At 50.2% G+C, this 69,943-nt stretch overlaps 3 protein-coding genes across 7 annotated transcripts in view; all 3 read right to left on the minus strand.

Moving 5' to 3' along the window:
• Window positions 1–15,265: 15,265 nt before the first annotated feature.
• Window positions 15,266–28,278, minus strand: Rbm38 (RNA binding motif protein 38). Of its 2 annotated transcripts, none has more exons than XM_041641762.1 (4): window positions 27,905–28,274; window positions 27,254–27,377; window positions 26,710–26,764; window positions 15,266–16,466 (listed from the first exon to the last, which is right to left on the minus strand). In XM_041641762.1, exons 1-4 carry the CDS (start codon window positions 28,133–28,135, stop codon window positions 16,163–16,165), a joined length of 714 nt encoding a protein of 237 aa, XP_041497696.1. In that variant the 5' UTR covers window positions 28,136–28,274; the 3' UTR covers window positions 15,266–16,162. The 2 variants fall into 2 exon arrangements, with proteins under 2 accessions (XP_041497696.1, XP_041497697.1); XM_041641763.1 differs by having other exon boundaries at window positions 16,371–16,492; window positions 27,905–28,278.
• Window positions 28,279–34,301: 6,023 nt separating this feature from the next.
• Window positions 34,302–50,655, minus strand: Rae1 (ribonucleic acid export 1). Its single transcript, XM_041641749.1, has 12 exons — window positions 50,540–50,655; window positions 48,947–49,041; window positions 48,228–48,332; window positions 46,179–46,271; window positions 42,234–42,320; window positions 41,365–41,451; window positions 41,193–41,264; window positions 40,067–40,174; window positions 37,442–37,548; window positions 37,290–37,365; window positions 36,493–36,687; window positions 34,302–34,712 (listed from the first exon to the last, which is right to left on the minus strand). Exons 2-12 carry the CDS (start codon window positions 49,034–49,036, stop codon window positions 34,626–34,628), a joined length of 1,107 nt encoding a protein of 368 aa, XP_041497683.1. The 5' UTR covers window positions 49,037–49,041; window positions 50,540–50,655; the 3' UTR covers window positions 34,302–34,625.
• Window positions 50,656–57,012: 6,357 nt separating this feature from the next.
• Spo11 (SPO11 initiator of meiotic double stranded breaks) overlaps window positions 57,013–69,943 on the minus strand; it is a 14,855-nt gene continuing 1,924 nt past the window's right edge. Inside the window, exons 2-13 of one of the 4 annotated variants that reach the window (XM_041641897.1) lie at window positions 69,701–69,814; window positions 67,757–67,845; window positions 67,309–67,375; window positions 66,752–66,860; window positions 65,630–65,716; window positions 64,674–64,710; window positions 64,267–64,376; window positions 62,364–62,463; window positions 61,957–61,994; window positions 61,296–61,372; window positions 57,967–58,078; window positions 57,013–57,132 (exon numbers count right to left, since the gene is read on the minus strand). In XM_041641897.1, the coding sequence (XP_041497831.1) occupies window positions 57,013–57,132; window positions 57,967–58,078; window positions 61,296–61,372; window positions 61,957–61,994; window positions 62,364–62,463; window positions 64,267–64,376; window positions 64,674–64,710; window positions 65,630–65,716; window positions 66,752–66,860; window positions 67,309–67,375; window positions 67,757–67,845; window positions 69,701–69,814 (1,060 nt within the window). Of the gene's footprint in view, window positions 57,133–57,966; window positions 58,079–61,295; window positions 61,373–61,956; window positions 61,995–62,363; window positions 62,464–64,266; window positions 64,377–64,673; window positions 64,711–65,629; window positions 65,717–66,751; window positions 66,909–67,308; window positions 67,376–67,756; window positions 67,846–69,700; window positions 69,815–69,943 lie in introns of all 4 variants that reach the window. The other 3 variants (XM_041641900.1, XM_041641899.1, XM_041641898.1) reach the window with 3 other exon arrangements.

Here is a 69,943-nt window from a genome sequence, read left to right on the forward strand (position 1 = left end):
ACTTCTGATGTGAGCAGCATGGGGTGGGGTTTGGTTGGCATCCTTCCCAGCGGTACCCTCTTCGAAGCGACAGAAGAGCCATCGCTGTCTCTTCCTCCAGCGTGTGCAGCTAGTTTGCCTCCATCATTTCTCGTGTGACCTCTGGGGTCACATCTCCCGATGTCATGGGTCAGGGTCCCTTGTAAAGAGATTTCATTAGATTTTTATTGCAATAATTTGTTTTTGCTGCAGGGCATATAGTGATGAGAGAACCTCCAACAGGCCATTTGGTGGCCGGTGTCTCAACCCCCTGAAGGAAAGGTCTTCTGGGCAGGACTGCAGCAGTCAGGCGCCAAGGACCCACCCCAACCCCCCAGCCACCACACCATCCAGAGGACCCTCAGACCCTGCGACTGGGACGAAGGAAGTGTCCTCTGCTCTTGGATCAGCAAATCCAGTGGGACAAGAGTGTCAGGCGCTTTTCCTGAATCCAGGGACTGCCACTCATCTCCAGGAAGTCCCGCAGGCCAGAGACCAGAGCAGGCCACTCCTCCACATATGCCTGTGGACACACCTGCTCCCTGTGGGGTGCCCATGCTGATTGGACCAGTGTCCCTGTTTTGGCAGCCACCGGTACTCAGGTGAGGAGCCCATGGCTTTCATGGGTGAGCACCATCTACATGGGTCCTGCACGCCCTGGATCCCCACAGACCCATACATACTGGTCCTGCTCAGCAGCACCTGGGGTACAGCAGGGACAATGGTGACAACACCCTGTCAGCTACCAGCCAGCATAGCCCGCAGTCATTCTGACCCTTTTCCCACCCCTGCCACCTTTTCTGTTCAGAGGCGACTTTACCTTCACAGACCCCAGGACTCTGCAGGCTCTACCTGCCTGTATCCTGGAACTCAGGAGTTCCTGAAACCAGCCTTCTCCACCCCAGCTTTTCCTGTATTGGGGACTGTCCTGGCCCCTGCAAGGGGTTTGTGTCCCGGACCTCCAGCAGCTGAACATCTCCAGACTTCACTGGTGTCAAGGAGTGACTTCCCTGGACTACTGCAAACACCCCCAGTCTCTCTGCTCCTCCCTCCCGCTGTAACCCTTCCCTAACCCAGCAGAGCGGCCATCCATGGCTGCCTCCTCTTGTGGTGGTAGAGTGGCTCCTTCTCCACATGTGAACTCACTCTTGTCCTGGTGATCCACAGAGGCTTTTCCAGGATGTACCTGCTGCCTGTCTGCAGCTTGTTGCCGGATTTTCAGGCAGGCCCCGCCACACTACAGCTCTGTGCCCTCAGCCCCAAGCTCCTCCCACACACTCAGGGGTCCCTATCTTTTTAAAAACATGTATTTCTTTACTTGTTGGATAGGTCAAGCCACGGTGTGCCATGTGGAGCCAGGATAGCATTCGGGCACCCCTTCCCTCCTTTCACCAGTAGGTCCTGGGATCAAACTCAGGAAGTTAGGCTTGATGGCAAGTGCCTTTGCCAGCAGAGCCATCTCGCCCACTCCCCGTAACACCAGGTTTCCTATAGGCCGACTGGCTTCAAACTTGCTGTTGCCAACGATGACTGAGATTCTGACCCTCCTGCCTCCCCAATGCTGCGGTTATAGCAATGAAGCATGCCTGACCATCATAGGGAATTGAACCCTGGGGCCTCATGCATGCTGGGTAAGCACCCTATCGACTGAGCCACATTTCCAGCCCCTGGCTTTTTCTTAAATTGCCATTGGCGTTTTAAATTTCCACTTCCCCCACAATGCTCAGGCCTCACAAGGACAGGGGCTCTACCCGCCTTAATCTTTTACCGTGGGTCTACCACAACATGGGGCTAGAAGACCCTCAGGAGACACGGGGTCTCTGGGGGAAGGGATGAGCTGGCAGCACCCCCTCTGTTGGGAAGGACACCGCCCTACGCGTGGCTGTGGAGAGGAGGAGTGCCCGCTTGGTGCTTTGTGAAGCCTGCAGAAGAACTTGCAGGTGCTTCTGGCCTAGGCGTGAGAGGAAGCAGGTGGAGACCTTCAGCTCAGGAAGCAGCCGCAGGCCCAGCCACACCCGGACTCTGAGCCTGAGAGGCTGTCGCTCTAAATATAGCCACAGGTTGTGCAAGGAAGTGGTGGCTTTGATTACCCCAGGGCGGCTCAGCCCTGCAGCGCATTCTCAGCCCCGGGAAAGAAAATGGGGAAATGAACTCCTCTAGTTGGGGCCTCTACACAAAGAGGAGGCCCACAGCAAGCTGGAGGTTGAAGACTCTGAGGACCTGAATATGGAGTTCCAGCAGTCAGCCAGACACAGTGACTTTTTATCCCAGGACTCCAGAGGCAGAGGCAGGCAGATATCTGAGTTCAAGGCCAGCCTAGTCTATGAGTGAGTTCCAGGACAGCCACTGGGGAAACACGTAGAAAGAAACCATCTTTGGAGAAACAAAACAAAAAAGAACTCCAGAAGTCAACAGTATTGGCTGTGATGGTTGCCAACATAGAGGTTTTTGTGTCCAAAGTGTCCTCCAGCAAAACAAATAAACCCAGCAGTGCTGGTGACAATGTCCTTAGGTCAACCACCTCAGGCAGGGCATCTAGTTCAGGTCAATCGGAAGAGCCTGTGTTAGGTCCAGGGCCCCCACCCTGCTGACTGTCATGTCAAATCTGCTTGCTTTTCCATCATTTTGCCCCCTCCATCCAGAGACAGCCTTGGTAGTCTGACCCCCAATAAATCTTCTACCATGGAAGGGTCCAGTTCAGTATTTTCCTCCATTCCAAAGGCAAGATCCTTTTATTTATTTTTGAAGATTCATTATTATTGAGACAAGCAGTCCTGGATGGCCTGGAACTTACTATGTAGCCCAGGCTGGCTTTGAATTAGCAGAGATTTGTCAGTCTCTGCTTCCTGAGAGCTGGGATTAAAGGTGTGAGCCATCACAGCTAGCCTTTTCCTTTTCATTGTATGAGTATTAGTGTTTCTCTATGTGTGGGCATGTATGTACACTTGTATGCAGGTGCCCTTAGGGTCCAGAAGAGGGTGTCAGGTCCCCTAGAACTGGAGTTACAGGTAGGTGGGAGTTGCCCAATGTGAGTTCTGGGAACTGAACCTGGGTCCTCTGCAAGACTGACTATCTCTCCAGTCCCAAGTTTCGTTCTATCTATCTATCTATCTATCTATCTATCTATCTATCTATCTATCTAGATTTGTTTGTTTATTTATTTAAGATTTATTTATTATATATACAGTGTTCTATCTGCATGTATCTCATTATAGATGATTGTGAGTCATATGGTTGCTGGGAATTGAACTCAGGACCTCTGAAAGAGTAGCCAGTGTTATTAACCTCTGAGCCAACTCTCCAGCTCCCCAAGATTCCTTTTATAAGAGATATTTTCAAATAAGAATGCTAAAACAGAGTGAGTTGTGCTTAGGGCCTAAGCATACATGATCTTCAAGTATAACCTGACTCCTTTACAAGGAGCCAACTCACAACATCCCGGGACTCTCACAGACAACTCTACAAACTGCCTACAATACACACACTCCCCCCTTTCCCAGCAGTCCCTGTGGCCCGGGGCTTCACCTCAGCAGTGACAATCCCATCAATGGAGTCTCAGGCTCCACCTTGGTGCCACTTAAGTCACTCCGACACCCTTTGAGAGGGACCATCAAAAGCCCCCAAACCCTATCCATGGCTACTGTCAACACACTTCATCAAGGGGCTGGAGAGATGACTCAGTGGTTAAGAGCACTGGCTGCTCTTCCAGAGGACCGGGGTTCTGTTCTTGGCACCTACATGGTGACTGACAACCATGCGTAACCCCAGTTCCAGGGGATCCAACACCCTTGTCTACACTCACTCAGGCTCACACATATACATATAAATAAAAATAAATAAATATACCTAAAAAAGTTGAACGGACATCATCGCGTCTGCCTCTTGAGAAACACACACCCACACATTGGGGGATGTATTCTGCTTTTCCTAACCACCCCTTGGCTATCATTATCCCCTGTGCTGATATCTATGTTAAAATCCTTTAATAAACTCCAGCTTTGCGTTTTCCTGGCTCATCCTGGATGGAGGAAGGTAGCCAGCCCTGACTGTCCACAGCAGGGGAACAAGAGGAAGCAAGGGCCTGGCGTGGAACTCCTCAGGTGACTCAGAGGAGGAGGAGTCAGAAGGGGAGGCCTGAGCTCCCACGCTCCACTCAGGAGCTCAGAGAAGTTTCCAGCACTCTGCTGGGGGTCAGGCCATATGCTCAGCCTGAACTAAACAACGCCCTACACTGGTGTCAGGCAAGAAGCCCCCAGAGAGTCTGTGCAACCGTTTATCCGGATGTTCACAGCAGACACAGTGAGCCTTGACTGCACGAGGGGCGCGTGCCGGAATCAGCACCACATCACAGGCTTACACCCTCTACCACTCATGATCCAGGACATGCGTGTAGTCGCATGAAGTCACAGGTACACAAAGCACGCAGCTGTGTTCCGAAGGACCAGCCAACGTGGTGACTTTGAGAAGACTGTCTGCCTGCAACAGAAGACGGGAGTCCTGCTCAGTGAGTCACCTCGTGCATGGCACCCACCTCCTGATTCTTGGTCCCCTCTCTGTGAGTGGGAAGAGGTTGCCTTGAGAGTCTAAGCAAGGAAAGGAGGTGGCGTCCAGCCCAGCCACACAGAGCCCCTGGGCTGGCACTGAGTTTGCTGGCCTGGAGAGGGATGTACTCCCCCCAGCTGGTAGAAGGTTGCTGGGTCAAAAGGATCCCAGGCAGGCCGGGGGGGGGGTGAGGGGTGGGGGGCAGGCCTCCTTCCTGAGGACTTGTGGGGGCTGGGGGAGTGGCATGTTCAGTGTTTGGTTCCTGGCCTGTGTCCTCAGGTCACCCAGGGCGGTACCAAGCAGGCTGGCCTATACCCAAGAGCTTGTCCCAGTCTTGCCTGTGACGCAGACGGTGGGCAGTGGCCTCTTGGGGAGGGAAAGTCTCCAGCTAGGTCTTCAGTGCTTTTTATCTGCATGAAGCAAGGTTACGAAGGGACCTTCCTCTATCAGCTGGGAGGGGTGTTCAGAGGGCTGGAGTGAGCAGGGACCCCAAGTTTAGGCAATACATTCCCGACAGCTGGAGGGAAGCTCTATCCAGAGCAAGCGCGGAGTCCTTTGGGAACTGTCATCTCTCTGGGCTTTCTCCTGGGTCCCTGGGAAACCAGAGCCACATTGTGTCACACACATCACTTCCAGCTGGGCCCCACTGAGTCTCCAGGCTTCGTGGCTCCCCTTAACTAAGCGGCAGCCACAGAGGACTTCCCTCCTGTTCTCTCTCACTGCCTCTGCACCCCAGAACTTCCTTATTGCTGAGCCCTTGCCTGGAATGCTGTTCCCTTTGGAAGCCAGGCTCTGCTCTCCAGGGCCTGCTGGAGGCTGTTTAGGGTCAAGTCCTGGCCCCAGGTTTGTATATGTGACTTGATGTTCTTTTGACCAAAAGAGCCTACACACCAGGCTCCAGTGGAGCTGGGCCTCTCCCAGGTGGCAAGAACACACCCTTCTTCCTGGCCGCAGAACAGGCGAGGTCACCCCCTGCTGACCCACCCCCTCAGTTGAGCAGTTGACTAGTAGATCCCTAACTTGTTGAGCAGTTAGCTAGTGGATCCCCAAGGGACCTGGAGAGGTGTGTGTGGTCAGAACCAAGGAAGTAGAGAAGGAAAGGAGATTCTGGTTAACAGCAGGGAGAGAGCAGAAGGTGAGAAAGCAGGGGGCGGGGGCGGCATGCCAGGGATGAGGACAGAGTGTGCAAAAGTACTGAGCCAGAGGCAGGGCTGCTGGCGGGGGAGAGCTCAACGCCTCACTGTGGTATCTGTGGGCTGAAATTAAAGTGTGGTCCCAGGAGTGACATACTCCGCCTTTCCCACTAGGACCGTATGTTGTTCGCTACATTGCTGGCAAAATTTGAATGTAATAGATTGTCAATGTGTAGCATCCAGGAACTGACAACTGCCTCCCGGGGTGCATTGCTGCAGGAAGAACTGGCCATGAAGCAGGCTGAGTTCTTTAGGCACCTGAAGGCCTTGGTGTGGGCATAGGTGTCCTGTGCTGGGAACAGCTGGCATGAGTAAGCAAGAGAGGGGAGGAACACCCCAAGAGTCCCTCGAGGGGAGGAACACCCCAAGAGTCCCTCGAGGATGTTTGTGGCCTGTAAAATAAGGGTACAAGATTTTTAAGGCCCAGGGAGGGTCCTGTTCAACCTGATCAGGGAAATAATGAATCTAGTATGGCCCAGCAGGTTTCCCCCTGTTCGAGTGTGCCCATGGTCTGCCACAGACATCACATAGGAGGTGCTGCTCAGATCCCCTGCTCGTGTGTGCCCATGCTCTCTGCCACAGACATCACACAGTAGGTGCTGCAGAGATCCCCTGCTCCTGTGTGTCCACAGTCTGCCACAGACATCACACAGTAGGTGCTGCTGAGATCCCCTGCTCGTGTGTGCCCATGCTCTCTGCCACAGACATCACACAGTAGGTGCTGCTGAGATCCTCATGCTCTGTCAGACATCACACAGTAGGTGCTGCTGAGATCCATGTCAGATAGATGAACTACACAGAGCTGTCCCGTGGTCCTGTCCACAGTAAAAAACAAACTTCACCTCCATCCCAGGATGGTAACTAAGCCCACAGGACCTGGGAATGGCAGTCCTGACTGCGAAGGAGGAGCTGATATGGTCTGCACTAAGCACGTGGGGTCAAGAGGCCACAGAGGACCAGGAGCAGGCGTCTCTTCCAGAAACAGCTGACCTTGATCTGTACCAGAGAAAATGCTCTGTGCTCTAGCTCGTTCCATTGCTGTGACAAAACACTCCGACCAAAATCAGTCTGGGAGAAAGTAAGTTACTTATTCATTATTATTATTGTTGTTGTTGTTGTTGTTGACAGGACTTCTCCAGTATCCCTGGCTGTCCTGGAACTCTTTCTGTAGATCAGGCTGGCCTCAAACTCACAGAGATCCATTTGCCTCTGCCTCCCTAGTGCTGAGATTAAAGGTGTGGCCAAGAATTTGACCCTGGAGTGCTGGCTCAGTAGTTCAGAGCACTTGCTGCTCTTGCAAGGTCCCAGATTCATTTCCAAGGACCCATATGGCAGATCACAACCATCTGTAACTCCAAGTCCAGGGGATCTGATGCCCTCCTCTGACCTCTGCAAGCATTACACTCACACAATGCACATACATACAGGCAGTCAAAATTTTCATAGACATTAAATCTGAAACAATGAAAAGAATGAAGAGATGTGCATGCCCTCCTTTGAGCTACCAGAGTATAATTCCCTGGGAAATGAGAGTTGGGAAAGAGATCCTGGTTACGTACATTAACATGGGAGCTGTGCTGGCCTTCCCAGGTCCCTGCGACTCCTAGCACACGACAGCAAGGCAACATTCTACAGCAGAGCAGAAGTGGGAAGCTTGCATGCCTCGGGTCACTTTTTCTGGAAGGGTTACTCAGGAAGCAGGAGTGTAGCTACCTACCGTGGGTCAGGGGCTTGCTGTGCTCACAGCTGATCAGGCCTGGACCCTGACCCACAAGACGGAGGCTAGGATTCAGTCTGGAGCCCTCCGGAAGACACAGACTCATTGATTTGTCCTTGTGGGGACCCCAGGCTGTGGCCCAAGTGGGGCCACACCATACTGGAGCTCCTCTTCACTGAACTGTGACCACAGATGAGAGCCACTTTGAAGCCGAGCTGGTGTTGGTTTGAAATATAAGGGCCACTGCCTGGGCCAGAGAAGCTTAGCAGTCACGATCTGTGCTCCGCTGTGAGGACTGGAGTCCAGATGCCAGCACTTACACTGTGGGGCTCCAGCTCTTGGGGATCTGATGCCCTCTTCTGACCACTGTGCACTCCTAAACACTCACATGTACACACACACACAAAATTAAACCTAAGAAAGTCACTCGATAGTCATGTGCAGTGGCTTGGGCCTCCCAGCTGTCTGGGAGGCAGGAGGATTACTGTTTCAAAGCTGTTCTGGACTATACAGCAAGACTTGTGTCAAAAAACAAAAATGTGGGTGGTGGCTCTGTAGCAGAGTACTTGCCTAGTGGGCGGGAGGCCCAAGTATCATCTGCAGTGCTGAGAAGAGGAAGGGGCAGGGAGGCAGGTCAGTTAGCAGAGGGCTCGTCCAGCAGGCATGAAGCCTGTTTCAGATCCCTAGCACAGTATAAACCAGTAAGGCGCCCTACACCCGTAGTCCCAGCCTAGGGAGGGGGAAATAGGAAGAGCAGACATTCAAGGTCATTGATCTTCCTCTGCTGCAGTTTGAGGCTAGCCTGGGCTACATAAGACTGTCTCTAAACAAAAACAAAAACACTAAAAAGGAAGAAAAAGAAGAAAAGAGAAGGAAAAAGTTGGGCATGCTGGTTCACACTGGAACCCTAGTGTCTGAGGCAGAAAGATCACTAGAGGCCAACCTGGGCTACATGTGTGTTCCAGGACAGCCTGAGCTACATAGTGAGCTCTTGTCTCACAAAAATAAGGGCGGGGGGGGGGGCGGAGAAGGAAGGCAGTTTAAATTTGAAAAGCTGATGGCCACCGCAGCTCTGGCCTCAGGAATGGCCAGATCCAACCATTTCATTTTTTCTCGACTTCCCCAGCTGGCCACCTCTTGAGATTCTGGCTCGGTCTCCCTGTGGTCACGGTGCTTCAGGAGGGCACTGCACTGCCAGGAGAGTCTATGGAAAGAGACACAGGCCTCTGTTCCCATTAATCCTCCCAAGCTGTGTCCCCAGGGTTCCTTTAGGCTAGGAACCTGTATCTGAGCTCAGCCCTCTGGGGTTCTGATCAGCCTGGCCTGGTCACACAGTGACAGGGAGACCTGTTGGTGACAGGTAGATTAAGATTCTCCTGGGAAAGAGGACAGACACCCTGTTTTGCCTTCTGGGTACTGACAATGTGCTGAGTAGGCTAAGCCCCGTCTCCTATGTTCCAGGGCCCCAAAGGATGGCTCAGAAGCTCCAGGGAACCCGACTGTACCAGCCATAGTCCAGTCTCCCATCCAGGACTGAGTGGGCGCCACTGCCCAGGGAGGCTGCTGGCTCCTCTGCGCTCCACGGGGACAAAATAAATAAACCTGATAAACTGGTATTTATGCCACAGCCTGGGGCAGCCACAAGTCACTGGGCAAATATGGTCAAAACTCAAGTCCACAAAGAGCCAGGCTGTCACACAGGGAGCCCACTGCATCTCCCATGGGTCACCTCTGACCTCTCTCAGGACACTCCCAGGAGCAGAGAGTCGACTTGCTACCCACTGAGCAGCCATTCTCCCTCGCCCCCCACCCCAGCCTCTAAGTTCTTTGCAAGTGAAGCCGCACTGGAGACTGACTTGTCATGAGGGGCCGGAAACACCCTACATCCACTAAGCTCAAGGTTCAGGATGGAAAGAGAGAGCAACTGAAGGGACTCAGGACCACACCAAGAAGCTTGCTCAGCAGTGGGAAGGAGAGGGTAGGAGCCACTGGGGAGGGGCACTGAGCGCAGAGCTAAGCACATATACAAAGGTGCTGTGGGCAAGGGGTACTTTGGCGAGATGCCGTCCTCCACAGAGCACCAGGTGTGTTCCATACGGGGCACTGGGTACTAGAATGACAAAAGTCTCTTCCTCTCTACTGGGGTCACAGGGTCCAGCTGAGTCTGCTCCCCAATATGCCCTCAGGCTCCTAGGCTTCCCAGTGCAGGTGACTTGGTATAAAGAAGGGCTGGCTGAGACCTCTCCCAGCCCCTCCTCGAGCCCACCACTAAGAAGCTGGTGTCCACCCACCCTGAGCCAGGATCACTCTGCAGGTAGTCTGGGTGGGCTCAGGTGATGATAGTTTTGTGTGGGAGACTGTCTGAGATCCACCCCATCCCAACGCAGTGTTCCCACGCACACAGCAGGCTGTGCCTGCTTCCCAGACAAAGCTGGACATGGGTGTGACATGCCACCTGCCTGCCACACCCGGGCCCTAGGTCCTCACCCCAGCTTCTGTAGCTCAGGGCTAGAAAGTGCCACCCTATTGTTACTGCTGTTTTTGACCCTCAACCAACCCTTCAGCCTGGCCTGTCATTACCCTCCATAATTTTTTTTTTAATTTCGTGTGCACTAGTGTTTTGCCTGCTTGTAAGCCTGTGTGAGGGCATCAGAAACCCTGGAACTTGAGTGACAGACAGTCGTGAGCTGTCATGTGGTGATGTGGGATTCCCCTATGTATGCAGTGAATACCATTGGTGAATAAAGAAACTGCCTCAGCCTGTTCATAGGGCAAAACTTAGATAGGTTGGGAAAACTAAACTGAATGCTGGGAGAAAGAAGGGCAGAATCAGAGAGAAACCATTGAGCCACCTCCGGAGACAGATGTGCCGAAACTTTGCTGGTAGGCCACGATTAATGGAGATGGGTTAAATTAAGATGTAAGAGTTGGCAAATAAGAAGGTAGAGATAATGGGCCAAGCAATGATTTAAATAATATGGTTTCCATGTGATTATTTAGAGGCTGAGCAGCTAGGAACTTACAGGGGCCCCCTCACAATGTGGTGCTGGGAATTGAACCCAGGTCCTCTGGAAGAGCAGTTAAGCCATCTCTCCAGCCCCAGCTCCCCTAAGATGACCTCTTTATTCCAGGTGACTTTCCCGCCAGTCACAGGGGACACCCCCTGCTCCTCCAGCCCTACCTCAGGACGTTTGCAAGTGCACTGCCTGCACTCCTCTCTGGCTACTACCCAGAAGTGAGCAGCAAGCGCCTCTCCCCATCTCTGTCCCTCCCTCCTTCCCGTCACTTACCTCCTCTTGACAAAGTTCTGGGTCATCCTCTCAGGAAAGCACAGCGCTCTTTCAGGAGATGGCACATTCTTCCGGGGACTTTGAACACGCTGCCACACTGTGCGTGCTTAGGGATGATGTCTGTTGCTCTTCGCTCCTGAAGGCTAATGTGAAGTACTCTCCACAGAACTGGAAGCTGCCCCTGGGTGACTCTGGGTCTCATCACCTGATGTCAGTGGTCAAGAGGGCCCACCGCTTCACTGAGCCAGCCCTCGGCCTCACACAGATGTGATCAGCTGGCTAGTAAGAGATGGGAAAAGGCAGCCTTCCCTGAACAGCTATGCAAAATCTGGCTGCAGGAGGGGCTCAGCCAAGCTGGTGTGTGTATGTGTGTGTGGGGGGGGGGGGTGTCCTTGTAAGTTCTGCTAGAGAGGCAGAAGGCAGAGGCCTGCAGATCATGCTGGAAGTGCAAGGGAGGAAAAAATTAACCCTAAACAAGAAATCACTGTCTAGAAGTGAGCCATTTGGGTTGGCCACCAAGAGGGATCTGTGTGCACATGAGTACATGTGTGTGGTGCTGGAGATGCAATCCAGGGCTTTGCCACACCCATTCTAACACTGAAGTGCATCCGAAGCCCTCCAAGGTGGGGGTTCTAAGATACTTTATGACTTTTGTGTACTGTCTCCTCATTCTAGAAGGTTCTTTTCTGTCCTCCCCCCTCCAGCTATATGTTTCAGTTTCTATATAAGGAACTCCCCCAAACTTAGTGTTTGTGGCTTAGTGTTGCACACTCCTTTGACTCTGCACAGGGCCTGACCCTAAGTACAACTCCTGTGTCCTGTGTGGTAGGAGGCTGAGGCAGAAAGATCTTAAATTCCAGGACATAGCCTGGGATACAGAGAAAAGTTGTTTCAGAAACCTAAGAAAGTAAACAGTCAGTGTCTTCTCTCACTACGCACAGATGTGTGCAAAAATTGCAAACATCACCCCATTGCTTCTCTATCAGAGTATGATTAGCAGAGGCAGGTGGATCTCTGTGAGTATGAGCCAGCCTGGTCTACAAGAGCTAGTTCCAGGATAAGCACCAAAGCTACAGAGAAACCTTATCTTGAAAAAACAAAAACAAAAAGAAGAAAGTTGTACAGAGTGTGATCATCTGTGTTGCAATTGACATGTATTCATTTATTGATTTACTCACATTTCCTCCGAGACAGGGTTTCCACTCGGAAATAGACGGGCTCCAAACTCCAGACCTGTCTCAGTCTCTTGAGTGCTGAGATTATAGGCTTAAGCTACAATACCCAGATTCTAGCAGGACTATTTGTATCTATAATTTTGAATACCTCTATTCTTAAAACCCCTCTAAAAATGCCCCCATTGCCAGTCAGGGGCCAGCAGGCACCCAGGGTCTTGCTGGAGCTGGGGGTGGTGGTAGGGGCTCGCCATCTCTGCTCTCAGCCCCTCTTCCCAGAGCACCCAGGGATAGAATAACAGGCTGATAAGCAAAGCCTGACTCTTATCAGCAGCCCCAGGAGGTACTGGAAGGGCAGATGCCACCGCCACCACTGCCTGAGATGACACCCAGACAGGGAGCTCTGGGCAGCTGTATCTAGACATCCAACCTGTTGCCTGGGGTCCTCGTTCAGTGTTTACACGTCTGAGGAAAAACACCAGTGTGACTCAGCAGGCAGAGAGGGCCATGTGTGGGGGTGACGCCCAGCTGGCTGTGGGTGAGGTGGAAGAGATGGGGCAGTGACCTGGTTCTGCAGTCTTACGTGGCCAGATTCAAGGTGCTTGGGTTAAATCCAGCCCAGCCACTCCAGCACTCTGGCGGCATCTAAACACAACTGGATCTCTCGGCCTGAGCTGCCTATTTGGCACAGGGAGGGTCAACCCGCCACGGGGTGCCAGGGTCTCAGGGAGATGTCAGATGCGGAACCCATGAGTTCCCAGGCTCCAACGACAGCCTGAGTTCTGGAGCTGGTGGTGTGGCTGTCATAGCTGGAAATGGGGGTCCTTTCCCTGGTGAGCAGAGGCTTGAGCTCAAAGGGTTAGGTCACAGGAACTGGGGTGTTATTCTTCCTCTGTTGACTCTCAGTCTTTCCTGGGGCTCCTGAGCTGAGTGCCTACCTCACATCTGCCCCCACTGTCTGCCAATTCTCCCGTTTAGGAACTTGGCAATGAGCCAGTTTATAGGAGATTTAACTGTGGTTGGGTCAGTTCTCCAAGGGCCAGGATAGCTGCTGGAACTCTAGTCATCATGTCCAAGATCTGGAGTGGTAGAGCCCAAGATAGTCTGAGCAGCGGCCCTTCCACTGCACCCCGGCTGCAGTAGGTCCTTGGGAGAGGCATGGCAGGGGACTGGCCGAGATGCTCTACCTGGCACTTGTGGGCGCCAGCTGGCCAGTGGGAAGCCTGAATGAAATCACTTGCTCTGTCCCCAAGCCAGTTCCCCTCGAGAGGGCTGTCTTTCACACTGCCTGGGAGGGGTCTCGACGAGAAGCTGAGGCAGCTGGAAGAAGAGCCAAGGGCAGCTACTCTCCTTCAGGATCACGGGGATCTATCCCTGAGGACCAGTCTCTAGTGTAAAGGGAAGCGGTTGGTCACCAAGACCGTTTGGTTCCCAGCTCTCCATGCCTACCCACTGGCACAGACCTCTTCCTCCCCCAGACACTCAGGGTTATCTGTTCCTAGCCTGTTTCCCCCAGAGAAGTCCCTCTTCCTCCTGGAGTTCCAGAAGGCTCCTGTGGCTCCTGTGACCCAGACAGGGCCTACATGCATGCCAGCGACTCACACACCTCAAGGCTCAAAAGCCTCACAGCAGTGGGTGCCCAGGGATGGGGGTCCCACTGAACAGGATATCCTCAGGGTAAGGGAGAGGTGGAGACTATGCGGTCGGTCATGTGGCAACTGGACCTTAGTTAAGCTTTGGGCTCTGGGCAAATATGGTAGATGAGGCTCAACTGAATGGCCCATACAGGACAGCGCTGGGCTCAGCATGACTCTCATCTGGGCTGCTGCCTCTCTGCACTTAGGCCAGAAGGAAAAGCTGCAGCAGGGAGTGACAGCTGGCTGCCCCTGCACAGAGAAGGTCCAGCCCAGGGCCTGAGGTCCCCTCCTCTTTGTCCAGCCACCCAAACACCCCCCCCACACACACACACACAGCTTCTCCCTCAAGTGACTCCAGCTCAAAACTGTAGCTGCATCTCTGTTCCAGAGGCTGTGGAACATAACACCTAACACAGATGACACACACACGGACCCTCTTCATGCTACCCAGTATGCCTGGTTCTGGGGTGTACGTGTGCACATGTACATGTGTGCGTTGCTTTGCAGACATCTGCAAGTGTGCATTTGAGCCGAGTCAGGTGTGCTTGTGTAATTGTGAAACTGTATCCTGCGTGTGGAGTTTGTGTGTATCCCTGTGACTGGCCTGCTGAACCTTTATGTAGAGGGCGAGCACACTAACGTGTATGCGGTCTGTAAGCATTTGTTTACACGGGAGTGTGCCTGGCCAGGCCATCGGGCTGGATGGAACCTGTTCCTCTCTCTGGGTCACACTGTGCACCAGGTCTGTGCTGACAGCTGGGAACAGATTCCTGGGGCAGAAATCCTGTCCTTGGGAGGTGAAGCAGTGAAAATCCCTGTCTTGGGACAGTGTGGCTCTCCTAACCAGACCTTTCACCATGCTGCAAAGGGACAATGAACAGCTTGCCACCTGGACCTGGGGACATCCCATGGAAACTGTCCTGTAGCAAGAGCAGTGGTTACCACTGTAATTACTGATGGCAGCGTGGCTCTGCTGACTGCATTCGGCCCGCTGTGTCCTTGGCACAAAACAGCACCTATTGCTCTCCTAGGTTTGTCCTGTTTAGAGTCCTCAATCCTAAGACCCAGGAGGGCATTATCCAGACCAAGGGGCCTTCCTGAGGGCCTGCCCCTGTGGCTGCCACCAGCTGATAGAGACAGGAAGTATGCTGGCTTCACGTGGCCTTCCTGATAACCCTGGCAGTGCCCGCCACCCCTCCCTGGCCCCACACTCTTATCAGCAGCAACAGATGTCAGTTGTGGGTTAGGAGCCCCCATGTTGACCTTCTGACCCTTTAGTGTTTGCAAACTGACACTTGGAGGTAGAGGCCTGGGATGAAAGCAAACCCAGCCCTGACAGCGCAGCTGGGCCTGGGTCACAGACGCTCCAGGCACATCTCACAGACAAACTAAGTGGAAACCAGAACGGGGCTTTGGGGAACCTAAGGTACAGTGCAAGAAATCAACCCAGGTCCACTTCTAAAGGCTTGAGCATGGGGGCCAACAGTGAACCCCGCCCAGGCCTGGCTGCACCTACCTTGTGGGTTAGAGTCCTCTGGTTCAGACTGCTGGGCCATACTGGGGCCGGCCCTGCTTGTCTCTGAAGCTAACAGATCAATCAGCAGAGGCTGAAGCAGGGTAAGGGTTTGATAAACAGCGGTCAGAAACCCTGGACACAGGACCACCATGGCCATTGAGAGAAAAATCTTGGACAGACTTTCTCTTTAAAGAAAACAAGTTTTATTTTTATAATCAGAATATTCTAATAAAAATATTATTATAACATTACTTCCTCTGTCCTCTGGGCTGAGGAGCAGGCATGCTGCTGAGGGCCTTCACACTGGCTCCCTGAGGTAGGTGTGGAAGGACCCACTGCCCAGCCTGCGGGCAGCCCACTGCACCCCTTCCAGACATGGGCGGGACTTCTCCCTCTGTGCTGTCAGGTCATGTTCCCAGACTGGCATGCCGGTGACTACAGGAGGGTGGATGGGCAGGCACAGAGCCTGCCTAGAGGGTGCAGGGCCAGGAAGAAGGCCTCAATGGCACAGCAACAGACACCTGAGAATTCGCCCTGACGGGCACCTCTGCAGGTAAGGTGGGCAGCATCAGACAGACAGGGGCCCAGGGCCCTGCAGGGCTGTGGTCTGGCGATGGCCACCCCATGGGAAAGGGGGTAGCTCCAGGCATCCCATCAGTGACATTGTCACAGAGAAATACTGTCATTGTCTCCAAAGGGAGCTACTGACCAAAGCCAGTCTCTAAGTAAAAAACAGACTTGGAGTTCTTGGTGATGATGGTCTTGCCTTCATAGTAGAACAATCCCAACAGGACATGGCACAGTGCTTCGACTGAAGGGCAATGGGCGGGGTTCCCAGAGAGGAAGACAGACGTCTGTACACGTCCCAGAGTAAGGCACCTGGCATGGAGTGGCTGCAGAGATTCCCAAGAGTGTACCCTTACTTCTCATGGCCTTCCTCAAGGCACAGCAGGGCCTGGGCTGGAGAAGATGCTGTCTGGTGCCCTTGGCAAGTGGGCCCAGGGGCCTGAGGAGACCCAAGTGCTGGTGGCTCCCGAGGCTGGCAGGCGGTGGCTGTGGCCCTAGGCAGGACACGCCTCACTGCATCCTGTCAGGCTGTAGCTGAGGTGCCTGGTACTGCAGGAAAGTGGTGCCTGCAGGGGCAGCGGCAGACAAGGCTGGGGGCATGGCAGCTGGGTAGCCATAGCCCACGAAGCTGGTGGCTGTGGCAGGCGAGGCGGCATACGGGTACTGGTCATAGGCGGCTGGAGGGTACTGGGCATAGGCTGGGCTGCTTGGTGTATACTCAAGGTAGGGCGAAGACAGTGACGGGACAGGGGTGGCAGGTATCACCACGCTGGGCTGCACGATGGCTGGCGGGTAGATGTAGTGGGGAGTCAGCCTGTGGGCCAAGCAGAGTGTCAGGGGCTGTAGGAGAAAGGAACGCAATGGCGGCAGAGTGGGGGAGGCCAAGGGACCCGTGCCCTGCCCATCTATAACCCCATCTCCAAGACAGTTTCAGCAACATGCCACCTGTACTGACACCAGGGCCTTTGCACGAGCAGTGCCATTGCTTTACGCGCCAAACACCTGTTCTCAGTGTCTTCCTCCTCAACCTAGGCCCACCCCGCATCTCCCACCAATACCCACTAAACAGTGTTTAAACCGGGAATCTCAAGACTGTGAGGAGAGAGACGGTAACAACTCAAGGCAGGCCTGAGAAAAACCATGGGGGCAGTGCAGCTCACATGCCAGATACCTACCCCTCCCAGTGACACCCACGATCCTTAGCCACCCACCAGCTCCTGAACAGCAGGAGCTCCTCCCTCATGGAGTCCTTACTCAACTCTTGCCAGGGAAGGCTGGGCAGCAGGGTTGCAGGTACACCCACTGCAGGATGGAGGGCACAGGGTGCTGGTGCGCTTGGTTTGTGCCCTGCTAAGTAACAAGATGCTCCAGGGGCCTTATCTAATGTCCCATCAGCACAGCCATTTTAAAGTCAGGAGGGCTGAGTGCCCTGTGCCAGGTGACCACATAGGTCCTGCAGCTTGTAATTGGAGGGCACTGGAGACCCGAGCTCCCACCCCACACCCTCAGAAACTTGTGCACCAGCTGCGGCTCCCTCAGGAAGCACAGCACGACTACAGGGGAAACTGAGGCTGGGCAGCCTCTCTGGACCTCAGCCATGTCTACAGCAGTGCCCACACTGTGCACTAAACACCTGCAGAGGGGCTGCTGGTGGCATCTTGCAGTACACAGCATGGGGGGTGCCACCAAGGGTGTCAGCATGCAGCTCACTCGCTCTCATGGTGTGTCTAAGCTGTGCTCTGGGCCAGCTGCAGCCTCAGCTTCCCATAACATCTTTGAGGCAGGCCTAGCACACAGCCTAACTCCAGAGAGAGGCTCTGCTCCAAAAGAAAAGGCTTAGCTGCTCCCCAGTGCTGCTGCTCTGCCCACACCCAGCCCTAGGGTGTGCACATCTCTGGAGAGAGCACACCCAGCAAGACACACTCAATGAGTCCCAGCAGCTTGTGTGAGATCACAAATAACCAAAGTCACCCAAGAGACCAGGGAATGGCATCCAATCCCACCCCAAGCAGGCTCCTGCCCATAGTAACACCTCTGAAAGATAAAACTGACGGGTGAGCTGCAGACTCCGGGCCTAGCCCACCTAACACGCACAGGTCCAAGAGATGATGGCTTCCCAAGGATGCCCCAAGGAGGATGGTGCAGAGAGCGCCTAGCAGAGACAGAGGGAAGAGGTGGGGTCTATTTGTGGGGTCTGAAGTCTTTGAAAGGCTTGAGGAGCACACGTGCGCGATTAAAGAGAATTCTAGTTGCTGGGCAGTGGTGGTGCATGCCTTTAATCCCAATACAGAGCAGGGGCAGGAGGACCTCTGTGAGTCCAAGGCCAGTCTGGGCAGTGAGTTCCACGACAGTCAGGGCTACACAGAGAAACCTTATCCACCCCCCACCCAAAAAAAGGCTCTAGTCACCAAAGCAGCATCCCAATACCTGCCGCAAGTTGCAAACGGACATGTGGCCTGTGTGGTTGAGCACTGACCAGCCATGCAGTGGGTGGCAGAGAGGCAAGCAGCAGTATCATTGATGAATTCAAGTGATATGCATGCGCAAACAGGCCAGAGATGGGTGCCGGTCATCTTCCTGGGCCACTCTCCACCTTATAGATTGAGGATGGGACTCTTACTTGAACCCAGACCTCATAGATCTATAGCCTCACTCTGGGGACCCTGTCAGTCTTTCGCACGCTGGGGTTACAGGTAGACTGCCATGGGATCCAAACTGTGGCCATCACATGTGCAGCAAGCACTTACTACCTCTTCATCTCCACAGCCCCAGCAGCAGCCGCAGCAGCAGCGTCTGATAGCACAGGTACCAAAGGGACACGGGTGAGGCTGGGGCAGAGCTAGGAAAGCCACTGGAGTGCACACAGGGAGGCACAGCTAACACAGGTATGACCCTGCATGCTGTTTGGAGAGCTTCTGCACCCAGCTGCCCTCTCCATTTTCAAAGGGCAGGGGCAGCTGACCAGCCATTGCCAGGACACCAATCACCATCAGTGGTCAGCATCCTGTATACCACAGGGCAACAGATGTGCAGTTGTGAGGCCAAACAGCCTTTGGCAGGAGCCCCAGGTAGTGTCTGCCCTACCTCCTTGACTGGAATGGCGCTGCTGTGGATTCTAACCCTATCTCTGGGCTGCACGATACTTCCTCAGATTCCTGCCAGGACAGAGTCATGAACAGAACACATGGCTGAGTTCTGCAGGAAGAGGTGGAGGACAGAAACCCAGAGCTCAGGAGAGGCTGCAGGAAAGTGGAGCCCGGGCAGGCCGCAGGGAGGATGCCCAGGCAGGAGTACACACGACAGGACTGGGAGGCAGGGCTTCCCCTGACCACTCAGCTGGCCCACAGATCCCTAAACCCTGCTCAGACCAAAGCCTGAACAGCAGTGGATCCCACAGCACCCAACACTCCTCACCTGCCTCAGCCTGGGGTCCAGGGCCATTTCCTGCACTGTCCCCCAGCCTGGCCTGACCTTCCTGAAACCAGAGCTCTGGTAGAGGGTGCTGCTGGATGCCTGCTCCCCACCGGGCAAGACCGAGGCCTTGCTAGAACAGCAAAGCCTACGTGGTGTCCCTACCTGGGTGTCAGGCAGGAAGCCCCACCTGGCCCCTGGGACTCAAGCACTGAGGCTCCAAGAGAGTTATGCTTTTAACTTCCCGAAACATGGGTGGGACACCCTTACCCAATCCCTCTAGGGGTGGCGCTTGCTAACACTGAGGTTCCCTGCTCTGCCCACCTGGAGGACCTGCCCAATCCTGTACACCCTAAATGCTCCGGGTCTCTGCATCCTCACCTGTACTTTCCTTGAGGTCTCCGTCAGGCACTACTGTGGTGCCTAACACAAGACAGGTGAAAACGACTCAGACTATCCAGTCACCTGCTTATGCCACACGCCCCTGGAACCACAGTTCTAACCATCCTTTAATACCAGTGCTCAGGAGGCAGAAGCAAAAGTGGATCTCTGAGTTCAAGGCCAGCCTAGTCTACAAAACAAGTTCCAGGACAGCTAAGGCTACTCTGAGAAGACTCCACACTACGGCCAACACCACAGACATCCCGGTTAAAAGCAGCAGAAGCTGGGACGGGGCCTGCACACCAGAGAACACTCTGGCACACGGATCACTCTACTTTAAAAATCCCACCTGAGTTCTAGCCCTGCACCCAGTCCATGGGTGACCCTGGTCCCAGAGTGCACACTGCTGCAAGCAATGTGGAAGTGCCATGTTGTCCAGAGACATCCCCAGTGCTGCTCAGACTCAAATGCCAGCCACCATTCAACCACTCTCATGTCCAGCCTAGCAAGGGTACCGGCCTCCTAACCTTCTACCCCAGCAGTACGGGGCCCTGAAGGACTCAATGCCTCCATGTCCCAGCATGCCCACCCACCCAAAGCTTTCCAAAGTCACTGTCACTCTCCCCCACTTCCTACCTCTGGGCCAGCAGACTCCACTTGGCCTAGCCCACTAAGTCCCTCATATACCACTTAAAGACTTCAAGACTACATTACTCCAGGGACCAGAACCAGGGACTAGCACCATCCCACTGGACCGAGAAGCAAATCCAAACTGCTCCTGGGGCTTCCGACATGAGAGCCCACACCCACCTCTCCACCCTGGATGATCCTGCTGTCCCCAAACTGCAGCCACCCCGAGTTGCTGACACCTGGGGTACACGCCCAAAGGTTTCTTCCCCCCAGCATCATCTTGTAGGCCCCTCCTGCCCCTTTTATTTTCCACACCAAAGCACCCTATCCTTTTATTTGTATGAACCTTCATGGCCATGCAGGCTGAGTTTCCTTGCTCCATTGTCCCTAAAGGCCCAGAATAGCATCTGTGGACATCTGAGCACCCTGGGGCAAGCCAGAAGGCCCAGGCATGAGACAGCAGATAGAGCAGCAGCCTCAGACACCAGCAGGGACAGGAGACACAGATCTGTCTGTCAAGTTTACAGCAGACAGTCTGACCTGCCATCCTTGGTCGACTGCCTGCTTTAGTCCTGTGGCATCCTTATCAGTCCTCGGAATGACACGCTTACAGGCAGCTGGATCTTCACCCCTGTGGCCCAAGGGGAGGTCAAGTGAACAGACACCTTTCATGCTCCGCCTGTCCAGCCTTACGTGCTGAAATCTAAAGGTGGGGTAACCCACTCTCTCCAGAGTGCTCTGCCACCAGCTTTTTCGGGTTCACTCCCATCCAGGCCTTGGCTGAGAGCAGATGCCACTGTCTCCTCACACCGAGGATTCCATTTCCGCATTCTTTTCAGGGAATCTTCTGCCCTTTCTCAAGCCAGGGTGGCCGGGGACAATTAAACCCACCCTAAGCAGCAGCAGCAGCAGCAGCAGAAGAAGAGTTCCTAGGCCAGAGGCCACCAAAGGAGTCTAAATTCTGGAGCTTTGGGGACCCTCTTGCCAGGGAGACCTATGTGATGCTAGGGGAAGGATGGCTCAAGCTCTCAGCTTCCTAGTGGTGTCTGGTTTGGGGGTAACACTGAGCTATCAAGCTACAGAGGCTGAAGGGAAGAGCCCAGAGTGGGTTGCTATGGGTGCTGGCCAGGGCTGACAGCTGGGTCTGTAGGGTGGGGCCAGGAGAACCTGACCCACTGGGAGGGAGGGAAGAGGTGGCCTCTCCTTCCATCAAGTCCAGAGTCAGGCCAACAAATAAACAGCCAGATGCACTTGGCTGACTTGGCCTAGGGTCCAGATCTCACTGCCTGTTTCCCCACTGTAAACTAAGGGTACCACTGGCACATCTGGGATGCTGGCTACCCCCAGAAGAGAGATGGGAGCTCTGCATCGGCATCTGAGACATCCATCTCCCCGCCCTGAGCACACAGCTACTGTGGCTACTACTAAGGAGGGTTCAAAGTGAGCGGTGTCAATGCAGGCCCTGCCCCCGTGTGTGAAGCCCAGCTTTCAGAAAACTCACTGGCCCAGCCCAGGAGGGCCCATTTCCCGAACATGAAGCCACACTGAAAATAAAAACGAAAAAGGCAAATGAGCCCATTTCACTTTTTTCTTTCTCCCTGGGGGCCTTATGCCTGGGTGCTGGAGGCAAGCCTGGCAACTTACCAGCAGCCCCAGCGTTGGGGCGGGGCGGTGATGTGATTCGTGTGTGGCAGCCTGGCAGGCCTCCTGGGAATCCCCTGTGAGGGGGACACCAGGCTCTCTGGGGTGCACAGCAGCTGGATGAGTGTAGGCAGAGAGAAGACACACTACAGTGGGAGCCAGCTAAGAACCTGCCCAAATTCTACCTTAGGCCTGCTAGCTGCAGTCTTAAGTTGTACGGCATTCTTCCTCTAAGGTCAAGTCCATCTACTGTCCACCCTGGAATCGTAGCCCTCCTCCCCAGGTCTAGTGGTCCAGGTGATTCTGTCTCAGGCTAGATGGCAGCTGTCCCAAGGGAAGGCCTTCTGGCTCAATGCAGCGGTAGAGGGATGCCCTCAAAACAAACCTGAATCCCAGCACTTGGAAAGCAAGGGACTGCTTGTAGTCCAGGAGTAGAGAGCTTATCTAGCACGCATAAGGCTGGGTTCAAGTCCCAGCTCCAGAGAAGCAAGAGGCAGGGACCCAGGAGTTCACAGTCTGCTGGGCTCCATATGCTGAGCTAGAAGACCCTGCCTGGTTTAACAAGAAAAAAGAAGCGATGGTGCATGACTTTGACCCTAGCACTTAGGAAGCTCACTGGTGGTTCAAGACCAACCTGGGCTGCATGACAAGACCTTGTTTCAGAAAAAGGACCCACACACTGCTGGGCTCTGGCCTCTGTTCCCATATCACCACCACCCCACAGTCCCTTCCTCTACAGCTTTTATACCAACCCTGCATGGTTCTTTCTGTCTCCCTTGCTGCAAGTCTCCTGGGAGAGGACACTGTGGTCACACCAGTGGAGCTAGGGCCCCTGACCTGACACAAAGGGAGGATCAGAATCACTCTGCAGACTTCCAGCCTGTTCCCAGCTGACACCAAGTCTACAGGAGGGCTGGGGGAAGGGAGCAAGGCCACTCTCCCAAGGGATGCCTCAATTCCTGAGCCACGATCTGGGGGCCAGAGGCCACCTGGTGGACCTCCGTGCCATGGACACATCTCTGGGGCTAACTGAGCTATGGACCCTCAGCCTCAGGCTTCAGAAGCGCTACCTTGGGCACCTGGCAATAACTGAACTCTGAAAGGAACCCAAGAGCACCCGAGGCTAGCTTCTTGTCCCAGCAGACAAACAACAGGTGCAGCAGCACCAGCAGCACACCCTCTGGGAGGGTCAGACAGACAGCCCACGCCTGCCTCCAGACAGGCTGCCAAACAGGAAGTGATGACGGGGGAAGCAAGTAGGGCCACCCCCAAGATAACCCACAGGTGGTGGGGTGAGCATGCTCACATCTGCTGCTCTGGGCCTGGCTTAGTGCCTATAGTACTTCCAACTCCTCGCTGCCACACCCCTAGAGAGGCCTCCTGAACCAGAGCATGCGACACACCTGCCCCTCCTACAGCCTCACACCGGCCTCACCTTTCACTGCCCTCAGTGAAATTAGGGCAAATCCCTCTGTAGGGCCAGGCCAATCCCTTCCTCCAACCTCCCCTCACTGGCTGGCTACACTTGTCTGTGCAGGAAAGAGGCTGGCACAGTGTGGGACTCTATGGGGACCCAGACACTATGGTGCTCATTTACACCGTAACACACGTGGCTCAACTGGCCAGTCAGATAACACAGCACCTCTCATTCCTGAGAAGCACCCCCAGTAGCACCCTGTCTAACTGCAGTGGTCCTGGCCACACTGGGCACTGGGTTGGGGATGTCTGTCTCACCCCCCCATCTCTAGTCCACAGGTCTGGTGACATGAAATCAGGACAAACATCACCATATGGGTACCAGGTTCATACCACAGAAAACACAGTCTCTAAAATGAAGACTATGGGAAAGAAAACCCAAGCCAGAGAGAGGATGCCCAACTGTTGTTGGTCTCGGGGACATGAGTTCACTCATCCAAAAACTGTCATGTGAGCAAGGGAGGTGCTGGAAAGAGAGGGATAGGCCTGGGTGGTCCTAGGGAGAAGGCAGGCCTGCAGTCTATGTGGCCCTAAGCTTAGGCCTGTTTTTGGATCATCCAGGACAAACCCCAAGGCTCTCCATGGCCTTGGGATCAACACACTCCACACACCTTGCTCAGTCAGTCCTTAACGTGGCCCTGTCACCTTGAATGCTGCTGTCCGGAGATGCAGCCTGACACCCAGCAGGTTTGGGACTCTGGCTTGACCCCAGCCCCTAGGGCCTGGCCTGGCCCTATTTTGGGGAGAAAGGATCAGAGTGTCTGGGCATCTTTCCACAGCAATGTTCCCCTTAAGAACAGGGAGAATAGCCTGTTGGAGCAACAGCCCTTCAAATATAGCTCAGGAGAGGTTCCAAGGGCTGTCAGGCCAGAGACACACCTCGGCTCTCCATCAGCCTTAGGCTGAGTGTGGGCAGACACCCTTGACCCTGGGAAGCCCTGACAAACATAACCAGGGTGGGGTAATCTCAGCCCTCCCCTCCCATCTGCACTGCTAACTGTGTCCCAGGGCTGGAAAAGACGCCATTGCTGGAAAGTCCTGGGCCACTTATCCCCAGCAGAGATTACCAACACAAGCCAGAAGGCTGGCAAAAACTATTGCAATGGCTGAGGAAAGCTTCACCAGACACCAAGCCTTGTCCCACAGATTCGGTTACATGACGGACAGGCACAGGCTGTACAAGGCCTGGTCAACAAGCAGGCATGGGGGCAAGCAGATGGGGACCCAGGTAAACAGCAAAGCATCGTGTTCTCAAGAGTCTTCATAAGTTGACGGGTAGTTCTGACCAGACAGGTGAGGACCCCAACAGTGGTTTGGCTTATAGGCGGGTTGTGGGGGTCTTAAATGTCAAGGGTCCAGAAGCCCTAGGACAAAGTACAGTCACGCAGGCGCCTGCAGGCTCTGAGCTGCCAGGGTTCCAGCTCCCACCAGGCCCTCAGCCAGGGTAGCCCAAGGCTGACTGACAAAACCAACCGCTGAGTCAGGCCCAGCCAGGCCAGCCTGATTGTTTGCAAAAACAAAGGGAGCCGCTGACAGCCCAACTCTGCCTCCCAGCTGGGAGGGCAGGGCACTTATAGCAATGGCCCAGGCAGTGAGGCCTGGTTACACACGAGGGTCTGTCTCTGTCTCTGTCTCTCTCTGTCTCTCTCTGTCTCTCTCTCTCTCTCACACACACACACACACACACACACACACACACACACGGTTTGGTAAGGGCAAGAAGTGGGATGTTCCTCAAAGGAACGCAAGGACCAATGGCACTGCAGGTCGGCCAGTCCCTCTGCCCACCTGTCCATTTGGGTCTACACTCCTTGGCACCCTCCAAACACTTTGTAGTCAAAGTGGTAGACGACCAGTCTGCTAATCTAGTTACAAACTACTGTGGCCTGACACCAGATACCCCCGAGTATCAGGGCTCCCAGAACATGCACACCCCCAAAGACAGCAAGCGTGGCCCTGAGTTTACAGGTCCACACCTCACACCCTGGGTAAGTCATTAGCCATCTATGAGGACAGGAGGAGGGCCTTTTCCAGAGACTAGGGCATGCTGTCTATAAGTAGTAGTGCCCCCATTTTCCAGATGAGGAAAGGCAACCAAAGCGGGGACAGTTGGAGAGTAACAGAGGCTGTGAACCTAGCTGAGGGCCGCAGAGGCTGGGCAGGCACTAGTGACTGCGAGGCAGTTATGTGTCGGAGGCATGGGAACCCCTGTCCCAGTGTAAGCATCTCTCATCTCAGCCAGCATCAGCCTGAAACCCAGGACCCAGGAGCACAGCAAGCTACCAGAGAGAGGGGCACCCTCCTCACATAGCTGGCAGGGGAGAAGCTACCGCACAGATACCAAGGCTACGATGTTCCCAAACCTCTTCCAGACAGCCTAGAACACATAGGGAACAGATCCCAGGCCAAAAAAATGTGATCTGGCACTATCTGCCATGGTAGCACCCCAAGTACGTCCCCAGGAGACCAGTGACAACACACGGGAAAACGCAAGTTGGGGCCCAGAACACAGCTCCCCACAGATATGCCCCTGCGTGGCTCACACCAATCCCCAAGGAGAGTTGTGGAGAATCCCAGTGGCATCCCACAGAACAAGCACACACTTAGAGCATGCAGCACTGTTTCCAGCCATCTGACCCACTATGCTGGCCAAACTCAGCTCTCACCCCAACATACACCTACCCCACTCCACCGTTCAGCTCCAACCCCAAAAGACACCCCACTCTACCTCCCAGCTCCCGCCCCGACAAACCCCACTCTACCCCACCCACCAAGCTGAGACACAAAACCTGGCAGTAAAGATTTGGCAAGCTTGCCAGTGCAAAGTGGGGGTGTGTGTGTGTGTGAGAGAGGGAGAGAGTTCCCACCCACCTGGCTCATTCACAGCCAGTCTATACCAGACAAACAGCTGATTGTGGCCAAACCGAGTGGCAGGGTCTAACGCTTGTGTCCCTCAAGCGTGTGAGCCCTTCCCCAAGCAGCTGCCAAGCTTACTGCTCTTTTTAGTATGGGAGGAGGTGGGACACGGAACAAGTAACTCACACAAAAAGCCAACTAGTGACAGTCACCTACTATGCCATTCACAAACATGAACCCTCACAGGGTACAGTCCCACAGGAGCTACTTCCATGGCACTGGTCCACATCAGAGAGCACCCCAGGAAGAGCCCAGGTCACCAGATCCATTCAGCCTTGGCATACACTCTAGGAGAGCTGCCTGCGCTGGGGACGGACTGAGCCCCCACATTCACTGCACAGGTGAGGAAGTGAGGCACAGATGGCCACGTGACACCTGGCCAAGGAGGTGTCACATAGTGGGGGCAAGGCATGCACCAGGCTTGAAGGCGGGTGCTCCCCTTTGTGTTAGAGAAACGCAGTTGGTCTTATCTCTTCCTCCACACTTCCAAAACACAATCCAGTTTCTGAAAACAGCCGTTTCCCCAGCCTTGCAGATCTGAGAGAAGCCCACAGCTGTCCCACCTCAAGGCCCTCCCACCCACACCAGCTACATCCACTCACCCATAGGTGCGCTGGATCAAGGTAGGGTGTAGCTGCTGTACACCGACGGCAAAACCTAAAACAAGAGGAGAGTTAGGAACAGGATACTATATGGGTAAGGTCCCAGGGCCACACACGGGGAGGCAGAGTCCTGCGTGCCACACTCCCCTAGTCACCAAGGACAGTAAGCTTCCTTCTCCCAACCCAGCCACCACCTCCGTCCCTGCTAGTGAACTCTCAAAACATCCAAAGCAGAGAAGTCTACAGGTGGCAGCAGCTTCTCTGGGTGACTCCTAATCTCCAGCCCCATCAGCAGCTGACTTCTTCCCTTCCCACGGGCAGGGCAGACATTTGAGAGTCGGTATCCCTGGGACTATACACTGCTGAGAAAAGAAGAGCAAGCTTCCAAGCTAGGGGTGGCTGCCCTAGGCTGGCTCTGCAGGGCACATGACCGCTGGCGGCCACTCTGGGACAAAGGGGGAGCGAGGGCAGTGTATTCCATCAGACAGATAGCAAGGCTGAATATAGAAACAAGAAGGGCTGGAAAGAAAGTTCAAACGCTCACCAGTCTGCAGGCTCCTAGGTTTGGCACCCAGGTAGGCCAGGTTCACATTGGCCTTGCGGCCATCGATGATAGGGTTAGGGTCTTTGCAAGCCCTATCAGCTGCTGCCCGATCCGCCATGGTCACCTGCGGGAACACGGAGAGTCAGGGGCTTCGGTGGCTGGCTGAGGAAAGCGGGACAGAGGGGAAGAGGGTCCTGCCCTGGCATCAGGCCATCCCTGGGTCTTCCCTCCCAGGAGCAGGAGGATATTTCGTATTCAGTACCCTTGAGCCTGTCTTCTCTGCCTCCAGGACTGCAGCTCCTTCCCCTAAGTTCAAGTGCTGGGAAACGGAGCCTTCAAGGAGAGCGATAATCCCCTGGGAGGTGGAGCAAAGAGAACCCCTAGGGGAGCCCCCCCCCCCCAAGGCTGTTCTGCCCGGGAGTGAGTACCGTTAACTTTCTCAGAGGAGAAGTTTGGGGACACTAGAGTGGAAGGAAGTGGGAAACCGTCTTCAAGTCGCTAGTGTTAAAGCTGACGCTTATTTGGGGAGGCTGGAAAGTGTGGGGGAAGGGCCGACGGCCCCGGGAAGCCCCGGAGTCCCGGCTGCGCGCGGCGGGTCTGGGAGGCGGTGGGGGAGGGGCGGCGGCAGGTGCGCGCGCCGCGGGCACTCACGAAGCCGTAGCCGCGGGACTTGCCGGTCTGGCGGTCGGTGATGACCACGGCCTCCTCGATGTCTCCGAAGCCCTCGAAGTACTTTCTGAGCGATGCGTCGGTGGTGTGGTAAGGCAGGCCGCCCACGAAGATCTTGGTGAACGTGGTGTCCTTCTGCGAGCCGTGCATGGCGCTGGGAGCGGCGGAGGGCCGCGGGAACACGTTTGGGGCGCACGTGGGCTGCAGCAGCATGGGGGCCGCCGCTACCGAGCCGGCCGGCGCATGCGGGGGCGTCGCAGGCCGAATCCGAGTCTCCCACGCTGTCCCGGGCCAGTCGTCGGTCAGCCGCGAAGCTCCTACTCTGCGCCCCGCGGGCTGCCGGCCGCCTTTGTAGCCGGCCACGCCCAGCAGCCACGCCCCTTATTTCAGACACGCCCCCCCGATAGCGAGGGGCGCCGGGAAATGTAGTTCTAGACATGCCCCACGTGCCTGGACGCTCCTGTGTTCGCGGGTATCAATCACAACTGGTCTCGCCGGGCGCAAGGTCCAGTAGCTTCTATGGACTGCTCTATTCACTGGTTTACGCCGAAGAGACTAGGGGTGCAACGTACTTTTTAAAAGGTCCGAAGTAGTGGCTCAGCTGGTCATGTGCGAAACCTTACGTTTGATCTCAGCATCACATAAACCTGGTTGCTGGCACACACCTGTAAACCCAGCACTCAGGAAGGGGAGGAAGGAGGGCTAAAAGTTCAAGGCCACCCTTTGTAGTAAGTTTGAGATCAGCTGGGTTAAATGAGACTATCTCAAAAAAAAAAAAAGTAAATGCAAAGTAGTGTATTTTGCCGTGTATATAGGCAAAATTCGCATCATAAATACTTTTGGAGACCTGGGGTGTCCGGCACTTTATGCTGGGTCTTCAAGAGAAGCATACCCCTGGGACCCTCGGGCTTCTGTGGAAACAATGGGGACTCTGGGGCCACCCCTTAGCCAGAAAACAAGCAGAGAGCACAGCAAGTCATGTGTGGAAAGGGGGCCAAGGCTGGGACAAGATGCCAGCCTGCAGAACTCTTCTGGCCCAGCTCAAATGCAAACGTGGGGCCCCTTGTTGAAGAGACGTAAGTCTCGCTGTGGTGACACACTGGTTTTAATGCTCAGGAGGTGGAGATGAGAGGATTACAGGCTCATCCCCTGCTACACAGAAGGCCAGAAGCCAGCCTGTGAGACATACACTGGTATCTAAAAAAGAAATCAGTAATTTCAGCCCAGAAGCAGGCTGGATGCCTTAGTGGCTGGGCCACGAAGCAGCCCTCATCCAGCGTCCCCCATGTCCTCATCTCTGGCTATCACAGTGGAACCTGAGGACCTGCAACTTTTAGTGGGGTTACAACTGGCCCAGCCCATGGTCAAGGGGGACAGAGAGTCCGATAGCCTCCTGGTAAGCTCAGCCCACCCGGGGCTTGCACAGTTGGCTCCTTGCCTGTGAAGCCAGGTGCCTTCACACAAAGCAGACGCTCTCCCCGCCCCCCCCCCCCCCCCCCCCAGTGCCTGAGAGCCTGCTGGGGTTACCTCATCGCAGCCTTCTTCCCACCTTTGCCCTCCTTGCTTCACATCTCTTTTGCTGTTCGGTTTGTTTTCCCCAAACACTAACCAACCTGGCCTCCTCCCGGTCTAAGGGTCTCCTGACGCTGCTGAGTGAGCTCCCTGACAGCAGGGCTCTTGCGGGTTTTCCTTGGCAAGGGAAGCCTGCCTTGGGCAATGTCTGTTGAGCAAACCCATGGTGGGTTGTAAAGAGGGCTCCTGACCAAAAGACCCCTTAAGAAGCTTCTTTTGAAAACCAGTTAAAGTATGTTCTTGGCATCCCTTGAGGGCGGAGACTGTCTGGCCCCGAAGTCTTAGCCACATGGGTGCCTTCCTGGGGTCTCAGTTCCCCCTGGGTGGCACACTGCTGCTGGTGGCCAGGACGGTTGGCTTCAGGGCTTGCCGCCTACAAGTCCCAGCGCCGCCCCTGCCACCGACCAGCCCCGCCCCTCGGCTTCCCGAGGGCCCGCCCCAAGAAGCGCGCTGGGCGGACGCTGTAGGCACGTGCTGCTGCCTGGGCAGGAGGAGGGGGAGGGGATCACAGAACGTGCGAGAGCACGGCGCGGGCTGAACCCCGGGGACTGGCTGAGCCTCCTAGTCTGAAACTCTGGCTGTCGGAAGACGGTCCCTGCACCCAGCTCCTCCTGGCTCTTTGGATTTCTGCATCATCTGCCGTTGCACCTGTTCAGGGGCTCCACGTCTCACCGTCTGCTGCGCGTCGATTTGCCTTGCCCTGAATACATGTGCCCTAATGGCTGCGACTCTGGGCCGGGGATGCCATTCGCCTCTCTCCCACCCTCGAAGCAGGCAGCTGCAGCGAGTGAATGGTTTTGCATAGTAGGCTTAGGCACAGTTGCCCAGGCGGGCACTGAGTGGTGTACAAAGGCAGGAAGGACCTAGCGCGGGCAATGACATCACGTGGGGAGTAGGGAACAGTGGAGTGCAAAGGCCCAGACGTGACAGCTGCAGCTACTGTTAGTTAATGAATCCTCCCCTCCTGCCGCTGCCTCTCACACAGGGTCTCATTATGCAGCCCAGGCCAACCTCTAACTTTTATCCTCCTGCCTCAGCCTTCCAAGTCCTGGAATTACAAGCATTGGACGGCCATGCTTGACTCAGGGGTATGTTTTGAGGGCTGGCAATAGCCTCATGCATCACTAATCATGAAGTTCATTTGACCTTTGTGGTGCCTGCTAAGGCCCTTACTGGGGATTCCCCTAGATTAGGTGACTTAAAGAAGCAGCCATTCATGGGCACTTCACCGTTATCCATAAGCCTGATCTTCAGCTGGAGTGAACTGAGACTTCTGAGCCAAGCCAATTCCAAGACCCCATGTCACTATAACCACCCCCAAATCTTATTCAGAAGAGGCCCTGGTCCCCTGCTCTGTGGGCTGAGAAGGTGGGATCATCCCAGTGTTGACATGGTCCAGGACTACACAGCCATACTAGGCAGAGTCAGGATTAGGACTCAGGAGCAGGGGAACTTCCCCCTGACACCTCATCCTCTGGGCTGGAGTGAGGTGCTGTTGGCCATAACCCAGCTAGTCTGTAACCTAGCTAATTAACCATCAGTTGATTAAAGTTTATCTAAACCGGTGTCTGTAGATGGGCCAGCAAGCACCTGACAAGCTCAGAGTTGAGCAGGCTTCAGGCTTGGGCTGCCCCATTACCCAGCTGGCAAGGCCAGTTGTCAGCCCTGGTGGTGTAGACACAGACAGGCTGCCCGGCTGGCCCTGAGAAGGACACGGGGTGGGGCTGGGGCTGGTCAGTCCTCAGTAACCCTCCTGCCAGCAGGGATAATTATAACTCTCACACGGTCAGCAGCTCCGGAGGCGGAGCCCTTGGCACAAGCCTGAAACTGACATCAGATCTTAGGACCCTGTGATGCTGTCATCGCTGGCTCCTGCATGGTGGAGAATCCCCGGTTTCAGTGGGGGAAATACTGCCCCAGGAGCCAGCAAAGGCTAGCAAGGTGCCAGAGATCCAGCGAGGGGTCCAAGTGACCAGCGACCACACTTCAAGGACGCAAGAGGCAGCATTTTGGAGCTAGTCAGTTTTCTGAAGACCTTTCTGGACCCAGGGCTCAGTACGGAGACTCAGGGAGGTAAAGGTGCTTGTGCTAAAAGCCTAGAGACCTGGGTTCAATCCCCAGGACCCATATAAAGATGGAAGGAAAGAACTGACCCCCCGAAGTTGTTCTCTAACCTGCGCGCGCGCGCGCACACACACACACACACACACACGCACACACACACACACACGCATACACGCACACAGAGGCATGAAAGCACACTCTGCCACCACCACCACCAAACAACAAAACAATACAAACAAACAGAATGCACTCGCTGCAGCAGAGACAGCTGGATGTGAACCTCTGCTGCTCTTCAGGCTGGACAGGGCATCAGACACGACAGCAGGGAATACGGAAACCTGTTGTGAAACCCGTTTAACTCTGGATAACACCTTAGCCCACAATCGTTCCCCCTCCTGCTATGACAGGAGAATGTGGAAGAAAGCAGCTGCTCTTCCACCCGCCTTGTCCTCATCTGAGCTAGGGAGTCCCAGTGGAAGTCTGTGGGGCCTCTGTGCAGCTTTCCTCTTCCTGACGGATGAGATCAAGTACTAGGCAATACTAGATCTTGGCAACCATTTCTTCTTTCTTTCATACATTTTTGTTCAGGTGGGATTTCGTGTAGCCCAGGCTATCCTCAACTTTGCTATGTAGCCAAGGATGACCTTAACTCACCCATCCTCTTACTACTAGGATTGCAGGAATGCACCGCCATGCTTGATTTATGGGGTGTTGGGGAACAAGCCCTGGGCTCTCTGCACAAAGGGTAAACATTCTGTCAACTGAACTATTCGTCAGTCCAGCCTTAGCATCTTTCTGTCCTGAGCATGTGTGAGCTGTCAGGAAGACATCTTGTGAGCGTGAGGCAGAGTCAGAGAGATTCACAATACTACTGATAGAACTAAACACAGGACGTGTGGGGATGCCTGGAGAGGTCCTTTATAGTCACAGCCTGCTAGGGGATGGGAGTGTACCTGGGGCAGAGGTCAGGGGTGCCGCTGTTCCCGAGGTGGAGGCCAGGGCACCCAGGGAGGCCTGGCTCCTGCTCTTCTCCCCACAACTCTTCGGCTGCTATGGTACATGGGATCATCCAGGACTTTGATCTCAGCCCCGTTTCTTGTACACTCAAGCCTTGAATGACTGGTTGGTTTTTATTTATTTATTTATTTATTTATTTCAAGACAGGGTTTCTCTGTGTTGTCTTAGAACTTCCTGTTGACTAGGCTGGCCTCAAACTCAGAGATCCACCAGCCTCTGCCTCCTGAGTGCTGGGATTAAAGGTACAGACCACCACAGCCCAGCTTTTATTTTTTTCTTGCGTAGGGCGCAACCATGTTTTCTGCACTGGGCTTGGGCGGTAGGCATGAAGGTGCACAAGTGTGTGCCCTGAGTGATCAGGCTCCCTGCAGGCAGGTGGAAAAGGTAACATAGGTTCCTGAGGATTCGAGTTAGAACAGCTCTAGGTGCACACCACCTGCCCCAACTTCAGCTAAACGGAGCCGCCAGAGTCCTGGGGTAAAATAGCAAACTAGCACCCAATGGAGGATGCCTGGGAGGTTCAGAGCTTGGACCTTCAGAAAGAGGCGGAGCCTAACCCCATCTGCCCTCTCATCTCAGGCAGGAACAGGGCACCCCTTCTGTTGGCCTGTTTCTGGGCAGGGATGAGCTCCCAACTTGTTCTCAACTGCACAGGAGCACCAATCCACTAAAGCACATTCTGTCAAGTAGTGTCCCCTCCCTGGTCCTCCTAGGCCTTGGAGCCCAGGCCATCTGCAGAGACTGGACGACTTTTCTGAGTCATAGCTTAAAGAAAAACAAAATGCCTGTTTGCAAAGGAAACAATCATATTAAAAATACAGCCTGGTCTACAAGAGCTAGTTCCAGGACAGGCACCTATCTCAAAAAACAAAACTATATATATATATATATAATCACAGGCAGATCTCTGTGAGTTCAACGCCAGCCTGGTCTATAGAGTGAGTTCCAGGAGAGTCATGGCTACATAGAGAAACCCTGTTTCGAAAAACAAAACCAAATTAAATTGAGCCATTACATTAATCTCACATTAATATTTTGGGTTCATATTCCTATTTCACATTAATATGAATGTTAACTTCACTACACAATGTGTGATGTAGGCATGTATGTTTTCACACTGAAGCATTATAATGGGCCAACTGGAGGCTACACAATGCTGCAGTGTGGAGGGTCAGTCACCAAGTCCAGCTGTTATGTATATAGTCCAAGGCACAGGTGCGGCTCAGAGTAATTCACACACGATGATCCTGGGTCACTGGGCTCCGGCTGGGGAAGGCAAGGCCTTTCTCCCACCACGTCCATGGGCCTGTGTGCAAGAAGTTCCTGTGGCTGTTGTTGCCAGTCGTCACACACCCAGGAACTTAAAGCATTACCCTTTATCCTCCCGCCATCCTGGAGGCCAAGGGTCTCCCTGAAAAAGGCTGTGGCACCTCCAGACAAAGCCCTCATTCCTTGGCCAGCCAGTGCCATCCTGGTGCTTCCCACAGGCTCCAGACCAATGTTCTCTTCTGGTTTCATAGCTTCTCATGGCCTCTGTTGGCTTTCTGATCCGATCCACTGTCTCCCGTTTTTGTGGGATAAAAGAGAGCTACGGAAGCCCCCCCAGTGCTGGGAAAGGCGACTGCTCTCCCATAACACAGCACCTTCCCTCAGCACTGAAGCAGGGATGGCTATTTCCTAAGGATCAGGGAAAGAGGAGAGGGAAGAAGGGAATCAGTAGGTCATCTTCAAAATATTTTATTATAAAACACAGTACAGGGCTCTTCAACAGTTCACACCCGACAATGTCAAATACACGCCGCTGGACGACACAAAGTCCAACAAATGGGGCTGCAGTGAGAACCTCAGTTCCCTTAGAGTTATGGGGCACTGCAGCAGAGAGCGGAATGGAGAGAAGGCAAGCCGCCAGATGCTGGGCTGACCGCTAAACAAGAACATCAGTCCTCCATGGTGGAGAGCCACAGCCAGGATAGCTGGGCCCGAGCTCGGGCAGAGATGATGTGTTGTGGACAGCAAACTCCAAGAGCCCCAGCTTCAAGCCACTACTTCTCTACTTCTTGTTCCGTGGCTTTAGTTCTTCAGCCGCATTACGCAGGAAAATGTAATTTTTCTTTTGAGGATTATAAAACTCATGTCCCTAAAGAAGGAAAAAAATCCCAAATGACCTTAGTATTAAAGGCAACAAGGTATTAAACAAGCATTAGAGCAGAACCCACAGCGAGCCCTGCTCTAAGAAGGCAGAGTTGAGTGAGAACAGAGACATCAACAGTCTATGCTATACAAAACCTCTACCCTCTGAAGTCAGAAAGCCAGGGCCTGGCTGCCAGTGTCCTGCTAAGGGTGGCCTTTTCCTACAGTCTTCTGGGTACTGGGCCTTTACTCTATGACTTCACTGCCAAGACAGCTGCTCAGGACTCCAGGCTCAGCATTAGCCCTGACCAGGGTCCACAGAGGGCCAAACTCACCCAAGATACTCTGTGGGAGAGGATCTATTCCACAGAGGGGACAGCTCCCAGGAGAGCAGAGGTCCAGGGGCATCAGTGGGTAAAGGCAAAGCCCCTCTCTGCACCTCGCTTATGTAGACCAGGCTGGTCTGGAGCTCAGTAGCGCTCGCCTGCATCTGCCACCCCAGTGCTGGGATTAAGGTACTCGGCTGTGGCTTCCATCTTTTAAGCACTCAGAGGGAGCTTTCTCATCTTCCGGGTTACGGTCTAAGTCTCTGAGGCTCATGTTAGAATGCAGGCCTTCCTTACTTTTCCAAACAAGACTTTTCTTTGGTGGCGATGGGGACTAAACCAGGGTCTTGCCACAATGCCAAGCAAGCACCGGCTACTGAGCTATATACACAGCCTGCTTCACGTTTGTGATCCTTTGCCTCAGCCTCCCGAGTGATACATCTGTATCTGTAGTGTGAGCAGGGGGGTTGTTGTTGTTTATGTGTGTGGCCATGCACATTTGAACATATGTTCACCACATGCCCGCAGTGGGCAGGAAAGGGCAGCAGATGCCCTAGAAGTGGAGCTGCAATTATTAGCTGCCATGAAGGTGCTTTCCTGGCTAAGCCTGGGAACATGCTAAAGAGAAATGGGGAGCCAGGAGGCAGTAGCTGTGCAGACTGGGGCCTCAGGATTGCAACACCTATAGAACCCAAGGCTGCCCCTAACTGGAGGAAGAAGACTGGCAAGGTGGCAGGAACAGCCTCTGAAGGAGGCCTTAAACAGCTGTGGGAAGCAGAGCTAAAGGAGCGAGCAAACAGAGAGGAGGCTTCCAGAGCTGACCCGAGACTGAGTCCATCGCAGTGTTCCAGCTGCACATGCTTAGAGGGTGCTGAGCAGGTTCTCCAAGGCTGGGAGAGAACAGTGTAGAGAAATGGAGCAGGAACTTGTATAGGGCAGGAAGGAAGCAACAAAAGTTGAAACAGATGGGACCCCATCAGAAGCAAGGGTGAGAGGTAAAGCCACCATATAGCAAAGGGCAGAGAAATGGCAACCATGCAGAATGAACTGGAGGCATGTCCTCCAACAGACACTCTACAGGGAGGTCTGAGTTACGGCTCCAAGTCCACACACTCCACTGTCTGCAATGCCTCAAGATGCAGCCAGAACCCTGCCAGCTCCTTACTCTCCCTGGGTAAACCAACCAATGCCACCAGAGCAACACTTCGGTGACCGCCCCCACCTCCCCAGCATGCCCATGTTTTGGGTCCAAGAACAGAGAGGAGCTCATGATGGATCTCCCTAGCAAAACAATTCCCATTGTACAAAGACTGGACTGAAGATGACACTAAACCCCACACTGGGAGTCAGGCTGCTAGTGTCCCGCCCACACCACCCCCATACAAGGGCATACAAGTCCCGAGAGGAATCTACAATTCAAATTCAGGTCTTTGGCCCCAGAACTGGCTTGGAAGTTCTCACCTTGGACCAGTCATAGCTGGAAGCATAGGCAAATATATTTCCGTTGTGATTGAAGCAGCAAGCTGCTATGGGCTGATCTAACTGTTCCGAAGTCTTTAGTTTGGTCCTGGCATCTTTGTCCCAGAAGCTGAACCTGCCATCAGACCCCACAGTAGCAAGGGTGCCATGAACAGGATGGAAGGCAATTCCATTCACCTGCAAAGGTTGATAAGCACAGTGAGAAGCAGAAGCAGGTTGCTGCCAACAGAGCTGCCTGCCAAAGTCAGGAAACCAAACACATGGGCACATAGCACTCCTTAGCCAGGCTGCCCATGGCAACTGGCAGCTCAGAATTAAACCTGTCTCAGGAGCTCCCCAGATAGGAACTCACATTTGTACCCACTGGCCGCATGAAGCAGCAACATAGGAAAACGTGTGTGATTTCTTTTAGCAAACAAATTTCTTGAACAACCATGCAGAATGAACTGGAGGCATGTTCTCCAACAGACACTCTACAGGGAGGTCTGAGTTATGGCTCCAAGTCCACACACTCCACTGTCTAAATGCTAAAATTCTACTAGGTGTAGAAACTGTCTGTGAATACCCACAAAGCAGAAAATGCCAATGCCCCTGTGCACAAGCTCTTATCCCAAGCACATCTAGAAGAGAGCCAGTCAACAGGTTTGTAAAGGAACACTGAAGTCTGCAAACACAAACACAGGCTCTTCTATGACTTCTGGTCCCAGTGCACTTGGACAGCCAGCTCCAAGCCTGGTTCCAGAGGTTTCCCCTCATGATGAAGTACTGCTGGAACGTACTGCGTAGATGTCTTGAGGAGCTGAAGTGTTGGTGCCGTTGGATCGATGGCATTTGAAGGTGAAGTTATCTTTGGCCCTGAAAAGCAAAGGACATCTCAGCTTCCTTTCAGAACCAGTTGGAAAGAACATGCCAGGCAGTGAGTGTCACTTACGGATTCGGAGGGTTGATGTAGTGAATAGCAACTCTGCCCTCAATACTTCCCAGAGCAAAACCTGTCGGCTTGTTCTGTTTGTCTTTAAAAATAGCCACACATCGATGCTATGGTTAAAATAAAAGGGGAAGGACCATTAACACCATGTAAGTAAATATTAGTTAATATGAACATACATGTTATACATTTTTAGGTTTTAGAAGAACCAAAACCATATCTAATATGAAAGTATTTCTGTCTCCCCAGAAAGTGCTCCTCTCTAGCCTTCCTCCCAGCCCCAGGACCATCTGTGTACAACTGCAGCTGCCCTACTCAGCACAGCACTCCAAGCCCACAGGCCAGCACTGGGCTGCGCTCAGAGCACGTCTCACTTTGATCAGCAGGCACCCTCAGGTCAGACACCCAATGTCTGTCCTGTTTCCCTACCCCAGGAAGCAGTGCAACAGTGAGCCCTCTTACAAGGAACCCCGGACAGGTACATAGACCAAGCCAGTATTTTGGTTATCACAAGTATGGGGACTCAGCTAGACTCTGTTGTCCTGTATTGGCTTACTATAGTTACTAGAGCAGCCCCCAAGTCCATCCACTGTGCAGTGACAAGCTTACTTCTTTTAAGGGGCAAGTACCCACTCACTTGGCTATCACAAGACTACTATACTAGAATGAGCATCTCTTCAACATCTTTGTTTTTTTGAAATAGGGTTTCTCTGTATAGCCTTGATCATCCTGGAACTGGCTCTGTAGACCAGGCTGGCCGTGAACTCAGAGATCCACCTGCCTCTGCCTCCTGAGTGCTGAAATTAAAGGAGTGCGTCACCACCACTTGGACTGATATCCTTCTTAGAAGCTCACAGTATTTCTACTTGGCTGTGTCCTAGAGCCTCAGGCACTTCAGGCCACTGCCATGGGGCAAGAGCTTTCACCACAACCTCACCAACACTTGCTATCTATCTTAGTTAATTTGTAATTCTTGTGGGCGTACACGTACACACACACACAGTGTATGTATACAGGCACGTGAGTAAACGCATAGAAACCAGAGGAGGGTGTCAAGTGTCCCCTCACTTTCTGTATGTTAGGCAGTCTTTCTGGCCCCCATCTCCGGCTCCCTCAGCACTGAGGTTACAGCATACATTAGCCCAGGCCCATCTTGCTACATGAGTGCTGGGATCTGAATTCAGGTCTTCAGTATTGTGCTGCAACTGTTCTCGACCACGGCACCATTTCTTCCTTTCTTTTTTTTCCAGGGGTGAGGGGTGATGGGTGGGGTTTGAGACAGGATTTCTGTGTTTAACATTCTTGGCTGTCTGGATACTTGCTTTGTAGAGCAGGCTGGCCTTGAACTCAGAGATCCCCCCTCCCCCACCTCTGCCTCCTGACTGCTAGGATTAAAGGCGTGCACCACCACCACCTGTCTCCATGGCACAATTTAAGGCCCTGCCTTCTGACTCCCCCCACCCCCATATCAGTGCTGTCTCAGGGCTCTCCTGGGATAAGTAGAAATAATGACTGCCTTCTCATATACCTGCTGGCCAGGTCGTTTTCTTTGGAGAAGTTTTTAATTGGGTCATTAGTTTTGCCACAAGTTTTTTATACCCTTTAAAATGCACTTAGCAATACAGACTCCTCACTAGTCCCTGTTCCCTGTAGGCTTTTTGTTACTGGTAACTTCCTTCCTATGCAGAAGCTGGTCTGATGTCCCACTGGTTATTTATTTCTTGCCTAAGTTTTTTTGTGTCACATCCAAGCAAGCACTGTAAAGATCAGTGGGATAAAGTTTTACATAACTGCTAGGCAGACTTGGGATTGTACGAAGAGCGAGAAAAGAACTGGGGAAGCCTGGAGGTTGAGAAGGAAAAGGAACGAAAGGTGACTGAGGAGTGACCTGGAGTATGAGGGCGAAGTGTTTTGGAGGTAACGCTATCAGTGCCCATGGGAACTCTTGATGGCGATGCCACAGGGACTTACACCAAATGCTTTCAGTGAAGCCACAGGCACAGGGCTTAGTGGAAAATGGGAGAAGAAGGGAGGTATGGGGAGGAAGCCTCTGAACCGTGAAAGGAAAGGATCATAGACGGTTCTGAAGAGGCAAGGAGGCCTGCTTCCCAGAATGAAGCAGACTAAGGCACACTTCAGTGAACGCTAGAGAGACGTCTTAGTCCCTGCAAAGGCTGCAGGGCACGAGGGCTTGCCATGGAACCCTCCTCCAGAGAAGCTGGGCAGCACCTAGCAGGGAAGCTGCATGTGCAGGCAGACACTGCAGGAAGAAGGCGAGGATGTTCAGCCCTCTTCTCTTCTCTGAGTGCAAACTGATCCCATTTGCTGAGACACAGGCTGGGAGGAAATCTAGGGCAGGGAAGCAGGAAGGCCTTGCAGTCCTGCAGCCAGGGTAGGGCTGAGCTGGGAGCACTCGGGAGCACTAAGCCACTTGGGGGAAATCTGTGGAGGACACGGAAGTCTGACTCAGTCATGGATGGTAAGTGCTTATGTCCACGGAACGTTTCTTCCTCTGAACATATCGACAAGTGTGTCAAATCAGGCACTGTATAACCATGTCTCACACATGAGCCACATCTTGCATGCAGCAGGTGCTAACTGTATGATTCTTAATGATCTCTGGCCCACCTGGTGTTTCAGTGGAGACTCTATCCTCCTGAACTCAGAAGGCTGATTCTCTAACTGGTAGACAATCAGGCCTCTCTCTGCAGTGGCCACCACGGCCATCGGGTATATCTAAGGACAAAAAGAGATACACACTTGACATGAAGACAACATTTCAGTCACAAAATTCTAATGGTTCACCAAGTTTAATAATCCAGTGGCTTCCATGTGTTTGTGAAGACACAGAGAACACACCCGCAAGCACAACAGTCACACATGTTTGTTTTACTCTGGGTGGTGGGGATACTCTGGGTTTTGCTACACAGCACAGGCTGGTATCTTGGACCCCATCTTCTACTGGCGCATCCTGAGCACTATAGTCTCAGGCCTTTGTTACCTTGTCCTTTAGAGTTTTTAGACTATAATATGTGGACACAAACAGTATTCTGAGGTCCCAGTGAGAATGGGTGGTCATCTCCACCCCTTCATATGGTAATGGCCTGTACTTCAGCATTTTCCTTCCGTCTTTGAGTACCAGGTGTTTCTTTTTAAGACAGGGTCTCACTATGTGGACCTTGCTAGCCTGAACCTCCAGCTGTAGATCAGACTGGCCTAGAACCCATAGTTATTATCTTGCCTCTGCCTTGAGAACTGGGATTACAATCACGGGCAAACATGCCCAGTTATGTATGTTTCTACATACAGTCTGCGAACATCAGTCCACACTGAGCACTTCTGAGATGGATCTCCTCACTGTGGAATGACCTGGGTAGCTATTAACAAAATTCTGAGACTTAAAGGAAAGACATAGAGAAAGCACTTCAGTTTCTATTCTACTCAGAAATCAGAACTACACACAGGTTCCTCACATTCTACTACCATCATGCCCTGCTGTCTCCCCACACGACGGAGGACAGGAGGCTAGAGCTCAAACAAATCACTAGCAGTACAGGGCTTTCATCTCCAGCCCAAAAGACAATAAAACGAAAACGTCCAAACCTCAGCACTCAGTACTGCAGGACAAAGGCAGCCTCAAACGTCTACTAGCAATCTGCTGAAGTTGGAGGGTTTAATCACCGACAAACGGCAGGAGGCCACAGAGAGGTGCACTTGCTCAGCTGTGGGAAAGAAAGTGAGATGCTTCACTTACCACGTCTGCACAGTAACAGCGTTCAGGGAGTTGCAAGACCATCATAGGATTTGATGACCGGGTATCCCAAAACTGAAAGCAAAGAAGGGAACGGTAAGAGACTGATGAGGATGGCGTCTGTAGAGACTGACACCACCTTCATGGTGCACAACCCGTCAGCCACACAGCATACCTTCAGGGTCTTATCCCAGCTTCCTGTCATCACACAGCTGTAGTTCGGGGCTTTGATCCAATGTATTGTCTTAACAGGAGCATCGTGCTTTTGAAAGACAAAACCAGGGAGACCCTTGAACAACCAGTGTTAACAGCTCTAGTTGTGGAACTTCAAAGGAACTAACTTAATCAAAATATTGGGTTATAGTCAACAGTAACAACAAAGTCAAAGGGCATGTCATTGCTTTCCCATATTCTGTCCTAACGCAAGCTTACCCTTCACACATAATTAATGGTGACAGTAAGGCCCGTCCTAGGAAGCTATTCAGAAATATCTAGTGGGAAATGCTCCTATGCTGCTGATTTCTTTACTAAGATTCATCGATTAGGAGGCTATGCCTTCAGTTCAGGTGCGACGAAAACCATGCCAGAAGTCCTCCCTGTCCTTCAACTAGAGTGTCCTCTGGGGTCCCTTCTCTACTGAGTGTCCTCTGGCGGTCCCTTATCTACTTCTCTTCTTAGTTTTCACACTGAGACCCAGCCTGCTGCCCCTCAGCTGACAGATGCTCCACAGGTACATGGGTGTCCTCCTAACCGCGACGACACTGGCTGGCACATGGCAGGCACTCAACCGACACTGATGAATGACAGGCGAACAATGACGGGGCAAGTCACACTCGGGCGCTGGAATGCTACACTTGCCTTTTTACAGATTTATCATCACTGACTCATGTGTCCATGGGAAACTCGTGGCAAAGTGCTCTGTGAAATGCCAGTACAAATGAGGGTGCTTACAAACACGCTATGTGTGTGCTACTAAGTTCTCCAGTGCCACTACACCAAACTGTTCAGTGCTGTCTCCCGAGTCCACCCACAAAGGCTTCTCACCTGTGCTATCTGAATGGCCTGGTTGCTGTTCAGGTCCCACATCTTGGCTGTTTTATCACACGATGCTGTGAATACTTTGCTCCCATCCTAAAATAAAACAGAGGCAGTCTGCTCGCTGAGCAAAAGTTAAGTATCCACAACACCCAAGAGCTGGGTCACATGTTTGCTCTGCACTGTATTATCCAATGACTTAAGGGCTAGCACACAGCAAGCTAGTCTTTTAAGAAACACACACAACTGGAAACTGACTACTAAGAGATCACGCAGAAGCAATCAAGTAGTGCCTGATGGTGGTGGTGCACACCTTTAATCCCAGCACTTGGGAGGCAGAGGCAGGTGGATCTATGCGAGTTTGAGCCAGCCTGGTCTAAAGAGTGAGTTCCAAGACAGCCAAAGTTGTTACACAGAGAAACCCTGTCTTGAAAAAACAAACAAACAAAAAGAAACCAAATGGCTTTGAAAGCTACAAAATGAAAACTAAGTGTTGGCTAGCAACATACTCAACGGATAAAGGTCACTGCTGAGACTGACTTGACCCGCACAGTGGGAAGAACACCACCACCACCAACACCACCACCACCACCACCACCACCACACACACACACACACACACACACAAATACACTACAAATATGAACAAAAGCAAAACACACACACACACACACAAATACACTACAAATATGAACAAAAGCAAAACCAGCTTAAGCTCACTGCGTATCTAGAGACTCAAAGCTTCAAGAAACGACACAATCAAGTCCTTTCCCCTGCCACAGCGAACCTGACCAGAACATTTGAGCAGAAGGATTTCTTTTACTTCAGAGGCTCTCAGCAGCGGAGGCACAACACCTGGGGTCCTCACTGGTCACACCTCAGGGCATCCCCAGGTGATCTACAGGGATCTAGCTCTGCCTCTACAGCTCACATTCGCTATCTAAACCCCGTGTCCAAATGATCCCACAGCCTTCAAAATAATGCAGACACATAGTAATGCAGGCAAAACACCCATAGCCACAAATTAAAACTAAGAACCTGTGTAGGTCACTTCACATTCAAGCCATAACACACATTGATAATAATAACAATAATAATAATAATAATGACAGCTGGATGATGGTGGTGGGGCACTCCTTTAATCCCAGCACTATGCAGAGGTAGAGGATGGTGGATCCTGGGTTCAATGCCATCCTGGTCTACGGAAATACTCTGTCTCCCAAAAAAACAAAACAAAAAGCCTTAGAACCTCAGGCTGGGCCCACCTGTCAGAGAGGTCTTCCAGCATGCACATGCCCAGAAAGAGAAAAGATGCTCCCTCCTTAGGACAGGCTCTGATCCTTGAGTGCTACCACAGCTCACTGCCTACTAAATTCAAAAGCTTTGGAAACCAAGACACTTCTGGCCTTAAGCATTCTGTTACAAAAGGCTAAATCTTTGCTGAGACATTAGGGGCTCAGAAAGTTGAACACACAGACCTGAGTTCTGTGCCAGTCAGGACTGCACTGTGAGACACTGTGGTCTGAGTGAGAATGGCCCCATGGGCTCTCGCATTTCGAGATTCAAGCCATTCTCAGTGTTTCTTCCTCCTACCTGCAGATCAAGACCATATTGCTCAGTAATTTAAAGGCTTGTGTGGTCAGAAAAAGAGAGATATACAGGTAAAGAGAGATTCAAAGACAAAATTTCTAAATGGTTTACTGTGTGTTAAAAATATATGCAGGCTACAAGTTGAAGTTCTTAAAGTAAAAAAAAAAAAAAAGGAAGAGAGTTGTTGGGTGTGGTAGTACACACCTTTAGTCCCAACACTTGGGAGGCAGAGGGAGATTGACCTTTGTGACTTCAAGGTGTGGTTGCACACCTTTAATCCCGAATGCCTGGGAGGCAGAGACAGGTGGATCTCTGAGAGTTCAAGGACAGCCTGGTCTACAGAGTTATTCCAGGTCAAAGATACAGAAAACCTGTCTCAAAAAGCAAAAAATAAAAGTAAAAATAAACAAAATAGAGGTTAAAATAAAGCGCACAAAGATGGAAAATACACAGAGAATTTTGATACTGTATGCTATTATGCTCTCTTTGAATTGCTTGAATGCTGAGGAAAGAGCAACAGCTGCTAAAAGATATTTGTTTATAAATGCTGCTGAACTAATCCAACATAGATATTTTGAAAATGCCTTGACTTTGAAATTTGGATCTAAGGACATGATGCTTTGGAAAGGAGTTTCTTATTTTGTTTTCACAGAGAGTGAGAGTCTGTGGATTGCTTCCATCCCAATGTGGTATGATAGACCACGTTCTCCTGAAGGTTGCTGTGAATGCCTTCAAAAAATTACTTCACTCAATTGACTGAGATGAAACTAGCACACAGGTTATACCCTGAAATACCTAAATAACAGTGCCCCCATTCAGCAGGAAGCAGTTTGGAGAGAAAAAACTGCACCCATATTCCCAAATATTGTTTATAAATGTTCTTTTACATTTAAAGGGGGATATGATATAGGTATGAATAATTTGCATTGATATGGATTTTGCTTTAGTGATATAAATTTAAGGTCAATTTTGTTATATGTATGTGTATTTCTGCTCTTGATTAAGGTATTGTGATTGTGTAGTTTATGTAAAAATGTAATATATATATAGGTTGTTAATAGATAATCATAATAGTCAAGTTTGTAGTCATGTTAGTTAAGATTTTCTAGATGTACATAGATATATATTAGATAGGCATTCTTTATATCTTTCAAAGATTATAGAATATGGCATTTTAAATGTTTTAATAACTTAGGGTTTTTCATGACAATGAGACACTCTGCTCCTGGCAGCACCAATCTACTTCAAGAAGAAGATGGGCATCGAAGAGGACCCTTATGGAGTTTGATAGCCATTTGGGCAAGAAACTGCTCTTGCCTGGACTATTGCATAAACTGGACACAGAGAACCCGCAGAGAGAGGACTACTGAACTTGCCTAAAGGTGAGATGATCTTTCAGGGTTCCTGATTCATGAGTCTGCGAGACATTCTGCAGGACACAACAGATAGTGACTGAACTGCCTTTGAAATTTCCTGCTTTGTGGAAATGTCTGCTGGAAACTATGGGCCTGTAGGCCGAAGATGGATGCCCCAACGGTACAGAGGAACTTCGGGTGACTGTACAGGCAGCGAGATGTCTCTGTCATTTCTAGAGTTTGAAAGTTACTTATTTCTTGTTTGCTTAGGTAATATTGTATCTTTCTGGAGTCTTTGATGGAGTTGAATAGTTAGTTATAGTTATAGTTTTCCTTAGTTATGATAAAGATAAAATAGATATAAATATTGTAATTTTTACTTGATAACTGTTTTGTTATATGTAATTTTGCTATGTTAAAGTTAAAGCCTTCTTTTTTGTTTAAACAGAAAAAGGGGAAATGATGGAGCAAGGTCATTGGTTAAGTAATAAAGAAACTGCTTGGCTCCATAGGTTAAAACATAGGTGGGAGGAGTAAACAGAACAGAATGCTGGGAGGAAGAGGAAGTGAGCTCAGAGACGCCATGCTCCCCTCTCCGGGGCAGACGTGATAGCTCTGCTCTCTGAGGCAGACACATGAAGCTCAGACCCAGGATGGACATAGGCTAGAATCTTTCCCGGTAAGACTGATGCTACACAGATTATTAGAGATGGGTTGATTGGGATATGAGAATTAGCCTGTAAGGGCTAGAGTTAATGGGCCAAACAGTGTTTAAAAGAATACAGTTTGTGTGTTGTTATTTCGGGGCATAAGCTAGCCAGGCGGCCGGGGTGCCGGGGACGCACCTTTGATCTTGTTGCCCTCTCAGCTGTTCCTGTCGCACAGGCCTTTGCTCTGCCATCATGGACCCTACTCCTCTACAACCATAAGTTTAGCTAAACGCTTCCTTTCAGAAGCTGCCTTGGTCATGGTATTCTGTCACAGTAATAGAGAAGGAAGCTAGACATACATCACTCCAGCAGACGTCAAGCACTGGCCCGGTGTGCATCTGCTGGGCTTTCGGAATGGTCTGCCCGCTGTCTTGCACTTCCCAGCAGCGAACCTGTAGGACAGATGAATGAGATCAGGGCAGTTTCTGGTGTCTGATGTGCACCCACCTAGTACAGTTTACTGCAGGCTTCTTCTATCAATCCAGTTATCTGACTTCAAAAGTAAAATGGATAAGCAAGCAGCTTACTTCCTACTGCTGAGCCAGAGACATACAAAGGGTATACTGCTCACACCCAACACTGCAGCTAAGCTGCTTGCTCATCAGTCACCCAGGCCTGAAAAAGCATTCATCTTTCTTCTGTAATGCTTCCTGTATCATTTTCTTGTTAAAGCTATGCATTTTGCAGATTTTCTAACTGTGATGAGAAAGTAAATTCCACCAGAGAGAACTAGTTAAGTTCTGTTTGCATTTGACTCAAGGCCTCTGCACTTCTGCAGCTGCAGTCTTCCTCGCCGGGACTCTTACCCTGCCCATCTTTGAACGTACTTCTAACTTGGTTTTTTTTTTTTTTTTTTTTTTTGAGGAAGGGTCTCTCACATAGCCCATGCTGGCTTTGAACTCACTCTGAAGCTGAGGATGGCCCTGAACTTGTGATCTCCTGTTCCACCTTCCAGGGGCTAGGCTAACGGAAGTGTGCCAACAAACCTGTTTTCTAAGCCTAAGCCTTTAAAGCAGCAGGTGAAATGAGTAAAGCAAGCTTGTCCGCCTTTCCGTCCTCCCTGCATCCGCACTGCTGCAGTTCACCTGGAATCTTTCCCCAAACCCTTCTGAAGACAGGGCCTACCTATGTAGCCACGTCTGGTGTCCTATCCAGCAGTGCCAGGTCTTACCTAAGTGAGGCCCTTAAGCTTGGGTTCTCTGCGGTATCGGGAATGGTATCGCAGGGCCTCAGACACCCCAGGTGGGCGCTCTGCTTCTAGAGCTGCAGCCCTGGTCCTGAGGGCGCCAAGCTTAGCTGTGCAGATCTGTGTCCCGGTTTCACAGGCATCCACATGAAGCCGTTGTCCTGAAGCACAGACATGAGCGCACAGTCTCTAACTCTGGGGTGTGAAGGGCATTATCAGGAGTCCCTCGAGTTCAGCTACAGAGTTCACAGGACAAGGTCTTAAGTAGACCTGTGAAGAGCTGCTGCGGCTAGCCTGCAACAAGCAGTACTTCAGGCTCCAGTGTCCCTCGTACTACCACCCAAAGATGCTTATTCTTACTAATTAGACTAGTCTGGTACTTCAGGCTCCAGTGTCCCTCGTACTACCACCCAAAGATGCTTATTCTTACTAATTAGACTAGTCTGGTACTTCAGGCTCCAGTGTCCCTCGTACTACCACCCAAAGATGCTTATTCTTACTAATTAGACTAGTCTGGTACTTCAGGCTCCAGCTGACCCTCGTACTACCACCCAAAGATGCTTACTCTTACTAATCAGATAGGAAAAGGAGTCTACCACAGACATTTCTTGTGATCGCTAGTGTAGCAGGATGGTCCGGGTCACTGTTGTGTGGAGTCTCCCGACACCTATGCCCGTTTCCACCCCGGTTCTCAATTCCCTTCATGCCCTCACCGAGCTTAGTGTACTAAGTAGCTAACAACAGTCTATGGAGAATGTGCCGTTATTTAAAGTCTACCAAAAGAACATTTGCTGGATGCCGAGAAAGGTTCTTAACAGACAATATAAAGCCAGGCAGATTTCTGGGTCTGAGGCCAGTCTGGTCTACAGAGCAAGTTCTAGGACAGCCAAGGCTACATAGAGAAACCCTGTCTCAAAAACAAAACCAAATAAAACAACAATAACAGAAAAAAACTCAAACAAGTAGCATATAGTGCAGTTGATCAGGAAAGGGGCACCTTGCAGCAGTAGCTGGCTGTGGTGTTGCCACTCAGAAAGGTGCACAGCTTCTACACCATGTCTCAGAAAGGGCCACACAAAAGCTTTAGCCTCGACTCACAGACAGAATGGAGCTGAAAGGCCGGCTACACTTACTACACGGCAGTTGCCTCAGGGGCACTTACATCATTAGCCCACGAACCAGCAATAAGGAAATTCCCTGGTAAGGTCGGTGGGCTGAAGGACAGACAACCAATGCTGTCATCAGGAGAAGATGTTACTTCGATGTCCTGGGGAGGGAATGTCAGAGTTAAAATGCACACATCATCACTGTAAGGTAGCTTCCTTTCTCGCTAATCACCCAACACCTTGAGCTGGTATCTCCTAGCCCCGAGAGCTAGCTAGATCTGACTGTTCCTCACTTTGATCAAAAACTAGAATGACAAACAGGTCAGGGAAAATACTAGAGCTGCTGGCTCAAAAACATGCTAAGTGAAAGGCACAAAGACAGCATCTGCACAAGGGGGGGGGGGGGGCGCTGACGGCCGAGCCCTCACTTTCCAGCTGTGCAGAGAGAACAGTGCCCATTCTCCAGGACTGCTCCAAGATCCACACTCGTTATGCAGAAGTAGCTGGTGAGATGGCTCCGGTTTAGGTCTACATCTGCTGCAGTTCTCAGCTGGCCCAGGAAGCTTTGGCTTTTGCGGGTGGACTGGACAGTTAAGGTGAGCTCCAAGTGAGGACAGGACACTAATTCTGCACAGGATGCGCTTTGAGCTTCAGTCCACAGGCGACTGCTAGGCCAGATAGAGACCCCCCCTTCACCTGACTTCTCTCTGCCTCCCCAGCTGTCAGCAGTACAGAACACATGGCCTGACTCTTTCTGCAAGACCTTTGAGGATACCTTCATTGGGTTGTGATTATCTGTGGTTGTGCTCCCAAACATGCTGGTCCCACCAGTCCCAAATCCAGAGGCTGATCCAAACAGACTCATGTTGGCTGTAAAACACAAAGTGGAAGATGTTGAGGACAGGCCCTTCTTAGGTAACAGAGCACATCGCAGACGGCTGAGCACTCTCATACTAAGCCAGGCCTTGCTCTTCAGTAGAGATTTAAACACGCAACAAGCAGAATGTCTTCTTATAAAAGGAGCCACACTAAATTATGCAGCAGTGGCCAGCGAGATGGCTCAGGCGGTTAACAAGACGTTGGGTACAAGCCTGGAGAAAACTGGAGTCTGAGCCCCAGAATCAGACCACACATGTGGACTGTGGCATGCATGCCCACACGCATATAAATAAATAATGCAGAAATAGATTGGGGTCAGCCAGGTGAGATGGCACATGTAATCTCAGCACCTGGGAAGTAGCGTCAGGAGAATCAGGCCATCCCTAACTAACAGCAAGCCTGAAGACAGCCTAGTCTATGAGAGAACCTGTTTAAAGGAAACCATTTGCACGGTCTAGCACATGCTGAATGCGATAAACAGCATCGTTTCCAAGGAAACCATCTGAACACTGTAACTCCTGAAGACTCACATTTACTTACATAACACTTCAAACTGTTACTAACTGGCAAAAACTTACACCCAGAAGTCTACCAAATCAGCCACCTTTCCAAAGGGAAGCTAACACACCATCAATGCCGGTTGCTTCTTAAAACACAGAAAGGGGAAACAGCAAGGAATTTTGGGAACACATTTGAGTTCTGCTGGCTTTGCAATAGACAACAGGTGAGTGGCAGGGTTGGCACATTCACATCTAAGAAAGCGACTACGGAGACGACTGCAAACCTGCCCGTGCTTGTAGAGATGGACTGACTCACAGCTTTCCCGCTTGCACAGCTGTGCCTCGGCAACGGGAATTAATTATTTTCCACCTTTAAACCAGAAACATTAATCCCTGCTTCCTGGAGTTATGAAACCAGATCACCTCAGTCACGGTGCTTGAAATGGCAAGCTCCTCTACTCTACAAGTTACTTTAAGATTCGTTGTATTTTTAAACCGTTGTGTGGGTGTGTGCACGCGAGTGCAGTGTCCACGGAGGCCAGAAGAGGGCTGTGAGCTGCCCGACCTCCGAAGAACGGCAGAGCCTTCTCTCCGGCCCAGACACCAAGAGGTGTCTGGTTGGGCTTTTTGGAACAAGGTCTCACGCAGCTCGGGCTGGCTGGGAACCCACTGTTAGCTCAGGATGGTCTCGAACTCCGGGCCTCCACCTCCCAAGTGCGCACCCACGCCCGCCGTGTCGGCCGCGCCCCTCCCGTCGGAGCACGCCCCCGGCACACCCGCCACCCGCCGGGTCGCCCTCACCCTCTCCCCACCTCCGCGGCCTAGGCGGCGCACACGCCGCAAGGGTCGGCCGAGGGGAGCGCACCCGGGCCGCTGCAGAGAGGGGCGCAGCCGGCCGGCTTCATCTTCCCCACGCGGCCGGCGGGGACCGGGTCGAGACACGCGACAGTCCAAGGGTTGCGCACGCGGCGGGGCGCGAAGCCACGTACCTGCTCTGACGGGAGTCTGAGGGGCGCCGCCAGCAGACCCCAGATGCCCGAGTCGCCTCAATCCAGGGGAAACAGCCCCGTTACCACAGAAGCACCGCGCACGCGCCACGAGCCACTTCCGGGACCGCCCGGAAAGGGTCAGAGAACCACGCACCTCGGGGCTCCAGGCGGGTGCGCACGCGCACAAGCCCTTCTGAGGTCAAGAGGAAGTTCTTATGCCAGGAGTTTGTGGGCTGGTGGGAGGGAAGTCAGCCTTGGCAGTTGCCAGGCGACTAGTCGAGAAAGGGATTTGTTTTCACTTGTGTATTTATTGTTGTTTAAACGTCTCTGATGATCGTGGGACTGCAGAGGTGGCTCAGCAGTCAAGAGCAGTGGCCTCTTGCTGAAGACTCAGGTTTTATTCCCAGCATTCATTGGACGGCACACAGTTCCAGGAGAATGCCCTCTTCTGGTCTCTGTGGCCACTGCCCACACGACAGGTACACAGAACTATGTGCAGCCAAAATACCCATATACATAAAAAAATATAAAATAAAATAAATGAGTTTATCAACTCATGTCCAGGGCTATCTACCTACTTGCCCACTGGGGCATCCCGAAGGGGGAAACGATGAGGAGAACGATGCCTACTCCCTGAGCTGTCTAAGATTTATTTTTTGTGCATGGATGTTTTGCCTGAATGTATGTGTACAGAGGCTAGAAGAGGGTGTAGGATCCCCTGAAACTGGAGATACAGTTGAGCCACCAAGTGAATGCTGGGAACAAACCAAATGCTCTGAGCCCCCAGGAACTGGTCAGGACTAAGCTGCCTGAAACACCAGCAAAAGACTTGCTTTATGGAACATTCCATTTAGAATGCTAATTAAATGTGTCAGACAAAATGACGACACAATTAGCTGGACTCCAGATTGAGGATTTCAACGAGCCAAACAAGGAAAGGTAGTTTTAGAGACAGAGAAAGGCTGGATGTTAGTAATGAAGAACAAGATGTGATTGGTTGCTACGAAATTATGTTTCTTGTTGGGAAATGACTGGCTGGCCTTCAATCCTAGCACTCAGTTAGAAGCAGACGCAGAGCCAGGCCTCTGTTAGTTCCAGGCTAGTCAGAGCTACATGGTAAGGCTCTGTCTCCAAAACAGTTATTAAAATGTAAGGCAGGAACAGGATCACTGGACAACAGAGTAAAAGCTGACGTCCAGGTATATGTTTTAAGGAACTTCAGTGTAACGCAGTTGGAACTGGCCTGTCTAGGAGACTTTGGGTGATTATAGATTTACTCTTTCCCCTCGAAAAGTCAAATAGCAAGTTTCAGTTTGCCTACATGGAATTTTAACTGGGTGGCTAGATTTTGGTTTGTAGTCTTGTTGAGTACAAAGTCGTGGGCTGCTCTAGTTTGTATTTCACCAGGGACTGTCCCAGGACCACTCCAGACACAGGATGTACGCGGCAGAGGTGATCCAGGTGCCTCTGTCTCTCCAGTCTCCTGCTCTCGAGGATTCATTAACTAAGCATAGTTTACTCTCTATGAGCGCGGATGACAGGGCCAAAGAGACAGCTTCCTTCAGGGCGAGGCCTTGCAGTGCTGTGCAATAGTCTATGGGGTGTGCCGAGTGGTTTATGTCAACCGGACACCAGCTAAAGTCCTCTGAGAGGAGGGAACCTCAATGAAGAAAATGCCTCCATGAGCTCAATCAGGCTGTATGCAAGCCTGTAGGGCATTGTTTTAATTAGTGACTGATGGGGGAAGGGCCAGCCCATTGGGAGAATGGTTCCACCCTGGGCTGGTGGTCTTAGATTCTATAAGAAAGTAGGCTGAGAAAACCATGAACAAGTCAGTAAGCAGCACTCCTCTGTGGCCTCTACATCAGCTCTTGCCTCCGGATTCTAGCTCTGGTTGAGTTCCTGTCCTGACTTCCTCTGATGATGAACAGTGATGTGGAAGTGTATACCAGGTAACCCCTTTCCTCCCTCAAGTTGCTTTGCTCATGGTGTTTATCATAGCGATAGAAACACTAAGACATGGAATTCTGCAGTCTATGGAGCCAGTTCCAATTAGTTATTAATGATCTCTCAGGCAACTTGGGAAATCACATCAGGTGGAGAGGTCCTCTTTCTTCCTCAATCGTAACGTTCCCTAACCTTGGACCCTTCCGCTCTGTTTCACAGGTTGCTGACTCTGAAGAAGGCTCTAATTCCAGCGTCCCCAAAGCCTGTTGCTCACCACGGAGCTGTTTAGCACTGTGAGGCTGCTGTGAGTGTCCTAGGTCCGCTTGCTCCATGACCTTCTCATAGAGCTTTAGATTCATGCGATTTTGTAAACTGTAGGCCCAACAGCTATAGGGTGGGTCGAGAACCCATATCTCTACCACCTTGTGGCTGCAGTGCTTGGACCCAAGACCACACTGAGGAGCTCAACCAGGACCCAAGACCCCACCAAGGAGCATAAACCAGGACCCAAAACCCCAGCAAGGAGCACAAACCAGGACCCAAGACCCCACCAAGGAGCATAAACTAGGACCCAAGACCCCACCAAAGAGCACAACCAGGCTGTTAGAATCCCTGGGAACATTAAAACAAACAAACAAACAAACAAAAAAACCAAAAACCTTCATGCCTGGATTCCACTCACAGAAGTGTTGGTTTAGTAGGTCTCAGGTGGAATTCAGAAATTATTTTATTTAATCTCCCCCAGATAATTTGAGATACAGCCAAGAACCCTGCTGTTTAGGGGAATATAACGGACTGGCCGTGTTGCACGCTCCATCAGTACACCAAGAGCAATGGCTTTCCCAAACCCAGCAGCTCACATTCTGTGTCTAAACTATATTATACAGACACACACTTTACGTGAACACTCTCACTCCATCTTCACAGTGTTCCTGTGGACTTCGTCATCATTATTGCCCTCCTCCATCGTGGCTGTGAGATAGAGACGAGATCAGAGCATTCCCCCCACCACACACACAGAGGCAGTGAGTGAAGGGAACCTCAAAGCCTGGCTGCACACGAGAGGCAGTATTACCTCTTCCCCAAGCCTAAACACCAAAGGGAGATCAATCATCTGTGTACTCAGTACGGGTAAAAAGTCACAGAAAGCTGCATGGTGATGACACATGCCTTTAATCCCTGCACTAGGGAGGCAGAGCAAGCAGATCTCTGAGTTCAATCCCAGCCTGGTCTGCAGAGTGAATTCTAGGACAGCCAGGGATACACTGGGAAACTCTTTCTAGGAAAAGTAAAACAAAACCAAGCAAAGTCAAAAAACGCACATAAAAATCTGAAATGTTGGCTGTGACTATCACCCACATTGGAGACGTCTCAGGAGAAAACCCAGGCCAGAGTGGTTTATAGTGCACTTCCAAGAGACTGGATGTGCTTATGAGTTTAGTTTCAGCTAATTTTTCAACTTAACTGATACTTAATTTTGACGTTTTTATTGGTAAGTTTTCATAGGCTGGCTTAAGGTTTGCAAGCAGTTGGCGGCCAAGCACAGACTTGGGAGTGGGGGCCCAGAACAGATGAGCTCACGAGGCCTTGGAGACTCTTGGGAGTGGGGGCCCAGAACAGATTAGCTTATGAGGCCTCGGAAGAATTCACCAGAGGGCCTCCTGGCTTCCCACACCTTCGGTTTATGAGTCTCACACTTTTTCATCTAGCTCTTTAAAAAGTGACTTGAAAATAATGTTAAGGAAATTCCCACTCAAGAGTGGAAGGATTTCCTTGCCCAACAAGCTTTGGCCAGCAGAGGGCAGTCTTGGTCTGTCTTAGGGAGCTTAGACCGGCTATCCATCTCTGACAATCCGTTTAGTGGCAGAAGTCAGGGTTAGTCCACACTGCCTTCTGCAGACACCCCACATCAGTGTTGCTGTACACACGTGGTGTGGTTTTCAGAGTGTCTGTTCTCTCCAGCAGCACCTGATAGATACTGGCCTCACTGACAGTCAACCAGGAGGCCTGGAGGAAGCTATGAGGCACAGCTAGAGGATTTGCCCTATTTCTGTACCATGTGCACTACTTGTTCCCAACCCCTATGCAACCATGACTTCTGAAATCACTTAACATCACCAATAATGACAATTCAATTTCCCAGAAAATGGGATGTTGCAGCTTTTTTTTTTTAAAAAAAAAATGAGGGTCATTATGAGCCCTTAAGGAAAAACCAAGAGTCTCAGAACATACTTTGTGGTACTTGTGCCTACACCCCCTAACTACAAACAGATTCCAGTCCTGTGTTCTTCCACATGGGTCCAGGAGATGCTGGTACCTTGAGGGCATGTCTGTTACCAGCTGCCATTTGAAAGAGCTATTGTGCAGTAATCTGTTCTGAAAGCAAATCTTGTAAGTTAGAATTCTAGATGGTTCCCAAAACTTAGCACCAATTACTCATCTGCATCTAATAAAGGTGGGTAGCATAGCCAACTTCAGTGTGGCTGATCTTCCATTTCCAAAATAATAGGAAATTATTTTAAGAAAATTTCCAGTCATAAACTTTAGATAATTTAATTAGACAAACTAAATGGATCTGCAAGCTATTTTTAAGTTTATTTCCAAATTTTCATGATTACTGTAGTCTTGTATCTCCCTCTCGTTTTTGACAATATAGCCTAACCCAGATGTTCTGTGGGTTAAATATTTTTTACTTGTATTTTCTTTTTAGCTTACCAAAATTCAGTGACTTTATTGCATGTTGGTATTGTGTGTATAAATTTAAGGAAAACATTAGTAATTTATAAGAGCTTTAAATAATTTTTGATAACTCTCACAAAGAAGTCAAATCAACATCTTATTAAAATGTTCTTGAAACAAAATTTTCAGTATTCTGTATGTCCAGGGGCCATCTCAATGCCATAGGCATGATATCAGGGCTTTGATTTAACACACGACTTAGACTTTGCCCTGGCAGTATGCATGCAGGACTCTTGGGAAGCACATTCTATGTCCCCAGAAGTCTCTAGACTCAAGGTGAAGTTTAGGTTCCATGGCTTATTTGTCTGTGGACATGGGACAGTCAGTCATTAAACTTCCCTATGCCTTCATTTCCTCATATGTAAAGTAGGGTGGTGGGAAAGGAGCTTTACAGGATGAGATGATCAGCATTGGGAAGCCCCTAGCAAAATGCCTCTTGTGTGGTAAGTATTGATTGTCATACGCCTCGTTTAATCTTTACTACCAGCTCCTGGGCAGGGCCGGTATCATCGCTATGTAACCGGTAGTTATGTGAGACCTGGCTCAGTTGAATTCTCTGTTGCTGCTATCTTATAATTCTTAACTCTGAACAAGGGCTGCCTTCTCCATTTCTCTGTAGCCCCTACATATTCTGTTATTTGTCCAACAGGGTAGTTGGTATTCTTGTGTCCTAATGCTATTGTGGCTTTGGACAAGTAACACATTCAGAGCTCTCACCTGCAAACCAGAGTTTTCATTGGGAGAATAAAGTGAGATCATGTGTACACAGTGGCAACACACACACACACACACACACACACACACACACACTTGCAGAATTGGTCCTATTGTATCAGCTGCAGCTGAGCCTTAGAAACTCAGCAACGTTTGCATCCTTCTGGAAGTGTGCAGGCTTGCAGACAGTTGAAGCTTCTCTTTCCTTAGGATGCATTGCACTGAGACCATAAAGGTTACTTCTGACAAAGTTAAGGTCTAGCTAGAGGAAGTGAAAGCACAGCCTACTGTAAGAGAACTCTCACTGCAGGCAATCTTGGCACCCAGAGAACAAAGAGGAATCCAGACACCTTGCTGTGGGCAACATGTGTGGCTGGGAAGCAGGTTCAGGTCCAGGGCAGTGGGTGGAGAAGCACACTGACAATGAGTAGAGCAAGGCACAGGACACACACCAACTCCAATACTTGTGTATAATAAACTTTACTAGTTTCATAGGTACATCAAGGTCCCTTTACCATTACCATGAAGCAAAAGTACAAGAGAAAAATACCATGTAATTTCTTTGCAACCTCTTGAGTTTTGATTGCTATTTTTGTTGCTAGTAAGACACTTCATATCTACAGCAGTTGCAGGAAGTAATTTTTTTTTGTTTTGTTTTGGAGACAGGGTTTCTCTGTGTAGTTCTGGCTGTCCTGGAACTCACTCTGTAGACCAGGCTGACTTTGAACTCAGAGATCCACCTGCCTTTGCCCCCCGAGGGCTGGGATTAAAGGTATGTGCCACCATCGCCCAGCAGAAGTAAATATTTTATAGATATTCATATGTAACAGTTTTTCTAATAAAATTTTAAAATTAAATTATTTTATAATCACTCTAGAACATAGAATAAGAATTTGTCTTTACAGAAGATCAAACATTCTAAAGAGCATTATGGAGTTTGCTTTGACAACCATATTAATGTAAAATTATTTTTACCATTGAAGCATTAAGATAAGGTACTCCTTCAACCAATGTTTGCAGTTCAAACAAGAAGATGAAAAGCTCTGAAAAGTACACACCGCCCAGCTACAATCTTATATCCATCCTCCAAACCTCAGCTTGTTGGGTAAGTACACTCTGGAAAGATAGTCTGACGACAGGAAGGTCAAGGCTTGGATCTCTGCTTTCATCTTAGAGTCTGCCATCATCTCCATCTGCCAGAAGGTACCACAGTGTTACCAGTGTCTGTCAGGAACCACAGGCTAGGCTGTCTTCAGGACTGCTAGAGCATGTGAGTGGCTAATGGCCAAGACTGTAAGGTCAGGCCTCACAACTAGGTGCTTTTGTTCTGGAACTTTTATGAGTTCTTTCTTTCTTTCTTTTATCCCAATAACTGCAATACCATCACTGATAAAGTGATATAACCATGGAGGAAAGACAGAAGTCTTCATCCTGCTGACCTCTGTTAGCACTATTTGTGATGCAGTTTCAACAAACTGTGAATTGTCAAACTGCATTGGTATCAGTTGTTGGTTACGTAGAATTTCAAGGAAGTAAGTTAGATTCAGAAGGACAAATTGTATGTTTTCTTTCATGTAGAGAATCTAGACTTAGATATATGCAGGTAGGACATGAATGTAGAAAAGGTACTATGTGGGGGAGGGAGGCTCCAACCAGGGAGGGGAGGGAGAACAGAGAAGGAAAAGATGAAGTGCTGCACGTCTTCTCTTCTGTGTGGACTCTGGGTTTAACATGGATGTACGTGTGAAAGCAGAAGGTGGGCCATGTTGGGTTTGGGTTTGGAACAGGACCTGCCAGCAGGGATGACCTGCAGGGGTGGGGGCAGGGGAGATGAACAAAGTACTATGATATATATGCAAGAAATGCAATAATAAAACCCATCATCTTATACAATACCTGAAATCATTAGTTAAAAATCAGTAACAGTAATAAAGATGAAACAGAAATTCACAGATGTGCTGAAAGTACCACTCTAACAAAAGAAAGAAAGCACACAGCGTTTGCCTTTTCTGAAGCACACCATCTACCTCTTTTCTCCAGAAGGGCTGACAGCTGATGTAAGGCCTCCTCAGGATACTGTCCAGTTTCATGTGGTCATGCTTTGTCAGTGGAATCAAGCTATCCTTCGGTATGTTTAACCTGGAAAAGAATCGGACGGGAGTGGCCAGAATGTGTCTATAATAATGCCTGTATTTATGTCATGGCAACAAACTGAGAAAAACAAGTGAAGTTGGGCGGTGGTGGCACACCCCTTTAATCGCAGCTCTCGGGAGGCAGAGGCAGGTGGAGCTCTGGGAGTCTCAGGCCAGCCTCCCCAATCCCAGCAGCTGGGGCTCTGTGATTAGGCCAGGGAGTTTTCCAAGTTCAAAATAGAAGTTTGTGTTGTCATAGAAACAGATTCTATCCTTCCTCTCCCTCCTCACCTCTGAAATGGTAACAGATAGACAGACACTGGCTGTTGAAGCACTGGTGGAGGTCCACGGAGCAGAGCTAGTGTGAACAGGCCGCAGCTTGTCCTGCAGCTGTGAGCTCCAGCAGAAGTGGCCAGTGGCTGACACTGAGAAATCAGGAAGTGGCTGCCTACTAAGTCAGTATTGAGGATGTGTATCTATTATTTTCTTACTCGGGATGCACACTTTATCTAGTTTGAAGTTTGAAAACAGTAGAGAGATCTGGGTTTATGGTGTAATGTGCTCTTGAAGTCAAGTCCGAGGTTCCCAGGTAAACACTAATTTCAGCTGTCCTCAGTGGCCCCATAATTAGTTCCTGGCTGGCTGACTGCAGGGAATCCAGTGCTGCTCCTTGCAGTCTCTTTCCTTTGATCACATATCTCTCTGGAGTGGCTCTAAGGACACCTGAGTGGTTTACAGGACATGGCTGGATTTCCTCCAAGACCTCTACCTTAAAAGCCACGAGGTTCTGTAGTGATATTTTGATTGTAATCTAACAAATAAAGCTTGCCTGAAGATCAGAGTGCAGAGCTAAGCCACTAGTCAGCCATACAGGACAGGGAGTGGTGGCACACACCTTTAATCCCAGCACTCAGGAGAGAGGCAGAGGGATCTCTGTTAGTTCAAGGCCACCTTGGTTACACTAAACTGAATCTGTCTAAAAGAGAAACAGAGCTCACAATAAGGTGATCACAACACTTGGGATCCCACACCTTTAATCCCAGCACTAGGGAGGTAGACAGGAGAGATATGGCTGGGCGGAGAGAGGAATATAAGGTGGGAGGAGACAGGAGCTCTTCGTAGTCTGAGGGTTTGTAGAGACAGATGCAGTCTAAGGATTCATAGACAGAATCCTCCCTTCAGTCTGATGATTCAATAGAAGTAAAAGGTCTCTCTAGTGGCTGTCTACACTGCTTCTCTGATCTCTCAACTTTCACCCCCTAACATCTGACTCTGAGTTTTTGTTATTAAGAACAATTAGAATTCGTGCTAGTAGGCTTGTTGTGCAAATCTGTGTTTGTACAAAGAGGTCATGCCAAAAGATCATGGCCATGACAAGTTTAAACTTTGCTTCCTTCTATGGAAGAATTTGAACCTCCATGAAGAAGGTTACCTTCCTACTCAGCTCATAGCTTCATGATCCCCATGTTTGGGAAATCAGCATCTACACCCAAGACAGCCCACTGCCTCAGGAAAGCTCGCACACACACACTCAAGTTCTTCACCCGGGGAAAGGAGAATAGATAGCAAGAGGGTATTTGAGGGGTGGGAAGGATGGCTCAGTGGTTAAGAGTGTATACTGCTCTTGCGGAGAAGCCAAGTTTGATTACAGCATCCGTGCTGAATAGCTCACAACTGCCTGTAAACTCCAGCTCCAGGGTCCCAAGGCTTTAGTCCTCTATGAGTATCTGCACTCACACATTCATATCACCTAGTACCTACACATAATTAGATATTTTTACAAGTATTTGAAAAGCAATGTTCCCCCACAGTGAGGACCAGGTGGCCCACTCTCTAGAGAGAACACAACGAGGACCCTATTGAAGCAGGGGAAGTCTCAAACTCACATACACTTTGACCCACCATGTCTCTGGGAATCATCAGAGACTATGTTAAGATTCAGGGAAAAGTTTAATTATCAGAGGACCCTTTGATCTGCATGTCACCTACAATCTCTGCAGAACAGCTATGAGGAATGGCCTGAATGAATGCTGGCATGGGACCGTGGAAACTCAGGAGCAGAAGCTGTTACCATGAGGTCCACAGGAGAGAAATGTATTTACTGGTAACAAGCAAAAGAAGTGATTACATTGTGTTGTATGCAAAAACCAAAGAAACAGTTAAGGATCTTGAGGTTTTTGGGAAAAGGTCATGGTTGAGGGCAGAAAATCACAGGTCACCTAGGACTGCCCTGCCTCGAATGACCAGTAACTTTAAGTGCTGGAAGTTCCCAAACTCTGATATTAAGATGGGATCACTCTGTGAAGTTATTAGAATGTTCAAGATCAGGACTGAAACTTAATTGCACCCCTGGCCTCACACATATTATCTGTGTTTGTGAAGGAGATTCTCACTTGGAGCTCAGGCTGGCCTCTGGCTCAGTCCCCTGAGCTCAGGATTACAAGTATATTGTCATGCATCTCCATGCATTATCCTTTTAAATAAAAAAAAAAAACTTGGGGCTGGAGAGATGGCTCAGCGGTTAAGAGCATTGCCTGCTCTTCCAAAGGTCCTGAGTTCAATTCCCGGCAACCACATGGTGGCTCACAACCATCTGTAATGAGGTCTGGTGCCCTCTTCTGGCCTGCAGGCATACAGGCAGACAGAACACTGTATACATAACAAGTAAATAAATAAATATTTAAAAAAAAAAACTTGTACAAAGGTTTAACCACAATTATAAAAATAATTGTAGCTAGCTGAAAGTAAAATTAACTAAATTGATTGAGTTTGTTTTGTTTGTTTTTTGAGACAGGGTTTCTCTATGTATCTCTGGCTGTCCTGGAACTAGTTCTGAACACCAGGCTGGCTTCAAATTCACAGAGATCTGCCTGCCTCTGCCTCCCAAATACTGGAATTAAAAGTGTGTGCCACCACTGCCCAGCATAATTCATTGAGTTTTGGGTTTTTTGTTTGTTTATTTGTTTTTGGAGACAGGGCCTCTTGATGTATAATGGTGATGGCTGTCCTGGAACTCTCTATGTAGACAAGGCTGGTCTTGAAACCACAGAAACCTGCCTGCTTCTATCCCCCAAGTGCTGGAATTAAAGACGTGCCATCATGACCGGCCTTCATTAACTATGTAAATAACAGAAACCTCAAGAAATTTACTTTATAACTACAGACAGCAAGTGCTTTTCTAGTGACATCAGGTATGTCAAACACACTGCAATGAGACTCCTTACCTTTTAATATCAGAAGGGAGGAGACCAAGCCATCTGATAGCTGGGACGGTAAGACTGTGGGCTTCGAAGGACATGGACTGAGGTAAAGAGCAGAGCTGTGTCAGGTGACCTGGGTGGAGCCCTGGCTTTCTATTCTGGCAGCAGGGTGAGGTGCTCTGAGCCATTGCTTTATTAATCTCACCTGCATTCACTTCCTCCCTCCCTGCTCTGCCACCCCTCTGTAAGAAGTTGGCTGGGTTTCCAGCTCATTGGGAGATGCAGGTTCAGCGAGTTTGAAGGGAACCAGGATTTGTAGCTCTGCAGGTTCTCAAGAGTGAAATTTGGTCACCATAGGTGGACTTGATGTTTTCCCTTCTGTCATTGTGGGAGTCGCAGTGGCAAAGTCAAAACTGGAAGCTGCATGTGACATTTATGGTCTATCTGATGCTCTTTTGGAGCAGAACAGGCTCATCCTTGGGTTACCTGTGAGTAGCTGTGCATTCTAGGGGCAGGACTCACACCACTGAAGCAAAGATTGGCTCTCAAAGAGCTCACCATTTCCCCTGGGACATTCTGGAGAGCCTTGGTTTGCTAGGGCTGTAAGTAAACCCCAGTGAGTGTAAAACGCACTGTGCAGAAAAGGAGATGGTGGAGAGGAGCAGACACTCTTTTCTGTACTCACCATGGACCCGTACTTGTAGATGCACATTATCTCGATGCCTGTTGAGAGTGAGCTTGAAAATTAGACTCAGGCTGCAGCTATGGAATCTGCACTCTCAAATTTTATCTAACATCTAAAATCTTTATTTTTATGAACATTACCAATGAAAACTTATGTTCTCCGTTTCATGTTAAACATTACCTTAAATGATTATAGCCTTTAATTTGACAATATTAACAGTCCCTTTGATTTATTTCTCTACTGATTACCACGCTGGAGATTGAGCCTAGGACATCATGCAAGTACCACAGCACTGAGTTATCCCCTGGCCCATGCAACACGCTGTGAATTGTTCTAAGAGCAGAAAAACATAACCACAGGTATAATTTAGTCATGACAGTTGTACCAAATAGTCCAGGAGAGATTACCATGGGGATCGGCATCTACCAGTGTGAAAACAGGAAGATGAAATGTGTCCCACAGCTTCTTCACCAGGAGCCTTGTGTTCAGATCTGGAATGCCCTTTCCCTGAAAGCAAACAGAGTTGGGCATTGTGGCTGTGGAGAACCTGGGTACATTCTGCCTGCATTTTATCAACACTGACTAGTGAGACCCCCACTCTGACTTCCAGGAGGAGGAGTCTAGTGCTGACTGTGAGGAAAATGTACAATGTGCAACAGGAAGAGCCATATGTATTCACACCTCTACATCCAGTATACCTGTTTGAAGACCCCACTCCATGGAAACATTTCAGCAGCAGCAGAAATAATAAAGTCCCTACACACTTAAAGGTGCTCACCACAGTGTTATTTAAAAGGGCACAGGGAGAGCCCATGAGATGGCTCAGCAGAGAAAGCCTGATGACCTGAGTTCAGTTCCTGGGACCCAGACGATGCCAGGAAAGACAGACCAGACACTAAAATTGTCCTTTACCCTCTATATTGCCTCTTGGCTCTTCCACCTAAGCAGATGTCACTAGGATTTTCTGCCATCACCCCAAGAGTCCATGCCAAAATCACACTTGGAACTTCTCTCACAAAGAGCTGAGTGCTTGTGTCTGCCCTCTGGGTTTTAGTGGTGACGTTAAAGCAAGAAGCCACAGGTCAGAGCCACATAGACTTGTTCCCCACAATCAGGAGTCACCTAGTCCTCCTTAAGTGTCCTTCCTTCAGTCCCCACCCCATCCTCACACTGAGATAAGCCATCTGATCTGCACGCTGCTACATAAACCCAAGGATGCAAAGCCTCCTGTGAGTCTGCCCTTTTGGTCCAAGTCAGAATGTTACAAGACTAGTCAGGCTTCCAAGGTGCTGCCTGACACCTCCTCCTCAGACTCTCTCCTGGCTATGCTAAGGCTGCATTTCCCGTCCCTCTAACAAATCACAGAACTCTAAACAGCTTTCTTCTCCAAGGAGTGAATTTTCTACAGCTATATAAAGGCAGATGTGGAGAGATCTCAGAAGAGGGGAGCTTTATCTGCAGCGCCCATTTGTGTGCACCCCAATCTTTCTTCCCTCCTGAAGCCAGTTCCTGTGATTTCTCACCACATTGCCATGCCACAGGAAGCTAACTGCCCACAATGGACCAATACTTCTGTCAGTACCAATAAGTTCATGTCAAAACCCTACCCTTCGATGTGGAGGTGAGACTTTGGGGTAGAGAACAGCAGGATGGACTCCCCTGAATGGGATATGAACCCTTATGTGAGGGGCTCCAGAAAGGCTCTCTCCTGTCTCGGTTTTGCTCTTTCTTCCACGTGTATTCTCAATGAGAAGATAGCTTCTTTGTGACCAGGAAGTGGTCTGCCCTTAGTAGATATAGAATCAACTAATACTCTAGTCTTGACCCCAGGATGCAGAACTTTGAGAAGCACCCGTGTTGCTTCAGCTACCCTGCCTGCTGCATTTCTGGGCTGGCTCTTGCTGGCTGAGATACTGCCTTTGTCTGAGGCATCCTGTGGGCCCACTGGTGTCACAACACCACCTACGTCCCTCACTATTCCTGCGCATGTGTGTGTGAAAAGGGAAAGCGCCAGTGAATCACCTGGAATACGAACTCGTGTGAAGAGCAGCAAGCACTGTCAGTTGCCCCAGCCCTGGAGCAACACTGTGCAGGAATGTGTGTGGGAGACCCAGAGGAGCAAGAAAACAAAGCCTGTCTGGGGAAACGACTGTTTTTAAGAATAGAGACCCATCTGAACTTGAGCTGGGTTGAAGGATGTCTTCTGCGCTGTGAGACTAGATGGTGCATTAGACTGGACAGGGACAGGTGCGCAGATGTTGGCACTCTCTTTCCAGGCACCACAATGGTGAAGTGAGGCAGAATTCCTACCGTGACCATGATGCATGGGGACATTCTGCTGCAGAAGTTGTCGTCCAGGAGCCGTTGAAATGTCGCATCCTTCTCTACTATTAACAGAAACTTCGCATCTGTGATCAGATCTGTGGAGCTAAGGCTGAGAAACTCCAGTCACAGTCTCCAGGCTTAGTCACCCGCTACGTAACAGCAGAGTATATCTCAACTCAAAAGCAGCTACGGGGAAAAGTTTTTAGTTTACCTCCCAATATCTGTATTCACTCAGGTATACAGGTGCTGGACCTGCTTCACAGGGAGCTCCTGAGAGCCCTAGCAAGCTGACTGTGGCTACTTGTCTCTACGGCCTAACTTGTTACACAACAGGAAGGCAAAGTTCTTTGAAGGAACATTCCAGTTTAAACAGTTTTACCACTGAAGGATACTCCGGATCCCTTGGATGTTAGATGGAACAGCAGTAGCCTAAGTTAAAAAGAAAAAACAAAACCAAGCAGTTTGTAAATTAAATAAAAAAGTGTCACTGCACTTAATAATCCATCACCACAATCAAATGCATTCAGTTTTCATTGATGGGTAGTCTAGGGACTGACTCTCAGTGGGTAGTCTAGAGACTGATTCTCAGTGGGTAGTCTAGAGACTGTCCCTCAGTGGGTAGCCTAGAGACTGTCCCTCAGCGAAGAACAGACAGGTCCCTAGGAAAGCAGACACACATCTACTTAGCTTCCCTAGCAGGGAAGGTTGTGGAGCAGACAGAATGAAGGAAAGTGTCTTGATGCAGGGCCTCACAGCATGGCTGCGCCCTGTCCAGATGGGAGCATCAGACCACCCACATCAGCAAGGGGTTTGGGATAAAATGTGTTCATTTCAAATCCACAGATTATGTAAATAACCATGCCAAAAAGACCATGACACAAGTCATGTAACACATCAACACATTGTAAAAGATAATATGTGTCTGTTTATTTCAATATGACAATTAGCATATTTGAAAATAGTGTGCTTGGTATAGAACCCCATAAAGCACACACATGTTCACCCATCAGTTTTATTTTAAAACCTCTGGGCCAACAAGATGGATCAGTGATCTTGCCACACAGACCTGATGACAAGAGTTTGATCCCAGGAACCCATAGTGGAAGGAGGAGCGATTTTTGAAAGTGGTCCTCTGACCTCCACACTTGTGCTGTGGCACACATATATACACCTGTGAGCACACACACACACACACACACACACACACACACACACATCATACTCATATTCAACAATTATAAATAATTTTTACTTTGTCTCTAAATTACACAATGAAGCAAGGAATAAAATCCAGTTCAAAATGAAAGGGGTTGTGTGGCACTGAGCAGGTGGATGGAAGGATGCTCACCGTGGCACTGCAGGTGCACTGCACTCGGGTACCGTCTTCCTCCATGTATCTCAAGTTGCCAGCAATCAATCCCTTGGATGTAGATAACTGGAAAAAAATAACAGCTTTGAAATTATTCTCATTAATATACTTGTTGTTACAAGCCTCTTCATGCTCACCTCTTTTTTTTTTATTTTTATTTTTTTTTAATTTATTTATTTATTAAGGATTTCTGCCTCGTCCCCACAACCGCTTCCCATTTCCCTCCCCCTCCCCCGATCAAGTCCCCCCCCCCCATCTGCTCGAAGAGCAATCAGGGTTCCCTGACCTGTGGGAAGCCCAAGGACTGCCCACCTCTATCCAGGTCTCGTAAGGTGAGCATTCAAACTGCCTAGGCTCCCACAAAGCCTGTACGTGCAGTAGGATCAAAGACCCACTGCAATTGTTCTTGAATTCTCAGTATTCCTCATTGTCCGCTATGTTCAGCTAGTCCGGATTTATCCCATGCTTTTTCAGACCTAGGCCAGCTGGCCTTGGTGAGATCCCAATAGATCATCCCCATTGTCTTAGTGTGTGGGTGCACCCCTCGTGGTCCTGAGTTCCTTGCTCGTGCTCCGTCTCCTTCTGCTCCTGATTTGGACCTTGAGATTTCTGTCCGGTGCTCCCGTGTGGGTCTCTGTCTCTGTCTCCTTTCATCGCCTGATGAAGGTTAATATTCCTGAGGATGCCTATGTGTTTGTCTTTGGATTCACCTTATTTAGCTTCTCTAGGAACATGAATTATAGGCTCAATGTCCTTTATTTATGGCTAGAAACCAAATATGTCATGCTCACCTCTTAAGATATTTGTATTTTATCTTAGACCAGAATCTAGGTAGAGATGGAGGAGAAAGCATGTAAGTGTACTTAGAAAATAAAAATATCTGAGAAGGTCCCTGTTTAGGTTCATTTGACCAAAGGAACACATTGGAAACAGACTGAGCTTATGTTGAGAAAATGTACGATCAAATGACATAAAAAGGGCCAGAGTACACTCTCCTCCCAGACAAGATCTCGCTGACCTGCCGCCCTCTGCCTCAGCTCTAGCACTAAGGGCAGCTGTCATTTTGTTTTGTGGCAGTATTTTGTTCCGAGAATGGCTTACCACATGCAGGCTCCTCCGGGGCACTTTCAGCATACAGGAAATGTCATCTATAATGTTGTCCACTGCAGCTTGGTTCCCAAAGAGCTGGCTGTCAGTGTAGTATATGTCTCTATGAAAATGTAAGGTCGATACTGTGAATAAGCACCATGTTCTTGACCTGTCACGCGCAGAGTACTATGTGGAGGACATTTACTGCATACCAGCATACCAGGAGAGCTGCTTACTACCTGAGCTCCAGGATTCATGACTATCCAAAGCATATTTTAAAAGCTAATGGGGGCTAGAGGGATGGCTCAGCAGATAAGAGCCAACGGCTGATCTTCCAGAGGACCTGGGTTCAATTCCCAGTACTACACGGCTGCTAACAAATATCTGTAGCTCCAGCTCCAGGCGAACTGAGACCATCTTCTGGCTTCTTCAGATACCAGGCGAGTGGCACATAGACACACATGCAGGCAAAACACCCATACACATCAAATTTAAAACTAAAACAGTTAATTTAACCAAATCTCACACTGCATTTTTTGAAGATGAATTTGCCGGAACAATATATTTACCTCTTGGTTGCATAAGTGTTGCTCTGTACTAATTTGTAAATCATGGACAATATTTTCAGAATTAGAGCTGGAAAATAAGACATAAGAAACAATTTACTTCTCTCTCTCACTAATTTGAAAGACACTGTTGTCAAAGATTTTAATTGCCCCCATTGCTTGTCTATAATGATTTAAAAATTATCTTTCCAAAAGAGAAGCATTAGGTAAAGAATAGTTGGAAAATCAAGGGCTCTTTGGGTAGCAACTTTTCCTGAACATGAACCTAGAACATGCTTACTTGGAGTGGCCGTGTGCTCCCAATGTTACTGACAGTGAAAAGTTCTAGGAGTTTATTTTAAGGACAAGTTACCTACTAAAGAATATGTGAAGACATCCATTTAGGAACAGCTAAACTCTAGAAATAGCTAACTTATTGTTAATCACTCAACACCATGAAAGAGTAACTTACCAAACTTTTTAACTGATTTTGGTGAATCGCTTTTGATTTTTCTGGTGATACACTGAGGTATCATCTGAAGGCCTACAGAATCTTCAAACCTGTTGTTTTGTTCAAAACAAAGGAACAAAATGAGAAAGACTTAATTCCTGGACACACACTCGGTGTGACCTTCTGCATATCACATACGCATAGACAGAGGCTAGAGGTTTTGACCTTGAGAAAATTGTTCTGCAGGTGGATACCACCTGGGGGGAGGTGTCTGTGAGCCCCAGGGAACCACCTGTCTCTGGGGTTGCAGGCATAAGCCAGAGTTTGCTTTTATGAAGGTGCTGGGTACCCTAACACAGCCGTTCCCGCTCCACAGCAAGCACGTCAGCCACTCAGTCATCTCCCACAGTTCTCTGTGTGGGCACTGGAGCTTAGGAACGCCCAAAGGCTCAAACTGCTACAGGCAGGAGACTAGCTAAGGTTTCAACCAAACACCTTTCAGTATGGAGTATGTGTGCGTAGTTCTTTTTTTTGGGAAGACAATATATATGGAATACTTACACATATTTTACTATTATATATTTTACTCATTTTGCCATTATTCATTCTCAGTTAATAATTTGGTTCTATTTAATAATAATTTTTGAAATATTTTATTTCAACTACCCACAAAGTGACATTGTGTGAATGACTGATATCAGTTTATTAAACTGAACCTCCCAGGCTCTCCTAAAGGTGGCAGAAGGCACCAGGAGAACACCCCACATGGCAGCTGCTTTGACGCCACATGAAATCCATCCTTCACAACACATGCCCAAGTATACAGCTTATGCTAGTTATATTGATCTTAAAATAATACTTATAAAAGGATCTTCCCTAGTCCCTTTCCTCTGCAACTTTCACAAAATCTGAGGACCAGCTGTGGTTTGGTAGAAAAGGCTACACAGCCAGGAAAGACCAAACCTTGTCACTAGGTGGCAAGGACGGAGCCTTATCTCTGTGCCGTGTTCAGGATGCCCACACTGTGGTCCACATGTCAGCACTGACTCCAGCTGTCTGAGCAATGGCTGCTTTGGCAGAGTGGAAGACAACCACAGCAGGGTATTTCCCCAGTGCTAGAAGCGTGGCTCTACACTTGCTGTTTTGAGCAAGGACAAACAGACTTTGAACCATCCCCTCCCTCGGAGCTGCTCTAGTTGCTAGCCTCCTTGTCTTGGCCTTATCTTTCACACAGCCCTTCTGTGGGGTGTGGATTTGGTAAACCTGATAATTTTTACGGGACAGGCAAAGGGGATAAAAAGAATGACATATGACTATAACTCTAAAATAAATTGAAATAAGAACATAGATAATGCATTTTAAAATAAAACTGCAAGGATCAGGCATACCTTTTTTTTTTTCAAGACAGGGTTTCTTTGTGTAACAGCCTTGGCTGTCCTGGAACTCGCTCTGTAGACCAGGCTGGCCTCAAGCTCACAGAGATCCTCCTGCCTCTGTCTCTCTAGTGCCAGAATTAAAGGTGTATGCCGTCACTGCCCAGCCTGGCACATACCTTTAATACCAGCGCTAGGGAGGCAGATGTCTGTGAATTTGATGTTAGCCTAGTCTACATTATGAGTTCCAAGCCAGCTGGGCATTACAGTGAGACCTCCTCTCAAACAAACAAATAAGTTAGTAAATAAATAAATAATAAAACACAACTTCCAGGGGCTGGAAAGTGGCTGGGCAGTTCGGAGTGCTTACTGCTCTTACAGAGGACTGGAGTTCAGATCTCTGTCCCCGTACCAGGTCACACACAGTATCTGTAACTCCAGCTCCAGGGGATCTGACACCCTTTTCTGGATTCCATGGGCAACCACGTGCACATGCACATTCAGGTACATAAACACACACACACACACACACACACACACGCAAGCACACACATCTTTTTAAAATGTAAAAATAAAATTGCAAAATGCCCACATTATGTTTTCCCAGCTCGATCTGCTGTCTATTGTGAAGGCAGGCACTTCATTTCTTGCCAAACTTTTGATTATGTCTTGAATAATATTTTCTATAGATGTAAGAACCTCAGAACTGAAACAATAAACACATCGTGATTTAATTTTATAGCATGTAATATTTCCCAGATCAATACAAAGACAACTTTTTTTTCCTCTCCTGAGACAGGGTTTCTCTGTGCAGCCCTGGCTATCCTGGAACTTG

The sequence above is a fragment of the Microtus oregoni genome, unplaced genomic scaffold (genome assembly GCF_018167655.1).
Source record: "Microtus oregoni isolate MIOR12 unplaced genomic scaffold, Mior012 000071F_ref0000514, whole genome shotgun sequence".
Classification (NCBI taxonomy): domain Eukaryota; kingdom Metazoa; phylum Chordata; class Mammalia; order Rodentia; family Cricetidae; genus Microtus; species Microtus oregoni.

Coding starts and splice junctions, on each gene's coding strand:
- Rae1 (XM_041641749.1), bottom strand. CDS start 49,036: ATGAGTCTGTTTGGATCAGCCTCTGGATTTGGGACTGGTGGGACCAGC. Junction 37,366..37,441: donor TACATCAACCCTCCGAATCC/GTAAGTGACACT, acceptor TTTGCTTTTCAG/GGCCAAAGATAACTTCACCT. Junction 34,713..36,492: donor CCAGCTATGACTGGTCCAAG/GTGAGAACTTCC, acceptor TTCCTTCTTTAG/GGACATGAGTTTTATAATCC.
- Rbm38 (XM_041641762.1), bottom strand. CDS start 28,135: ATGCTGCTGCAGCCCACGTGCGCCCCAAACGTGTTCCCGCGGCCCTCC. Junction 26,765..27,253: donor ACCTAGGAGCCTGCAGACTG/GTGAGCGTTTGA, acceptor CTCTTGTTTTAG/GTTTTGCCGTCGGTGTACAG. Junction 16,467..26,709: donor TTGATCCAGCGCACCTATGG/GTGAGTGGATGT, acceptor CTTGGCCCACAG/GCTGACTCCCCACTACATCT.